The sequence below is a fragment of the Pinus tabuliformis genome, chromosome 2_2 (assembly GCF_031772625.1).
Source record: "Pinus tabuliformis cultivar Carrire ecotype Pingquan chromosome 2_2, CPIR1, whole genome shotgun sequence".
Taxonomy (NCBI): Eukaryota; Viridiplantae; Streptophyta; class Pinopsida; order Pinales; family Pinaceae; genus Pinus; species Pinus tabuliformis.
Genome location: NC_142300.1, coordinates 89946852 through 90018940, shown reverse-complemented (window position 1 = coordinate 90018940; position 72089 = coordinate 89946852). Strand labels below are relative to the sequence as shown.

The 72089-nt window shown below is 38.4% G+C and overlaps 1 protein-coding gene across 1 annotated transcript; it reads left to right on the top strand.

The window, feature by feature from the left end:
• The first annotated feature begins 25188 nt into the window (after positions 1–25188).
• Positions 25189–63719, top strand: LOC149191566 (uncharacterized). The gene is made up of 4 exons (XM_089404337.1): positions 25189–25255; positions 37655–37813; positions 38322–38430; positions 63292–63719. The coding sequence occupies exons 2-4, from the start codon at positions 37685–37687 to the stop codon at positions 63489–63491; spliced, it is 438 nt and encodes a 145-aa protein (XP_089260463.1). The 5' UTR covers positions 25189–25255; positions 37655–37684; the 3' UTR covers positions 63492–63719.
• The last annotated feature ends 8370 nt before the right edge of the window (positions 63720–72089 follow it).

Below are 72089 nucleotides of genomic sequence, written 5' to 3'. Positions count from 1 at the left end.
TTTTTAGAGGTTGCAAAAGCTTCTTTAAAATCTACATCATGATGGTACATTTTCTTTAATGCATCAAATCCCAAAATGCTTACTTGGAATTTATGTAGAACCAAAGTAATTCTACTCAATGCATCAACGACCCTGTTTGATTTATTACTTATATGTTTAGTAACAAATGTGAAATTTTGCAAGAATTCCACCCAATTGCATGGTTGACTACTAATAAATTGTAAAGCATGATTGTCAGTATAAAGAACAAACTCTTTATGCATGAGGTAATGTCTCCATTTCTTCAGCGCTCGAACTATGGCATCAAACTCAGGAATATTTCTGTTTTGCTTCATTTAGGCTTTCACTAAAATATGCAAATTCGTCTTTCTTCTTGGCTTAAAACAACTCCTATTGTAGTCCCACTAACATCAGTCTTAACTTGAAACTTTTTATTAAAATTTGGCAAGACTAAAATAGGATGTTCTGTAATCTTTTGCTTTAGCAGTCAAAAGTTTTTGTCAGCTGCTTCTGTCCACTTAAATGGCTGTTTGTTTTCGTTAATAGTTTCCACAATGGGAGCACAAATACTACTGAAGTTTCTAATAATTTTTTTGTAAAATCTTGCTAAAGTATGGAAATTTCTTATCTAAAAAACTTTCCTTGGAACAGGCCAATTTATGATTGCTTTGACTTTTTCTTGATCCATCTTCAGGCCATTTCCAGATATCATAAAACACAAGTACACCAAATCTTTCTTCATAAATCGGCACTTCTTCAGATTGATTAGTAGCTTTTCTCTCTGTAAGGTATGCAAGACCAACTTGAGATGTCTCATATGCTTTTTTGTTTGATTATACATGAGGATATCATCTAAATAAACTATAACAAATTTACCAATGAACTCTTTCAGAACTTCAATCATCAATCTCATGAAAGTACTAGGAGCATTTGTGAGCCCAAAAGGCATTAATCCATTATTGGTTTTGAAAATTGTCTTCCATTCATCTCCCTCTCTAATTCTAATTTAATGATACCCGCTTTTCAAACCAATCTCTGAGAAATATTTGGCACCACTTAAACAATCTATCAAATCATCAATATGAGGTAATGGAAATTTGTGCCTTATTGTGAATTTATTTATTGCTCTGGAATCTATGTACATTCGCCCCTCCATCTTTCTTTTTATTGAGTGTTGTAGGAACAACACATGGACTGAAGCTCTCCTTGATCAGACCTTTATCCAATAGCTCTTACACTAGTCTTTTTATCTCTTCGTTCTTTTGTAGAGTCACCTTATATGCTGCTTTATTAGGAAGAAGAAACTCTGGAGTTAAATCTATATGATGACTAATACTCCTTATAGGGGGTAATTCATTAGGAAATTTATCAACTGTGATATCAACAACCTCATTCAACAAGGTTTTAACTTCTACATTGAATCATCCAAATTTGTACTAGTAAGTATTACCTTAAGCTTACCATTTAAAGCAAAGTGTACCCCCTCCTTCTTGACTTCTTGCAACAATTATTTTTCACTTATGAACAAAACATTAGGACCAACTTTTTGTTTTGCTCCTTCATCTTTTAAAGGTAACAATACATGTTTTTGACCATCCTTATCAAGGGAATAAGTGATTCTCCTGCCATCATGAATGACTTTCTTGTCATACAGCCATGGTCTTCTCAAGAATATATGGTTGATATCCATAGGCATTATATGACATAACACCTCATCTTTATAACCACCAATCTAAAATTCCACATTGCACACTGCTCATTAACCAGATTCTGATGTCCTTTTTTTAACCAACACACCTTATAGGGTGTAGGATGTGCTAATCTCTTCAACCCTAGCTTTTCTACCATGTCATTGGAAACCAAATTATCTGGGCTATCACTATCAATCACAACTTTACAACTCTTGACTTGCATATAGTTTTGAATGAACTCTTTCTCTGGGATGGTTCCTTTACTGACTTGATCCTAACTCTATTCACCAACAATGACTGTCCTACTTCTGATTTATTTTGTTGCAACTAAATTCACACTTGCTTCATTTCCTTCTGTTACATGTGCACATTTTCACACTTTCTTCCTTTGCTTTTGTTACATGTGCAGCTCTTTGACTTGCAGGGTTATTCTCTAGACATTCCCATGGATATTGTTAGAAAATGTAACTATGTTTGGTCTTCAATAATGTACTTGAGTCGTTATGTACTGTACTTGTCAAAAGAATAAAGAAAATAATAATAATAATTATTATTATTGTGACTTATTAAAGCATGGGTTTTGATGCTTGGGTCACCATGTTTTAGGTCAAAGTCCCCATTGAAGACTTCTAGGATTTATCCGGAGTCTATAGAGTTATTGTACATTTAAAGAGACCCTTCTTGGGCTTTTGAATCATGTAAAAAGGTTAAGTATTGAGTCGAATATGATTTATGTAACCTCCACACCATGTCAGCCTAAGAGAAGATCAAGTTGGCCTAAGGACCTTATTCGACCCCACAAGAAGCCTATAAAAGGAAGCCCATCGAATTCATTTGGAGCATCATTCTCACACAAGTTCGAATTCTCTTGTAGCTGGGAAGAAGTGCGAAAATCTCTTTCTGTTGGGTAGAAGTGCGAAGTTCTCTTGTAGCTGGGAAAGGGTGCGAATTTTGTTGTTGGGAAACCAAAGTGAATGCGAGTTTGGAGAAGTTTAAAGAGACAAGGAAAATCGAAATTTTGGTGTCTCTCTCACTCTCTTTCGTGTCCTAGATTGGAAGATCGAAATCCTCCAAGTTTCTGTTATGAATATAATTATATAAAAAGTAATAAATATAGATAATAAGTAATAATCACAATAATATGTAAATGATAATTAGTTAAGGAAAGAGGCATGTCTCTATAGACATGGCCATTTGTGAAAGTATACTTGCTCGACTATATATACATGACCCTCACTCTCAATTGTATCATCATTCTTATTCATTCGTTTAATATATATTCTTGTATCTCAATGGAGATCTTTATATTCCAAGTCTTTTGGAGTATTTAACTTGAAGAATGAACTTTGTTCGCTTCATTTGGTATCAGAGCATTCCTTTGAGTATGCGAACTTTATTCGTAACATTTGGTATCAGAGCAATTAGATCCTTTGGTCACTCAACCGTTGCACAGAGCCGTGTTCTCCAATCCAGGCCTTTGGCCATCAACATTCTGTCAATTGCCGTATAATTGAAGCTTTTCGCTTAGAATTTGGGAGTTTCTCATCTTCTCTGTTTTGCTAGGCCTTTGGCCATTAAAATTAAAAGAAGGAAAAATAATTATATAAGCAAAACAATAAAAAAAAGAGAAAATAAAACAATAAAAAAACTTAATAAAAAAATAGATTGGGAAAAAATAAATAAAACATTGATATTTGGAAAAAAAAACCACATTACCTACTGATGTAGTAGTCACAGCCCATGCTCAGTCGATAGTCTCTACCATTACACATGCACTAGTCATCGCCGGACTTGCCGCACACACCTCGATTAGCGTCGCCACACTTGCAGGGCACACCTCAACCACACACATTCCGCTCAACTGTCAACTGATTGCCCAACAGATCTCGTAGCGCATAGCCACAACCATTAGCCGTCTATCGTTCAACAAATCATTTTACGTTTTACCATCGCTATCGAGCCATCAACAAACATTGGATGCCACAACCATAGTAACGTTGCTGCATTCACTGTGCCGCCACCGACCTTCACCTCCGCTACTACCACAAAACAAAATTGTCGCTTGTCACTATCCGTTGTTCCCGCATGCAGTCCCCTCTCCTTCCAAACGGTCGTTGTGAAATCATAATATCGCGTCGTCATTCATTAAATCAAATGACCAATCACACCCGTCCAGAAGAGGGAACAACTGTTGAAAGTCATAAGGTACAACATTAATCTAATTAGACGCTGAGCCGACAAACTCACTAATTGAATTCACAATAAAAACCGTTGTGAAAGGCTATTCATAGGGTATATACATACCATAAAATTCGATCAAAACACTTTTTCGCTGAAATATAAAAGAAGAATAAATAAAAAAAATAATTTATACAAAGTTATAGAAGAGAAGTACAAAGGGGTATATTAAAAAAAGAGAGCTTATATTAAAGAAGAAAATTAAAGTCAAAATCAACTGTTGCTGAAGTTATAGAATAGAAAACAAAAAACAAAGTTATCTTAAGATTTTTTAAGGTGCGTTGAAAGTCATACAAAATATTTAAAAGGAAAAAAGGAAAAAGACTATTATTACAAGGCTTGAAGGCTATGTTGCACGAAACTTCTAGGAATCCGACATTTCAGGCCGTACTCGTACCCGAAACTATGAAACTTGACTGAAACTCAACCTTCTAAATTGTCATCTATGGGTCTTTTTCCCTTTTTACTTGCAAGATAATGTGTTATTCACTTATTTCTCACTTTATATATATATATATATATATATATATATATATATATATATATATATATATATATATATATATATATATATGACGTTTCAGTCGGCGTTTCCGCTGATGTTTCCATTTTTGGGAGGTGACGTTTCTAAAGGTAACCGTTTCGGAAACACTCCGAAACGTTTCATGCAACTTAGCTTAAAGGGGTTATTATTAAACCTTAAAGCTCATCAACGAATACAAAAGTAGTTCATTTCTTAAGAAAAAAGGAGTCTAACTCGGAAATAAAGGAAGGAATATTTTTAGAAACCTTACCAAGCTATGCTAAAGTGCTATTTAAAATTAAGGAAACGCTTGCAGGAAAATATGTTCCTATTTCTATCTCTCCTGTTGAAAGTAAAAATTATATAAACCCTAAATTGCAAACCAATTGGTGATTCCTGAGTTAAATATAATTGAAAAATTAGATGTTGATTTTTAATGTACCTTAGACAAGTGGTTTCCCATGGGTTAGTCTCTACCTAGGGAAACGTGTCCAAAATAATTATTTTCCTAAGTGTGACTTCATAAAGTGAAAGTGACTTTATAAGCGGTAAAGTCAATGTAAAATTATAAAGTGAAAAGTGATTTTAGACATAAAATACAATGTGGGGACTTTATTTAATGGGTGAGTTAAAAAATAGAAAGTGAGAACTAAATGCACATTTATTCTCATCTCTTGGTCTAAATGAATTTGAGCCATTAGATCTTAGGGTTGCGCAAAAGTCATTTAGGGAAACAAAAGGGGAAAAAGAAAAGAGAGACTGTATTCATTCTTCATGAGAAGATTGGAGAAAGGAGGCTGAGAGCTGGAGAAAAGTTTTGAAGGAGAAATTTGTTGCAACAAGCTGAAGGAGTGATTTCTGGGCAAAGATGGGCACAAAAATCAAGGCATAGAAGACAACATAAGGTACAGTACGAACAACATTTAATGCTGTGGGTTGCACGTCGTTTGAGAGAAGTTTTTGAGTTTTTTTTTGAAAATTCTGTACAGTCCATACAACGGTACGGAAGTCCATACAGTCAGTATCCGTACAATACATATTTTCAGCTTTAGGTGGGAATGGAAATCGACGCAAAGTGGGCATGGTTTTCAAGGAGTTTTGGGCTGAAGAAATAAGTTGTATTTTGCTGTTTTGTTTTGTCTGCAAATGTATTTTCTTGAACTTGAAAGATAAATAAATTTGAAGAGCTCTCTAACAAGTTTTCCCCAGAGAAGATTGAATGGGTTTTGCTTGGGTCTAAGTTGACCAAAAATCTGTGTGTATTTTTATGTGTGTTGCTGGTCTGTTTATGTCCATATTTATTTTTTGCATGTGTTGACAGTCCCATGTATTTTAATCTGAAAATTTCATTTCCAAAATTCTATATGTTGAATGTATGTTTATGGGAAAGGGCATTTAACTGAATAAGAGTGATAAGGTGAAATTAAAACCGGGTTGGGATTGCAGGAAACTTTTTAGTCATCAAATTTCAACATGGTATTAGAACTACAGGCTGAAAATTGCAGTTTGAACAATAGACAATAGTTTGGGACAACAAACAGTGGTTTGGACAACAAACTGAATCTTTTGACAGCAAACTGATATTTTGGGACAGCAAGGTGAAATTTCATACATACTAAACTTTTGGGACAACAAGGTGTGCTGGAAAGTTCATTTTTCCATTTTTTGGTTTTGTAAATTTTGGACAGTAGCCATGGCCATGTTCTTAAGGATAGAGGACAGACTAGATGGGATATCCAACTATGTCGTTTGGAAGGACAAAATTCAGATAGTGTTTGAGGAGGCAACAATTTGGGACATAGTGAGACAAGTGGTTGTACCTCCTACTGCTGCAGATTAACTTGTTGAATTCACAAAAAATAATGCAAAGGCAAAAAGGATTTTGATGGACAGTCTGAAGGATCATGTGGTTCCTGAGGTGAGAGGAACCACATATGCATATCAGATGTGGACAAATCTAACCACTCTCTATCAGAGTACCAATGGGAGCAAGGAGATGGTACTCAAAGAGCAATTGAAGAACATCAGGATGACAAAGGTTGAAAGTGTAGTTCATTATCTTCGCAGTCAAACATGTACATGATGATTTGACTACTATTGGTGAGGCAGTTGTACCCACAGAGTTAGTTAGGATAGCTGTAGCGGGACTTCCCAAGTCTTGGGAGGTCTTTGGAGATGTTGTTACGTCTAGGGAGAATCTTCCCAATTGGGACAAATTTTGGGATGATTGTGTGTAGCATGAGATACAGAAGACTGGCAGTGGTGGGGTGAAGATAACAGATGAGGAGGATGTAGCCTTGACAACTAGGGGAGAGAATAAAGGGAAGGCCAAGAAAGGGGTCTGATCAGATGGGGCTAAGGGAAAGGAGAAGAAGAAGAAGAAAGATACGGATATGTCCAAAGTCAAATGCTGGGTCACTTATTTGTCACTTTATATATATATATATATATATATATATATATATATATATGACATTTCAGTCGGCGTTTTTGCTGATGTTTCCATTTTTGGGAGGTGACGTTTCTAAAGGTACCCGTTTCGAAAACACTTTGAAATGTTTCGACGTTTCGGGCAACTTAGCTTAAAGGGGTTATTATTAAACCTTAAAGCTCATCAACGAATACAAAAGTAGTTTATTTCTTAAAAAAAAATGGAGTCTAACTCGAAAACGAAGTAAGGAAGATTTTTAGAAACCTTACCAAGCTATGATAAAGTGCTATTTAAAATTAAGGAAACGCTTGCAGGAAAATATGTTCCTATTTCTATCTCTCTTGTTGAAAGAAAAAATTATATAAACCCTAAAATTGCAAACCAATTGGTGATTCCTGAGTTAAATATAATTGAAAAATTAGATGTTGATTTTTAATGTATCTTGGACAAGTGGTTTCCCATGGGTTAGTCTCTACCTAGGGAAAAGTGACTAAAATAATTATTTTCCTAAGTATGACTTTATAAGTGGTAAAGTCAATGTTAAATTATAAAGTGAAAAGTGACTTTAGACATAAAGTACAATGTGGGTACTTTATGTAATGGATGAGTTAAAAAATAGAAAGTGAGAATTAAATGCACATTTATTCTCATCCCTTGAGCTAAATGAATCTGAGCCATTAGATCTTAGGGTTGCTCAAAAGCCATTTAGGGAAACAAAAGGGGGGAAAGAAAAGATAGACTGCATATATTCTTCATGAGCAGATTGGAGAAAGGAGGTTGAGAGCTGGAGAAAAGTTCTGAAGGAGAAATTTGTTGCAACAAGTTGAAGGAGTGATTTCTGGGCAAAGCTGGGCATGAAAATCAAGACATAGAAGATGATAGAAGGTGCAGTACGAACAACATGTTGTTTGAGAGAAGTTTTTGAGTTTTTTTTTGAAAAATCCATACAGTTTGTACAATGGTACGAAAATCCCTACAATCCGTATCCGTACAGTACATATTTTCAGCTTCAAGTGGGCATGGAAATCGAGGCAAAGTGGGCATGGTTTTCAAGGAGTTTTGGGCTGAAGAGATAAGTTGTATTTTGCTGTTTTGTTTTGTCTGCAAATGTATTTTTCTTGAACTTGAAAGATAAATAAATTTGAAGAGCTCTCTAACAAGTTTTCCCCGGAGAAGATTGAAGGGGTTTTGCCTGGGTCTAAGTTGACCAAAAATCTGTGTGTATTTTTATGTGTGTTGCTAGTCTGTTTATGTCCATATTTATTTTCAGCATGTGTTGACAGTCCCATGTGTTTTAATCTGAAAATTTCATTTCCAAAATTCTATATGTTGAATGTATGTTTATGGGAAAGGGCATTTAACTGAATGAGAGTGTTAAGGTGAAATTAAAATCAGATTGGGATTACAGGAAACTTTTTAGTCATCAAATTTCAACATGGTATTAGAGCTACAGGCTGAAAATTGAAGTTTGAACAACAGACAGTAGTTTGGGACAACAAACAGTGGTTTGGACAACAAACTGAATATTTTGACAGCAAACAGTGGTTTGGACAACAAACTGATTTTTTGATAGCAAACTCAGTTTGGACAGCGAACTGATATTTTGGGATAACAAGGTGAAATTTCATACAGACTGAACTTTTGGGACAGGAAGGTGTGCTGGAAAGTTCATTTTTCCATTTTTTTGGTTTTGTAAATTTTGGACAGCAGCCATGGCCATGTTCTTAAGGATAGAGGACAGACTAGATGGGATATCCAACTATGCTGTTTGGAAGGACAAAATTCAGATAGTGTTTAAGGATGCAACAATTTGGGACATAGTGAGGCAAGTGGTTGTTCCTCCTACTGTTGCAGATTAACTTGCTGAATTCACAAAAAATAATGCAAAGGCAAAAAGGATTTTGATGGACAGTTTAAAGGATCATGTGGTTCCTCAGGTGAGAGGAAACACATATGCATATAAGATGTGGACAACTCTAACCACTCTCTATCAGAGTACCAATGAGAGTAGGAAGATGGTAGTAGGTACTCAAAGAACCATTGAAGAACATCAGGATGACAAAGGTTGAAAGTGTAGTTCATTATCTTGGTAGGGTCAAGTAGGTACGTGATGATTTGATTGCTATTGGTGAGGTAGTTGCACCCACAAAGTTAGTTAGGATAGATGTAGCGTGACTTCCTAAATCTTAGGAGGTCTTTGGAGATGTTGTACCTCTAGGGAGAATCTTCCCAATTGGGATAGATTTTGGCATGATTGTGTGCAGCATGAGATACAAAAGACTGGCAGTGGTGGGGTGATGATAGCAGATGAGGAGGATGTAGCCTTGACAACCAGGGGGAAGAACAAAGGGAAGGCCAAGAAATGGGTCTGATTAGATGGGGCTAAGGGAAAGGAGAAGAAGAAGAAGAAAGATAAGGATATGTCCAAAGTCAAATGTTGGGCATGTCAGAAGACGAGACACTATGCTGCTATGTGTCCTGAGAGGAAGAACAAGGGGAAGAAGGGTACTACAACTTCAAAAGAGATGGAACAATTTGCTTCATAGTTTGACAAGGACTTTGCATTTATTACTTCTACATCTAGTAGGATTACATCATCCGATGTCTGGTACATAGATGATAGGGCTTCCCGCCATATGACAGGGGCACAGGAGTTCTTTTCACAACTTGCAGAGAGGGCACTTGCTATTGAGAGTGTACTAGGAAATCACTGCACTATGAAAGCTGTTGGTGTCGGGACTCTGACCTTTGAGAGGGAGCCTTTGAAAGCTGTTGGTGTCGGGACTCTGACCTTTGAGAGGGAGCCTTTGCCTCCTTTGAAGGTCATGGATGTTTTGTATGTTTCGGGGAACTTGATTTCAGTGTCTGACATGGAGAAGGGGTTTGATATCACTTTCTCGGGAGGGAAGGCATTGATGCATCCCAAGGGAGCTTCCATCATTTCAGCGAAAGTGATTGGCGTCCTCTTTGGGAAACTATACAGGTTCAGTTTTCAGTCGGCATGAGCATTGATGGGGAGCACATCTGGTAGCACTCACACTAGTACCAAAAACAATAGAGACTTGTGTGAGTTATGGCACCGGAGGATGGCGCATATGCATCATGGAGCTTTGAGAGTACTGAGGGAGATCACTACTGGAGTTTCTGATTTCAGTGTCGAGCATTATGAGGTTTGCAGAGGGTGTGCTTTGGGCAAGTACACCAAGTTACCATTCCCAGCGAGTGACAACAAATCTACAAGTATACTAGACTTGATTATGTTAATCTAGTTGTCATTGATGTCAATATATTGAAGAAGGCAGGGACATGGTGGCAATCAATGAAGAAACCAAACGATGAAGAAGCCCAACACTAAAAGACACTCTTGCCTGCCTCCATTTCTGCACTAATGAATGATCAGTCACATTAAATAATATTTTTCTCCATCTTAGAGGAAGAATCTCATCATGAGACCTAGACCATCTTGAAGGGCATAATTTTACCTTTCTAATGAGCTATTATGTGTCCTGAAATTCCAAATAACGAGAGAGAAATTGATTTTACAAGTTAAATTATACCTTTGTTCATGGAGCCGACCTACACAAACTTATATATGTCGGCTTGCACTAAAAGACACGTTCGTTCAGGTTTATGGGCAGAATAGCCTATTAATATAGGCTCAGACCTCCTCCTCAAGCACAGAGAAAACAAGTAGATTTGCGGATTTATTCAAGGAAGAAAGTGACAGGAAGTTCACACCTCGTGAACTGAACAGCTAAAGTAAGCACCCCTGTACAGTGCGGAATATTTTTGAGGAAAAATACGGACTCCTGTGGACAGTTAGGGCTCCCATTCCAGATTCGTTTGCTGACTGTTTTTCTTGCTGCAGTGCCTTTTAGGACTAAGGATGGCTTTCTCTCTCGGACTGGGCAGACTGTATTCGAATAGGTCACATGGTGTTGACTGTTTCGAAGTATTAGCCCTCGGATTAGCCCTCAGAACTGTGGAATATTATGTCATGGATTGTGTAGCTCGGACCTTCTGAAGATTACTTTGGATCTCTGTCACCTTTGGAGTTGCCTTAGGATATTTTTGAAGACTGGGTTGTGGATTGTCTCAGGGTGTTGTTTGAAGACTGTTTTGCAGCTTATGGACTAGAACAGGAGCACCTTAGATCTCTCTGTGGTTTAGAACAGAGCCACCTCAGTACCACGGTGTTATAATATCAAGAACAGTGATAAACTTCAAAAAGTGCAGTGTGATATTCTTTGAACAGTTGGTGCAGACTTGGTGCAATGTGGTGCTAACTCTTCTTGGGAAGTGTGAAGACAGACAATTGGTGCAGACTTGGTGCAGTGTGGCGCTGACTCTTCTTGGGAAGTGTGAAGATAGACAGTTGGTGTAATATGGTGTAAATACTAAATATCTTAATATAGTTGGCATGGTTCAAGAATTCTTGATGCTACAGTAAAGTTTTTATACAGAAGTATTGTTATGAAACCAGCTCAAGAAAATATAGAAAAGATAGATCAACGCCTTAGAATTCAGCCTCTTCGAGGGGGCAACCTCCTTTACATTACATAAATGAACAATTCTTGGATGATTCAAATGACAAAACCTCCTTTCTATATATAAGTGTCTAAGGAGTCACTATATAATCTAGCCGACCTAACAATAATAATATAAAGCCACAAAAATAACAATAGAGGGATTCTATGGGGCACAGAAATAACAATATGGGGGTAATAGGGGCACAACAATATAAATAAGGGGTATAACTACAATAGTAATGGGGTAATCACTAATATTATAGGGACCCAACATGCCCCTCTCCTTCAAAAAAGTGTTGTCCTCAACGCTTGCGTAGTTCTGGATACTTCTGCATAAAATTCTCATCCTCCCATGTGGAATCTTCAACGGATAAGTTCTTCAACTTGATAAGATACTCTGAAATTGATCGATTTCGTAGCTGTCGAGTTCTTGTTTCTGTGACTGCTTCCGGTTCCAATATAATTTTTCCTTCCTTGTCAAGTTCTGGCAATATTGTTTGAACTGGGAGCTTGTCGCCTATAACCTTCTTTAAACATGAAACATGGAAAACTAGGTGCAATCGAGAAGCTGCAGGAAGCTCCAATTTGCATGCCGTAGTACCAATCTTTTGCAACACCTTGTACGGACCATAATACTTTGGTGATAATTTATTATCCTTCTTAGCTTGCTTTAGGGACATTTGCTTATATGGTTGTAGCCGAAGGAATACTCAATCACCTACATCAAAACTTCTTTCACTGCGATGTTGATCTGCCTGTTGTTTCATTCTATTTTGTGCCAACACGAGGTTATCCTTTAAGAGTTGGAGGACTTGTTGTTGATGTTCGATGTGATGTTCCACTGCTTGAACCTTAGAATTTTCTCTTAAATATGATGTGATGGATGGTGGTTGATACCCATAAAGTGCCATAAATGGGGTCATTTTTGTTGCTGTATGGAAGGAAGTGTTATACCACCATTCAGCCAGAGGCAACCATTTGACCCATTGTGTCTGTTTATCAGATACAAAGCAACGAAGATATCCTTCCAAACATTTGTTTACTATCTCAGTTTGCCCATCAGATTGAGGATGATAAGATGAGCTATGAGCTAACTGAGTACCAAGACAAGAAAATAATTCTGTCCAAAAATTTCCAGTGAAAATAGGATCTCTGTCACTTACAATAATCTTTGGGTTTCCATGTAGCTTTTGAATTGTTTCCATAAATGCAGTAGAAACTGCACTGGCTTTAAATGGATGTGATAATGCACAAAAGTGTGCATACTTGGTAAGTCTGTCAACTACCACCATGATGACACTCTTTCCCTCAGACTTGGGTAAACCTGTGATAAAATCCATTGAAACCTCCTCCCAACGTTGGCTTGGAATGGATAAAGGTTGTAATAGACCTGGTGTCTTAATTGTTTCAACTTTATTTTGTTGGCAAACCAAACATTCTGCCACAAACTTTTGAATATCTGATTTAAGGCCATCCCAAAAAAATTCCTTCTTAACCCTGTGGTAAGTTTTTAAAAATCCTGAGTACCCTCCTAAGGGAGAAGTGTGCAATTCCATAAGAATCTTTTGTTTTAGTTGGGAATTCTTACAGAGGTATAAGCGATCTTTGTACCATAACGAATCATTTTGCCAGCTAAATATACCAGACGTACTGGAATCTTGTTGTAGCTTTCGAATAAGTGCCCACACTTCTTCGTCATTCTTCCATTCCTCCCTTGCTTCGTTTATCCAATCTGGTTGGATAATAGAAATGGCGCACAACAATGCTTCCACATCCTCGTCCTTTCTTGAGAGTGCATCCGCCACCACATTTTGCTTTCTTTTTTTGTAGATGATTTCAAAGTCATAACCCAACATCTTTGTGACCCACTTTTGTTGCTCTTCAGAGGATAATCTTTGTTCTAAAAAGTATTTAAGGCTATCATGATCCGTTTTTACCTTGAAGTGTCTTCCCATTAGGTAGGGTCGCCATTTCTTAAGTGCATGGAGTATTGCCAACATTTCCTTCTCATAAATAGCTTTGCTTAAAAACTTTCCCTTGATTGGACGACTTTCAAAAGCAATGGGTCTTTCATCTTGCATTAGAACAACACCAATTCCATTTCCTGAAGCATCACATTCCACAATAAAGGTTTTTGTGAAATCCGGTGTAGCTAAGACCGGTGCTTGGCACATTGCCTCTTTTAAGATGTTCAAAGGCCTTTGTTGCTTCAGGAGTCCATGAAAATGCATCTTTCTTCAATAATGTTGTTAGAGGTGCTGCTATTCTCCCATAATTCTTAACAAACTTGCGATAATACCCTGTCAACCCAAGAAATCCTCGCAAATGCTTTATGGATGTGGGGATTTTCCATTCCTTAATGGCTTTAATTTTGCTAGGGTCTACCTAACTCCTTCATGAGATACAATATGACCCAAATATTCCACCTCCTGGACTCCAAAGAAACATTTGGATCTTTTTGCATATAATTGTTTCTCCTCCAATAGTTGTAGCACCCTGTCAACATGTTTAACATGATCTCTCCAAGACTTGTTGTAGATTAGTATATCATCAAAAAATACTAACACAAATTTTCTAAGGAATGGTTTGAAAATTGGATTCATCAAACCTTGAAATGTTGAAGGTGCATTGGTAAGGCCAAAAGGCATGACCAAAAATTCATAATGACCCTCATGAGTTCTAAATGCCGTTTTCGGAATGTCTTCAATCTTCATTCTAATTTGATGATATCCCGAACGAAGATCCAACTTGGTGAAGTAAATTGATCCATGCAATTCATCCAGTAATTCATCAATGACAGGAATGGGGAACTTATCTTTAATAGTGAGCTTGTTGAGCTCCCTATAATCCGGACACATGCGCCATGATCCATCCTTCTTGTGCACCAATACTACTGGAGCAGAGAAAGAACTTTGACTCGGTTGAATTATACCAGCCTCTAGCATTTTTGCAACCATACGTTCAATTTCACTTTTTTGGACATAGGGATATCTGTACGGCCTGATGTTTGGAGGAACACTTCCTGGAATCAGGTGAATAGCATGATCATGATCACGCATAGGTGGGAGACCTTTGGGAGTCTCAAATACCTTGGAATGATTGTCCAGGACCTTTTGGAGATCTGGAGAAATAGATGATTCCGATGTGGAAAATCTAGCGAACATAATTGTGCAATTACACCTCTTTGCTCCTTTTTTAGAAGCTTTGTCATACCATTAGAGCTGATTATCTTTCCTGGTTTCCCTACGATACCCCTTAATTCAACTTTCTTTCCTTCCATAGAAAATTTGATGAAAAGTTCTTGAAAATTAAAAGTTATTGTACCCAAGGATTGTAGCCATTGGACTCCTAGTACAACATCAGCACCTCCCATTGGAATGGAAAGCATTGGGCTAATCAATACATATTCTCCCATGGATAGCTTGATATTATGGCACTTTCCAGAGCAATTTATTGTTCCTCCATTTGCAATCATCACTTGACACTCTGGTGCTGGATATAGGAAGCAATTCAATTCTTTTGCTACCCTACAATGAATAAAATTGTGGGTGCTTCCTGAATCAATCAACACTATTACCTTTTTCTTCTTGATTTGTCATTCTATTTTGATGGTTTGAGGAGTGGTAATTCCCGCCAATGCATTACAAGATATGGTCGGATTTATTTTTTCTTCATCTAGGCTTTGTTCCTGGAGTATATCCTCTTCTTTTGACCTTTCTTGCTCCTTTTCTTCTTCCTCTTCACAATCTATGTAGAATAATTTCTTCTCAGCACACTTATGACCTTTAGTTTATTTGCTATCACAACTGTAACAAAGCCCTTTTTCTCTTTTTTGTTCCAATCGTTGTGGTGTCAACCTTATAGGTTGTGGAAGACTAGGGGCAACAACACTTCCGTCTTTATAGTTGTGAGTGGTATGCTTCCTGGTTGCCATAATTTTGCTTTCCATTTTTTTTGCTAACCTGAATGTCTTCTCTAATGAATCAGGTTCCCAAAGGCGAACATCATGTTGGATATTATCCTTTAAAGACTCTATGAACACATCAATCCTATGCTCCTCTGGAATATTTTTACCCTTATGTTCAATTTTTGGAACTCCTCAATGTGCTCCATTATTGAACCCTTTTGTTTGAGACTTATCAATTGGCTAAAAAAGTGTTGCTTTTTGTATCCTCATAATGTGCTATCAATTCTTCCGTAAAAATTGCCCAAGTGATAAATTGTTTACGAGAACAAAGCCATTGATACCATACAAACTGATTTGGTTCCAAATATACAGTTGCCATACGTACCTTTTGAGTGTTTTGTACATTATTGAGATCGAAGAACTGCTCCATTTGTAATATCCATGTGGCGGGATCCTTGCCATCAAACTTCCTCATATCGAGTTTTGGAATATGGTGGGTCTTCGATCCAACATTAGAGTCTATGGAATCATGATTAACATTTCTTTGGTTCACATCATGAGTTTCCTTCACAATCTTTCCACCATTAGTATGTATTTCATGTAGAAAATTTGTCAAATCTGTCTTCAAATCTGCCATGTCTGTCTTCAAATATGTCTGCAAATCATCCATCTTAGCTTCCATGCCCTTTATCTTAGATTCCACGCCATTTATCTTAGATTCCACACCATTTATCTTAGCTTCTGTCAGCTTTTGTGAGCGTGACATTTGTTGCACTTGTTCTTGTAATTTTGATATATCATGTAGCATTTCTTCCTCTTCTTCATGAGTCATGCTAGAGCTTTCAGGTTCCTTACTAGGTGTTTGCATTTTCTTTCCTCGGGGCATCAGTTACCGATAATAATGCTTTACTATGCCTTTTGAATTTCTTCAAACCAAGCTTACGCAAAAATAAAAAATAAAAAACTAGACACCTTTTTTCACTTTGTAGAAGCTTGATATTGAATCTGATGTATCTCTGTAATTTTGGATAATCAAGTTCTGAAATTGCAACTTGTGGTAGGCTTCTGCGTCCTCTTTCCAATGCCACAAGTCTGACCCAAATTGGTTTCTCCAAGGAAGAGTTATGCAAAATCTCCCACAGTGACTTGATTATTGTTAAGTTATGGTATGTTCTATGCTTATAACAGTTTACTTCTTTTTCTTATTATATTCCACCGATTAGCAATCACATGTACATAAAGTAAAGTGCAGATAGAACATTAAACGATCGACAGAAAACAAGCCAAGACAAGAGACACAAGATGTGGCGGCTAGCCAGGGACAAACCCCACAATGTGTGGGGAAACCCTTTGATCAAATCTTCTTTTATCTTCAATAATTCAGCAGAGAAATAGTACAATAAATCTGATTCATATCAGCAGTAGCAAACCCTAGATCAGTAGCATCAGCATTAGCAGCTTCGTTATCAAACTATGGCAGACCATATCTCACAAATCGACAGTCGGATTGACTTCATTCCACCACCAAAAGATTCGGCTTCCAGAGGAGGTTCAGATGAACCTACAGCGCAGTTCAGATGAGGAGATCTTCTAGGCCACGCAAGTCAATCTTTACTTCTGCAGTTGCAGCTTCAGTTTCAGCAGTTTCCAGCTTCAAACTAGGGCAGTCGATATCTTGCAAACCGTTCGTCGGATTGACTTCATTCCACCACCAAAAGTTGCGACTTTCAAAGGAAGTTCAGATGAACCTACAGCGCAGTTCCAAAGAGGAGATCTTCTAGGCCACGCAAGTCAATCTTTACTTCTGCAGTTGCAACTTCAAATTCAATAGCTTCCGGCTTCACATGTGAGAGAGAGAGAGACCCATTTCAGCGCAGTAGAGAAGAGACTCATATCTGCGCAGTAGAGAGAGAGAGATGTGATGAGATGAGTGAGTCCAAATGAGGAAAAGTCCTCTTATATTTATACACAACGTTGGTGGGTGAATAGATGCGACTGTTGGGCTTCTGAGCCTACATGAGTTGTAGGTCGGCTTGATAATAATTACATAATCAAAATAAATTCATATCTCCATGAATACTTATCGGAATTGGATGATCTTTATATCAATCCTACACCTCTCGACAAGAGGAATCTAATAAGATGATCCACATGAAGTTTTGCCATGGTTGCCAATTTTAACAATTATAGACTAGTTCAGTAGAGCAAACTTGTACGACGTGCCACGAGTCACTGTTTCAACCTATGGATCTGAAAAATGCCTGTAAGAAACTACAGTCCGTCCTCTTTTTGTCCCTTCTTACGAAATTTCAATCCGATCCCAGAGAGAAAGTTATGACGATTTTCCCCAAGTCACCTGTTTTGAATGTAATTCAGGAGTCTGCAAAAAGACCAACTTTCTCAGATCATATCTCCGCAAATATCGCGCGAAAAGCTCTGAAATTCGGACCCAAGGTTCAGTGCGATTTATTCTCAAATGGGTTTTTTTTGCGACTTCTGAAACGTCACAGAAAAAAATTATAGCGAAAATGCCACGATGACCTGTTTGGAGCAGCGAAACCCTAGAATCGAAAGCTCTGATACCAAATGTTATGAAACCAGCTCAAGAAAAGATAGAAAAGATAGATCAACGCCTTAGAATTCAACCTCTTCGAGGGACAACCTCCTTTACATTACATAAATGAACAATTCTTGGATGATTCAAATGACAAAACCTCCTTTCTATATATAGGAGTCTAAGGAGTCACAATATAATCCAACCGACCTAACAATAATAATATAAAGCCACAAAAATAACAATAGAGGGATTTTATGGGGCACAAAAATAACAATATGGGGGTAATAGGGGCACAACAATATAAATAAGGGGTATAACTACAATAGTAGTGGGGTAATCACTAGTATTATAGGGACCCAACAAGTATTGGTGCATAATTAATGAAGAAGTGTGATGGTGCAAAATAGTGCAGATTGGTGAAATGCAGTATTTGATCAAATAAGTCCAGTGAAGTAGCAGAGAAGGATTGATGTCCTTGGGGTAGGTGCCCCTACATTCAAGGTTGGAGCCTTGATGAAGATAGGGTCGAAGCCCTAGAGGTCGAAGCCTCATTAAGTCCAAGTTGGTGCTTGGCAATCATTGTACACCTTGATTTGTAAAAGGATCATTTGTCCTTCTTATTTCAATAATAGAAATATTCATTTCTTTGATTTTTAAATTTTGTAGAATCTAACTAGTTAACAATTGAAAAGAAACATTGATTCATCCCCCTCTCAGTATTTCCAACAGATTCATACTGATGTTAGTGGTCGTATGTCTCATGTGCCTTTGGGTGGTTATGAGTATTATGTTATATTCATTGATGACTACTCTAGGAGGACTTGGATATGTTTCCTGAAGACCAAAGTTGAGGTCTTCAGTCGCTTTAAAGAGTTCAAGTCTCTTGTGGAAAAGCAGACAGGGAGGAAGATTCCGGTCTTGACATCAGACAATGGTGGTGAGTACACTGATGGTGGGTTTTCTGACTTCTGTGCACAAGAGGGCATTAGGAGAGAGTTCATGGTTCCTTACAACCCCCAGCAGAATGGGGTGTCTGAAAGGAAGAACAAAGCTATTGTTGGGGCTGTTAGAGAGATGATTCATGATCAGGGGTTGCCTTTGTTTTTGTGGGCTGAGGCCTGCAATACTGCTGTTTATCTTCAGAACAAGAGTCCTTACAAAGTATCGGGGAATATGACTCTTGAGGAGGCTTTCACTAGAGAGAAGCCTCATGTGGGACATCTTCGTATCTTTGGATGTCTCACATATTGTTATATCCCCAAGGAGCAGAGGACGAAGCTTGAACCCATGGCAAAGAAGGGTATTTTTATGGGTTACCATGAGACTTTGAAAGCCTATCGAATCTTCATTCCTTCTAAATGGAGAGTGGTGATTAGGAGGGATGTGAAGTTCGAGGAGGAGAGGGCCTATCAGAGATCACGGGAGTATGATGAGAGAGAGTCACAGACTTCTCCTCAGCAGGGAGGTCAGGTACTGGGAGCAGGACCTCAGGGTTCTCGATCGACTGGTACGTGATTTACTTCAGTGTCAGTGACATCTGGGGCACCAGTGGCGAGTTCATCGAGCACTTCTTTAGGGAGTCCACTGGTACAAAGTTCACATGGTACTTCAGCTGACACAGGCACAGGTGCTGGTAAAGGTTCTTGGAGGACGGGTGCTGGTACATGCACACCAGGGTCAGTTGGCAGACCTTCAGGGTCACAAGACTAGGGGGCAAAGGATGACGTTCCCTATGGGGAAGCTTCTTCATGGAAGAGGAGGCCCAAGTGGCTTCAAGACACCTTGAAGGAAGCGGAGTCCGTTGGTCCTCCGAAGAGGGTGAACAGGGAGAGTGTGCCACTTGAGCAGTTTTGCAGTTATGTAGCCAAGGCTAGTAGCATTGTTGACTTTGAGCCTACTAGCTATGAGGAGGTTGCCAACAAGGAGGTATGGAGAGAGGCTATGGTGGAGGAGTATGCCTCTGTCATTAAGAATAATGTTTGGGAAGTGGTGCCTAGGCCTGAGGGAAAGTTAGTTGTGACTTCTAGGTGGCTCTACAAGATCAAACATGCTGCGGATGTCAGCATTGAGAAGTTCAAGTCGAGGTTTGTGGCTAGAAGGTTCTTACAGATAGAGGGAGTTGACTATGATGAGACCTTCGCTCTCGTAGTTCCATACACTTCTATCTGGTCCCTTATTTCTATTATTGCAGAAATGGGTTGGCAGATCCTTCAGATGGATGTGAAGACCACATTTCTGAACGAAGCTATAGAGGAGGAGGTGTATGTTGAGTATCCACAGGGCTTTGAGGTACTTGGACGGGAGACCCATGCATGCCGGTTAAGGCGAGCAATCTATGGACTTAAGCAAGCTCCGAGAGCTTGGTATTCGAGGATTGATTCTTGTAGCAGATGGGTTTCACGAAGAGTGATGCAAATCTGAACCTATACTACATTGCTGTATGTTGATGACTTGTTCATTATTGGGGCAAAGGGACTGATTAGTGTTTGCAAGGAGGATCTTGCTATGGAGTTTGAGATGAAAGACATTAGGTTGATGCATTACTTTTTGGGGCTTGAGGTGTGGTAGGAGGAGGGGCATATCTTTTTGGGGCCGGGGCAGTATGTTGTGGATGTGTTGAGCAGATTTCACATGGTAGATTGTAGACCCATGTCTACACCTATGATCACCAACTGGAAGAAGCTTCATGCTTTAGATTCTAGATTGGTGGATCCCACATTGTATAGGCAACTTAGTGGGTCCTTGATGTGTTTGGTCAACGCTAGGCCAGATATATGCTTTGTAGTGAACACACTTAGCCAGTTCATGGTTGAGCCCAGGAGGGTGCACTGGGTAGCTGCAAAGCACATTCTTCGCTACGTGCTGGGGATTGTTGATTATGGCCTAGACTATAGGTAGGGAGATGGAGTGAGGTTGGCAGGTTACACAGATTTAGATTGGGCAGGATGTGCTTCTGACAGGAAAAACACTTTAGGGTGTTGCTTCGGATTGGGTTCGGAAGTCGTGTCGTGGTTCAGTCGAAAGCAAAAGTCAGTTGCTTTGAGCTCTTCTAAGGCTGAGTATATGGTTGCTAGCCAGCCTAGTTGTGTGGCCATTTGGCTTCGCAAGTTGTTGTATGGCCTATTTGATCAGGAGTTGAGACCGACGGTTATTCACTGTGATAATCAGAGTTGCATTAAACTTACGGAGAATCCAGTGTTTCATGACATGTCAAAACACATTGACATTAGATATCATTTCATCAGGGACTATGTTCAGAAAGGGGTAGTGAAGCTGGAGTATATATCGACAGATGAGCAGGTGGCCGATGTTCTCACGAAGTCCTTGCCAAGAGGCAAACATGTCCATTTTAGGGACAAGCTGGGTGTGGTGAAAAACACTTTCCTCGGTAAGAGGGAGTGTTGATTCTTAATGTACCTTGGACAAGTGGTTTTCCATGGGTTAGTCTCTACCTAGGGAAAAGTGTCCAGACTCCAAAATAATTCTTTTCCTAAATGTGACTTTATAAAGTGAAAGTGACTTTTTAAGTGGTAAATTCAATTAAATTATAAAGTGAAAAGTGACTTTAGACATAAAGTACAATGTGGGTACTTTATTTAATGGGTGAGTTAAAAAATAGAAAGTGAGAATTAAATGCACATTTATTCTCATCCCTTAATCTAAATGAATCTGAGCCATTAGATCTTAGGGTTGCCCAAAATTCATTTAGGAAAACAAAAAGGGGTAAAGAAAAGAAAGACTGCATTCATTCTTCATGAGCAGATTGGAGAAAGGAGGTTGAGAGTTGGAGAAAAGTTATGAAGGAGAAATTTGTTGCAGCACGTTGAAGGAGTAATTTCTGGGCAAAGCTGGGCATAGAAATCAAGGCATAGAAGAAAACAGAAGGTAAGTACGAACAACATTTAATGCTGTGAGCTGCATGCCATTTGAGAGAAGTTTTTGAGTTTTTTTTGAAAAATACGTACGATCCGTACAACGGTACGAAAATCTATACAAAATCCATACAGTACAGTCCGTATTTGTACAATACATATATTCAACTTCAAGTGGGCATGGAAATTGAGGCAAAGTGGGCACAATTTCAAGGAGTTTTGGCCTGAAGAGATAAGTTGTATTTTGCTGTTTTGTTTTGTCTGCAAATGTATTTTTCTTGAACTTGAAAGATAAATAAATTTGAGAGCTCTCTAACAGGTTTTCCTCGGAGAAGATTGAAGGGGTTTTTCCTGGGTCTAAGTTGACCAAAAATCGATGTGTATTTTTATGTGTGCTGCTAGTCTGTTTATGTCCATATTTATTTTCAGCATGTGTTGACAATCCCATGTGTTTTAATCTGAAAATTTCATTTCCATAATTCTATATGTTGAATGTATGTTTATGGGAAAGGGCATTTAACTGAATGGGAGTGATAAGGTGAAATTAAAATCAGGTTGGGATTGTAGGAAACTTTTTAGTCATCAAATTTCAACATTAGACTTCTTGGACAAAAAACAATACGAATAACTGATTGCAGTTAAACATTGGAGATTATACATTTATATCACAATTCTTTGTTCAATCCCTATGGAATGATCAATGAGACATCATTCTAGGATCGCCATGGATGGAAACCCTAGGTTCTTTAATCCTGAATACGAAAAAGAAGTTTTTGACATTTTCACACAAAAAGAAAAAATAACACTACAAGACGTTACATTGAAGCCAAATTCAGTAGCGCTAGAAGACATACAAGATATTTCAAAAGTAATTTTTCAAGAAGGTAAAAAAGTACTACAAAATATGCAAAGAGAAGTTGACAAGATCACTATTGACAAAAATGAAGAAGTTTCTCGGTTTAAAGACCATAGTGAAAAATTATTAACACAAATTAAGAAGCTTAAGAAGGACAAAAGGTCCTTGGAAAATTAGGTACAACAACTTATTGAGAAGGAAGCGTTGAACTCTTCAAATAAAGAAATTCAAGTTGAAGAAAATGGAATGAATATCGATCCAGTGAATATCACAACTCATGAAGAAGACACGTAGTTAAAGAAAAAAACACACTCAGATGTTGAGATGAAGGGAATTCCAAGTGAATATTTTGTAAACAACTTGACGACATTGGAACCTGAAGTAAATCAGAATCTTGCCATGCACATGACAAGGGAAACCAAAAGAACTCTTTATTTACATCCGAATCACAAGAACAAACATTTCAATCAATCTATGAATTCGTATCACTCAGAACATAAACAACAAACTTATGTTACGAAGAACACTGAAGTGCGCACAACTCAGTCCAGTGATAGCAGTTCATCACAAGTTTCCAGTGATGAAAAGATTTCACAAAAGATTAATTTAGGATGGTCAAATGCTTCTTTTGTGTGACAATTTTATATATCACTCCAAGGACCATATCAACTTGTATCGACAAAGATGGCTGCCCCGAGACGAGAAAAAAAGATCAAGTAGAAGACATTCGTAGCAGAAAAAGAGATCAAGCACTTTCATCAACAAGCTTTGAGGACAAAGCTTTTTGAAGAGGAAGGCAATGTTAGGAATATAATTATGTAAAAAGTAATAAATATAGATAATAAGTAATAATCACAATAATATGTAAATGATAATTAGTTAAACAAACAGGCATGTCTCTATAGACATCGCTGTTTATGAAAGGGTACTTACCTAGCTATATATACATGATCCTCACTCTCAATTGTATCATCATTCTTATTCATTCATTTAATATATATTCTTGTATCTCAATGGAGATCTTTATATTCCAACTCTTCTGGAGTATTTAACTTGAAGAATGAACTTTGTTCGCTTCATTTGGTATCAGAGCATTCCTCTAAGTATGCGAACTTTGTTCATAACAATTTCATTGTTGCCGAAAGCTAATAGTTGTCGTAAGTTGATGCATAGTCGAAGTTGCTGGAAAGAGGTCGAAATTCTGGAAGGCTGATTTTGGTGTGGAGGGAAGGTCTGGTCTTGGTCTAGGGTGAAGAGTCTCAAGGAATACTATTGAAAGGAAGAATTATCTTGACTGGGTTTTCCCCTCGAGGGGTGTTTTTCCCTAGCATGTGCCTACATCTGGTGTGTATTGTCTTATGTGCTATTGCTTTTGGTAATTGCTTGATGAACTAAAGAAAGAAGATATAAAGAATCGTAATAATAAGAAACATCACAAGTAACTATCAAGATCAAGAAAATGTTTATTGCCTTTTTGATTTTCTATCATGGTATCAGAGCTTTGGTGAAGAGGGAAGAAAAAGGTAGTCTCAAATACTTGATCCATTCATAGGTACTATCTCAGGGAAGGAGTCGATTATATTCAAGGAAGATGTCTAACTCAATCAAGGGTGAGAACAAACTTGAAGGAGCCTCTAACTTCAGGTCCTGGAAGAAGAGGATTGACCTAATCCTCGAGAAGAACAAGGTGCTGGACTTGGTGAAAGGAAATGTGAAGAAGCCTACAGAAGAAGCTAGTGATGTCGACAAAGCGAAATACAGAGAATTAGAATTGCTAGCCATGAGTTTGATGGTAGAAGGGATAAACGATAATCTTGTCATGGTAGAAGGGATAAAGGATAATCTTGTCCCGTTCATAGCCAACATCGATCATGTTCAGGAAATGTATGAAGCCTTGTCGAAGCTGTTTACTATTAAGAAAATTGGTCAAGTAGCAAGTTTGAAGAATGAGTTGAGGATTACGAAGATGACTAAAGAAGATACTGTGGCAACCTTCTTTGTAAAGATAATTAGACTTAGGGATGATCCCTTAGCCATTGATGAGATTGTTCCGGACAATGAACTTGTGATCACTGCTCTATTAGGATTGCCACCCTCTTGGGGTGCATTTGCTGTAGGTCTCAATAGTTGGAAGGTATCTCCCACTTTTGAAGAACTAAGGACCGAGGAAGAAAGTTGACATGTCCAAGATAGAGTGATATCAATGTCATAAGGGTCACTACAAAAGTGACTGTCCCAAGATTCCAAAGAATAAGAAGAGAGGAAGGGATCAAGCCAACCTTGTTGTAGAAGGAGACTCAAAGAAAGTCAAGCCCAAAGAATCTGACATTAGGGACTTACAATATTAAAGTCCTCTGCTTGTAGCTTTATATATCTTGTTTTATATGTTTTAGAATTTTTAGTTTTTTGACATATTTTGGAAAAGACATTTTTGTTGTTTTTATAAGTTTGTAGGTATCCCTCAAGCTTTGGAGGGAGCCCCCAACAACTCCCAAAGATAAGTATCTCATGTCTTTTCAGTTTTGGGTTCATGTACTCATTTAGTTTTGATTATATTAAATACTAATCACCTTTCTCCCTCTATTGTCTTGATTAGGAAAACATCTGCAAGAAGGAGAATCTCTCAAGACAAGGTTAGTCAAGAAACAAAGGTATGCTTTAAATACATCATTTGAAAGGATTATTCATTTGATGATCTATTACTAGTTTATTATGACTAGCTGTATTGAATCTTATTGATTCTTGTTTGGGTGATTCATCTCTTGATAAATCTACCCACCCCACTCATATTTTTGATTGACTATGTAGAACCCTAGACAGGTTATGGAAAACCCTAACTGAAGAGTATGCTAATGTGAATGTCTGAAACCTTAAAACTGATTAGGGATATTGTGAAATGATGTTTGAAGTTTTTATTGATGATGCCATGTTTGGGACTTTGGTATGATCGGGAAAGCCTAACTTGTTAGGATTGAATGATAAGGTCTAAAGTTCCGAACCTTTGAAGATTTAGTGATTGTTGGGTTTGCTATGTTTCGAGTCTCGACATTGGAACCCTAGCTCATTAGGGTTTGTTGGAATATGTGAGCAAGACCCTTATATTGTCTTAGAAATGATTTCCTTGGTATGTGTGTGTTTGTCTGATCAAACCCTAGTGTGATCAAGATGGTTGTGTGTCTAACTCTTATTCGATATTGTCTGTGAAGTTGGGTTTGTCTAACACATGATATGAAATGTCTTTGCATGATGATGAATTCTAGGCATGTATGGATATGTCCTTTTGGTTGAAACCCTGGCTTGGTCTAGGTCAGATGTATTAATATTGTTGGACATATGATATACTTATGAATGATTATGAATTCCTAGATATGTGTGTGTTGACCTAGTCATTAATGGTCTCAAGTCTTAGGATTCAATGGAAATCCTTGTCTGAAATTCTAGGATGATGATATTTGGAAATCTAGGGTTTTGTAGCTAATCCCTAGTGAAGTTAAAATTGTTTAGTATGTGTGATATACCAATCTGAAGTCTATTAAATAATTGTTGAAAATGAAATCTATGGTTTTGTAGTTAAATCCTAGTAGTAACATTGTCTAGTGTGAAATGTAACAATCTGAGATCTATGTATTTAATGATTGTTGAAATTGTGGAAATGGAATTCTAGGGTTTTGGAGTTAAACCTTAGTCAAAGTAAAATCTCTGAAATATGATGATTTGAGATTTGTGTAAGATTGTTGAAATTGTGAAAATGGAATTCTAGGGTTTTGGAGTTAAACCTTAGTTGAAGTAGAAATCTCTGATGAATGTTGACTATATGATAATTTGAGATGTGTGAAATATGACTCTTGGATGGTTTCGATGATTGATGATTGATCAGAAATCTAGGGTTTGCAACTGACCCTAGTGGTAGCTGGTCATGTTGGTCATGTTAGTGACTGATTGATGGTTTATTCAAAATATGGGGGTTGGAACTAACCCTAGTGGAAGCTAGTCAGGTTAATGACTAAGCTGTGATTGACTTTGATTGATTCTTTTGTATGGAATCGAGGATATGTCTGAATCCCTAGTGAGAAGTCTAATATTTATTTTGAAAGGTTGTTAGACGCTTTGTAGATCTATATTTGTGTGAGTTGTTTCTAAGGTTTACTATATGTTGAAGGAAGGTATGTCATACCTTTGGAAGAAACATTGAAACCCTAGATGGAATGAGAAGTGTTCTGAAGTAGTCTAGGGTGTGTGATAAAAGTCCCTAGCAAGATGTTGAAGAGTATATGTCTCTTGTTAGTTGTTTGTAACTGAGTTTGTATATATGATATGTATAAAGTTGAAATGCTTCCGTGATTCTGATATGGCTATAACATCATGCTTCTATAGATTTGGTTGTACTAGCTATTTAAATTGTGCAGGTACACAATCCTCAACTTGGTGAAGATGCATGTTGATGTGATAAGCATGATGAGGTTGATGATAACTCTGATGAAATGGTTGGAAGCCGTGAAAGATTCTTCGATGTCGAAAAAGAAGAAGCTAAACTCCCGGAAGAAGCATGAATAGAAGAGATCTCTCTAAGATTAAGAGGGAGTCCGGATAAAGAGGTGCTTCTTGGTTGAGAGGGAGGGCATAGCTTGGTGTTAATTGAACAATGAATTTCGGAGGATATCTTGCTGCATGGGATGTAGGAAGGAAAACATATGACTGAGGAGTCTTCTGTCAAAGATTCGGTTGATAGTCCTACTATGGAAAGTTGAGAAGCAACATCAAGTTGTTTGAAAGACGCCGGAGGTTTGTATTTGATTATGTACATGTGAAAGTATATTATTAATTGAGGTTGTGTTTGTACAAGTGAATCTCTCGAAGGTTTTGATAGCATGCTGGTTACCAATCAAGTTGACTGGGAGAGATTGGTCATTCTTGATATGCTGGATCAAGGGGTATTGAGGCTTTGTGAGTGAAGCATTGTCTAGGAAGACATCTGGCTGACAATTTTTGTTGATGTCTGAGTCCCGAAGATGGAAAGATGGTGTTGGTTATTGAGCTCTGTTTTGGATACACCCCTGGAATTTTTGGGGTGATGATTAGCAAGTAAGCTTGAGGGATACCTAAAGGGGTTGAAAGCTTGAGTTCATCTCAGTCCCACTTGGATAGATTGCCTTGGTCAGGAATCTAGTCCATGGCATTGCGATGCCTAAACGATTGAGTGATTGTTTGGATAGATTGCCCTGGTCAGGAATCTATTCCATGGCATTGCGGTGCCTAAAGTTCTTCATGGTTCATATAGCTTGAGATCTTTCATGTATATGTACATTATGAATACCTTCTTAGCTAAGAGGGAGTGTTAGAAAATGTAACTATGTTCGGTGTTCAATAATGTATTTGAGTCATTATGTAATGTACTTGTCAAAAGAATAAAGAAAAGAATTATTATTATTATTATTATTGTAACTTATTAAAGCATGGGTTTCATGATCTTTCATTGTATATGTACATTATGAATACCTCCCTAACTAAGAGAGAGTGTTAGAAAATGTAACTATGTTCGATGTTCAATAATGTATTTGAGTCATTATGTAATGTACTTGTCAAAAGAATAAAGAAAAGAATTATTATTATTATTATTGTGACATATTAAAGCATGGGTTTCATGCTTGGGTCAACATGTTTAAGGTCAAAGTCCCCATTGAGGACTTCTAGGATTTATTCCGAGTCTATAGAGTTATTGTACATTTAAAGAGACCATTCTTGGGCTTTTGAATCTCGTAAAAAGGGTAAGTATTGAGTCAAATATGATTCATGTAAACTCCACACCATGTCGGCCTAAGAGAAGATCAAGTCGGCCTTAGGACCCTATTCGACCCCACAAGAAGCCTATAAAAGGAAGCTCATCAAATTCATTTGGAGCACCATTCTCACACAAGTTCAAATTCTCTTGTAGCTGGGAAGAAGTGCGAAAATCTCTTGTTGCTGGGCATAAGTGCAAAGTTCTCTTGTAGCTGGGAAAAGGTGCGAAGTTTGTTGCCGGGAAGTTGAAGTGAATGCGAGTTTGGGGAAGTCTAAGGAGACAAGGAAAATTGAAATTTTGGTGCCTCTCTCTCTTTGTTTCGTGTCCTGGATTGGGAGATCGAAGTCCCCCAAGTTTCACTTTTGCCGGAAGCTGCCAGTTATCATAAGTTGTTGCATATTCGAAGTTGCTGGAAAGATGTCAAAATTCTAGAAGGCTAACTTGGTGTGGAGGGAAGGTTTGGTCTTGGTCTCGGGTGAAGAGTCTCAAAGAATACTATTGAAAGGAAGAATTATCTTGACTGGGTTTTCCCCTTGAGGGGGTTTTTGCCTTGGCATGTGCCTACATTTGGTGTCTATTGTCTTATGTGCTGTTGCTTTTGGTAATTGCTTGATGAACTAAAGAAAGAAGATATAAAGAATCGTAATAATAAGAAAATCACAGTTAATTATCAAGATCAAGAAAATCTTAACTTTCTTTCTGATTTTCTAACATATATGTCCAGACATACCACATTTATAACATTTAAATTGATAGTCTCACTTTGCCTCTGCCTTTGCCTCTTGAAGGTTACTTTATCCCTCCAAATTCACCTCCTCTTGGTGATTGACTTGATTGAATTGAGCTTCCCCCTTCCTCTCTTGGGAATTGAAATATTTCTTTGCTACTATGTTGTCCTTTTTCTCTTGCAAGACTCCTTCCTCTGCTCTTTTGAATTTGTTTTCTAACTATCATCTCTTTGGCCTTTAAAGCAACTTGATAGGCATATTTTGCTATTCTTGGGGACAAGATACCGATCTCATTTTGAATTTCATACTCAATCCGTTGATATACCTAACAACCTTTTTAACGTCTTCTTCTCTATGACCAACTCTAATGTTTAATTTATAAAATTCCCTAGTATACTCGTTTACTAACATAATTTTTTGTCTAAGATTTTGAAATTGCTTAAAAGATTCAAATGGTAGTCCTTAGGCGTGAGCTTACCTTTAAATTTAATAACCATTTTGTCCCAACTCTTGGTCTTGTACTTGCCTCTCTTCTTTCTGTTTGCTTGCAGTTCATCCCACCATAGGGATGCATGACCTCTCAACTTTGTCATTGCATACTTCACTCTTTTTTTTTCATCCACATCTTCATAATCAAAGTAATTGTCCATAGCATTAATTCACTTGATCAACTTGTCATCATTTAAATTACCCTTACACATGGGTACCTCCATCTTAGGTTTGGCATTTACTCTGGAAATCATTCTCAACATTCTTTCATTCATTGTTTCCTCACCTCCTCTTTCTTCATAAAAAGTTTCTTCTTCTTTTTCAGAGACATCTCCTGTGTTAGTTCCTCTCCTCTAAGAAATCTCAATGGTATCCAAACTCATTTGGATGTGCCTCATCTCATCTAGCAACACTACATTTGGTACAAGCCTCCCTCGACCTATTCCTGCTCCTCTCTGCCTATGTGCCTTTTCGTCATCTTTAAAGAGCACGCCTTCATTGATACCAAACTGATGGCAGATCTAGGCTAATGTCCACACTTATTGACAATTTCCAACTTCAAAATGTTAGATCTCTCTTTGTTCTACAACGAGTTGGCAATTGAGGCTTAAGTCCCGCTTCGTGCTAACGAGCGCTTAACTTCCCACTATCGACACTTACACTAAATCCATGTGAAAACACCAAGTTTTTCTTAAAATCTTAGCACTAGGTGTTGTACCCAACATTGTGTAGGACCACACACTATGCCCAAACGCCAACACATATTGGCATATTGATGAACCAAGGGTCTTTATAAAACAACTTTTTATTTTATTTTATTTATATCGACTGACATAAGCTATTGGAGGGTCAACATGTCGGGCTATTAGTGGTCAACCGATATGGAAATATCAGGGTCACGCTATATTGGCGAACAAAAAAAATGGAACTCTAGTATGGTAGATGAAATGTTACTTAATGTTGATTTGGGGTAGCATCGGATGTGCTCTAGCTGCGAAATTTGGTGGAGAGGTTGGGGCACATGAGATCTCCAATACCCAGAAAGGGTTTGGGCAGTTTCTAAACAGTTTGGGAGATATTAAAATAATTAATATTTTTAACGAAGTTCCTAAGTCTAAACTTAGGGAAATTAAAATATTAATGTGGATTAATATAAAGCTGTGTTAGAATGGTCCAAAAGACATGGATCAAGCCAGATCTAATCTTAGCGGTTAATTAGGGACTTAATCTCGGTCGTTTATATGTCAAGGAGAAAAGTATAAGAGGAGGCTTGAGGGTCACTTGGAGAGTACACCAGATGATCAGTCATTCTATTATTTAGAGCGGGGTTTGCTAAGAGAGATAGAATCAATGATCAGAGTTGCAGCTGAGGGGTAGTGAGTACAGAGAGATAGAGAGGCAGAGATAGTGTTGGGAGATCAGCGCAGGAGCCAGAGAGAGTGACGGAGTAGCAACTAGGGCTCACGCAAGCACAGTCAGGAGTTGCACAGTGCTTCAGAGAGGCTAGCGTAGCTGACGCAGAGGCCCAAAACGCTGAGGCAGGGCCAGCGCTGGGCAGGGAGAGGCTGACGCAGTCCAGAAAGGTAGTCGCTGGGGTTTCTGGGGCAGATTGGAGCTAAGGAGCTGCCGGAAGGTTTATCCGGGGTTTCAGTCAGGACATTTCTCTCAGAATGAGAGGTACTACTGCCAAGGAAATTCTTTGTTGGGTAAGCCGGATTTGGCACCCAGATTGTACTCTGAAATTGCTTAATAAGAAAACCCTCAGATCGCTGCACCGGTTTTCCCGCATTTGGTTTTTCCGGGGACATTGGTAAAAAATAATGGTGTCATTTGTGTGCTTGTTTCTATTTCCTTCAGTTGATGATTTGTAATATGTTGAGCATGCACTAGTGTTTATTTTCAGTTTTTACATTGTAAATAACTTGTTAAGTAACCAAACAAGTAGGTAGGAATAAATCAATAAAGTGCATGGAGGGTTTCTAACTAGTAGACTTAGAAACTTCAACATGGTATCAGAGGGTGGTTGCAGATCACAGAAGAACTGAGGACATTAGCCGAGCGGAGTAATAGCAGCAAAAAACAACTGTCCTGAGTGACAAAAGCTGTTTCTAGCAGAACAACAAGGGAAGGATGACGTAGTGCTTGTGTCATCAAGGATGAAGCTAGGAAGAGGCAGCGCAGAGGCCAAGGGAGGCAAAGGGAGACTCATGCAGAGCCACGTAGAGGTTAGTAGGGTTGACGCAGTTGGATGAGGAGGTCGGGTTGCTGGTGCTGGGATTGCGCAGAGCCTAGGAGCTCTCACCTTGAGGTTGTTGGGGTTTAGGAGGCTGTGGGAAAGTTGCAGAGTGGAGTTGGTGAGGTATTGTAGTCAGAACAATACCTGACAGGGCGAGGCTAAGAGGAGGGAGTTGCTACCGAGGGTTTCTAGCCGAGAAATCCGGATCAGTGGTGCAGTTGCACATATGATCAGAGTAGGGGGCATCTCGACATCGGCAGAAGGATTTCTAGGAGGGAAATCGAGACTCAGAGGGAGTCACATCGAGAACTTCCAGGAGGGAAGTAGAAGAGCATCACGACACTACACAAAGTAAGAGACCACGATAGACTGGACGGAGCGTCAAACTTCGCAGTCTGGAAGGCTAGAATCTTATCCGTACTTGACAGAAATCGTGTCACGCACTTCGCCTTGAAGACGATAGCTATCCCAGTCGACCCAGCTGAGAACGACAAGTACGAGGAGGCAGTGGCGAGGGCTAAGAGCATCATCCTTGACGGGGTCAAGGACCATGTAGTACCACACATTGCCGAGAAGGAAATGACAAGTGAGATGTGGGAGGCCCTAAAGAAATTGTACCAACATACTTCTATGCAGAGAAGAATGTTAGTAGAAAATCAGGTGAGGTCATATCAGATGAAGAAGGAAGAACCAATTGACACATTCCTCGGAGGACGGAATGAGATCTGAGTTCAGTTGACTTCCATAGAAGCTACGCCGGATCAAGAATTGATGGTGAGGACATCCCTGAATGCAGTCTCAGAAGACTGGGAGGTATTTGTCCAGAGTAAACTGGGCAGAGGGACACTTCCACCTTGGGATGAGATATGGGCGGCTCTTCGCCAAGAAGAGATTAGACGAAAAACAAAGGCGGGAAGCAACAGTAAGGGGATCTGAGTCGAAAAGGAGGAGGAAGATGTTTCCCTAGCATCTTGAGGGAAAGCAAGAAAAGCGGAACAAGAAGGATCTCTCCAAGATCAAGTGCTTCCACTGTGGGGAGCTGGGTCATTATGCGACCCAATGTCCAAGGAAGAAGAGTAAGGGAGAGTCTTTCGAGACTAAGGTAGCGCCAACAAGGGCAGAGAAGGAAGTGGAGACAGACAATGACTGTGCCATGAGTGCACACGCACCACTTGAGCGGAAGTAGGGAGACATCGAGCTGTAGTCAGATGGACTACAGGCGATGAGGGGCAGGATCCTCGAGGTACCTAACCTCTTGGATTAGACCATGCTACGGGAGCCCCGAAGAGGAGTAACAGGACTGGACAATGTGGGTAGAGATGGATGCGGATGGAGCAGCAGAGAGAGCTACAGTGCAGGAATCTCGATACAGCGCGAGGCTAGCAGGTTGCAGCAATGCGAGAGGCACAGGAGTGTTGCACCAATCCAGGATGGCACGGAGAGGTGTACAATGGTGCGAGATGCAGGGAGTTGTTGCAGCAGCACAGAAGTCAGAGAGGGAGCACTTGTCAGCGGTAGAGGGAGCTTCAGCATTAGAAGGGTCTCTAGCCCAACAGAGAGGTCAGAATTGGGAGATCAATTACTTACTTCTCAGTAATTGAGTTGCAGTGCAGCAGTGGGCAACACGATGCAACATGATGAGAGGAGATGCAGTGCAGATGCAGCAGTGGCAGTGGTAGAGCCATGGGCAACATCACGGATGCAGAGGGAGTTGCAATATGGATGCAGTAGTGGTAGTGGCAAAGCGATGGGTAGCAGTGTAGAGGATGATGGGCAACAGGCCTAGCATTAGCACAGGGACCGATGCCAGATGATCAAGGTGATACTCAAGGATGCAACAGTGCAGAGGATGATGGGCAACAGGCCTAGCATCAGCACAGGGATCGATGCCAGATGATCAGGGTGATACTGATTTGGGGTAACATCGGATGTGCTCTAGCCACGAAATTTGGTGGAGAGTTTGGGGCACATGAGATCTCCAATACGCAGATAGGGTTTGGGCAGATTCTAAACAATTTGGGAGATATTAAAATAATTAATATTTTTAATGGAGTTCCTAAGTCTAAACTTAGGAAAATTAAAATATTATTGTGGATTAATATAAAACTATGTTAGAATGGTCCAAAAGACATGGATCAAGCTAGATCTAACCTTAGCTGTTGATTAGGGACTTAATCTTGACCGTTGATTAGGGACTTAATCTTAGCTGTTGATATGTCAACGAGAAAAATATAAGAGGAGGTTTGAGGGTCACTTGGAGAGTACACCAGATGATCAATCATTCTATTCTCTAGAGCAGGGTTTGCTAAGAGAGATAGAATCAGTGATCGGAGTTGCAGCTGAGGGGCAGTGAGTACAGAGAGATAGAGAGGCAGAGATAGTGCCAGGAGATTAGTGCAGGAGCCAGAGAGAGTGACGCAGTAGTAGCCAGGGTTGACGCAGGGGCAGCTAGGAGCTGCGCAATGCTTTAGAGAGGCCAGCGTAGCTGACGCAGAGGGCCAGAAGGCTAACGCAGGGCCTCCTGAGGCTGACGCAGGCCCATTCAGGGTGACACAGGGCCAGCGTTGGGTAGAGAGAGGCTGATGTAGTCCAGAAAGGCAGTGGCTGGGGTTTCTAGGGCAGATTGGAGCTGAGGAGCTGCCGGAAGGTTTATCCGGGGTTTCAGTTGGGACATTTCTCTCAGATTGAGAGGTACTACTGCCAAGGAAATTCTCTGTTGGGTAAGCCGGATTTGGCACACAGATTGTACTATGAAATTGCTTAATAAGAAAGCCCTTAGATAGCTGCACTGGTTTTCCCGCATTGGGTTTTTTCGGGGACATTAGTCGAAAAATAACAGTGTCATTTTGTGTGCTTGTTTCTATTTCCTTCAGTTGATGATCTGTAATATGTTGAGCATGCACTAGTGTTTATTTTTATTATTTACATTGTAAATAACTTCTTAAGTAACAAAACAAGTAAGTAGGAATAAATCAGTGAAGTGCATGGAGGGTTTCTAACTGGTAGACTTAGAAACTTCAACACTTAACAGTAAGGTTTTTGTCTTGGGCTTTTGTTAGTTAACAATAGTCGTTATCAATATATTGGATATCACCAAAATTGAAATACAAAGGAAATATCAACGAAACCGTGATGGCCCGATATGGAACCATGAGTTGGAACCTTGACAATAAATAATCATATGTCTATGAAATGTATGTTTGTTGATGAAAATATTACCGACACGAGAGCTCTGTTAGTCGACGGGAACTTGAAGTGTTCTTTGCGTTGGCACCCTCTTGATCTCCATGGATCTCTTTAAAACATTGTGATCTCTCCTATCTCACACACTCTCCTTTGATTACATTGAAAAATCATACATAAAACACTCTAAATACCAACAAAAGCAATCGCTTCTTAATTTATCTAACAATTCCCCTAATTTAGCTAGTTGTTCTATTTAGTGAAGCATGAACCTTATAAGTCCCTTCAAGAATTGTGGGTCTGGACGAGTCATATGCCAAAACGGGTCTGAGCATAGAACCCGCACATAAGACCCTTACTTGCGCTAACTCGCATATGACCTGCGCTGACTCGTGGACTTGCATAGGACTCATATCAGACTCACACAAACCTAGATAAGACCTGTTCCTGGACCCAATGTGGACTTCCTTCAACAAATTTCATTTATTTATTATTTTAAGATCCAGTGGAGGGAAAGGGAAAATGGAGGGAAATGCTTTATTACACCTCCCTCCCTCTCCTTTCTCATTCACTTGTCATTTGACTTATTTCTAATTCTCATTCACTGAGTGTTGAGTCTTGACTGAAGGAGTTGAGTGACTCCATTGCACAGTGAAGCAGCTCGCTCTTGCAGGAGGCTAAAGGAGGCTTCATCACAACTAGGTAGGCTTCATAAAGTTTGATTGTTTGTTCCAATTTTTTTTTTTGTTTTCATTTGAATTTTTTTTTTGTTTCAATTTTTTTTGAGTCTGAGCCTTGAGGTCCTATGGTTGAGTTTCTCTGCCACACACAAGCCCTATTCTGAGTCAACTCTGCATTGCTTCTGCTTGTGAGTGCAATTGGTCGGTATTTGAGCACATCCACAACAAGAAGAGAAATAGGTTGGAGCATGAGAGGTTGGAGAAGTTGGTTTTCATCTATTACAACTTTCAAATGCTCACAAAACAACTGCAGCCAAAGGATCTAGATCCAATTTTGTTGGATAGTATTGATTTAGAATCTGATTGGGTTGTGGAGGAGGTGTCCCCTGATTTGAGTTGGCTTGATGAAGAAACTGGGGATCTCTCTAGTTTGCCATCTCTAACAGAAACTCCAAATACACTTGCCTTAGTTGCTTCAACCTTCCGATGTTGGCACTAGCTCCTCATGAGCTTATTGTAGGCGTAGTCATGCATGAGACTCAAAATTTATATGAGACTATGACTTATCATTTATGACAGATGTATTTGAATTTTGAACTTGCCGCCATTTTTTATTTTGATTATGGAATCATGATTTCTTTTCTTGTTCACTATCTAAATTTTTTGCTTACAAAAAATCGAATATGTTATGTTGTACTATCGTAGCTATGAGATGATGTTATGAATTATTGCATATATTGTGGTTTTTAGCTTATAAGGATTGGAAATGTCATTAGTTTCTTTTTTGTGCTTAAAATTTACCATATCTTTTTTTTTTATTTGCCAAGTCTTATACGGGTTGTTCCCGATTCTTACACAAGTCGCTGAGTCAATAGCCAGACAAGTCTTATATAAGTACGAGTCATGCAACATTGGTTCTATTACATGGCAAACTAATTGATAATCATCAAAACCTCCTAACCATAGAGATACCTTCTAGAGATATTACAGCTTATAAAATACTAAATATTACAATTTAAATAAAAATTGAGGAAACCAACTTCCTTTGGTAGAATCGTTTGACCTATGAAGCTCAATCATGTATTTGACTAGTAAGATGCTCCTGCATCAGCTACCAGATTGAAATGATATCCCATAAAGCTATTTGTTGTGATTCTGTCAATAGAGTGAAATGATACTCATTGGTGTGGTAGCAAGGGCTCTGAAATACAATGGTGTCTTGTATACCTCATCAGTGTGTAGGAGTAACATATAGCGAAGAAGAGAGGGGCTAGGTGCTTAACATAGTATTCGGCTTTATTATAGGAGGTTTGTGACCTAGCAATGTTAGTGGGTCCTTACTGTCTTCATTTGCCAATATAGTGATAGGTTTTTACTTTTATCACATTTTCTTTCACGGATGAGCCAGACATCCATATTTGATGTGCCCCCAGGGGTGCTCTCCAAGGTGAATAACATCAAGTTCCTGTTTTTTCATATTTCCTTTTCCTGATGAGATGATGATACATTATTTATGATGTATGTATATATACGTGGATCTTCACATCTTGCAAATTTGTATCTGCTTGTGGACAAAAGAGTACCAAGTTTGCAATAACTGATGCATTACATCCAGATTTTCTTGTTAATAGTATTCCTAGTCAGTGTCTCCAAGTGCTTGATTAATAACTGAAGGCATTGTTAATCACCCAGGGCTGAAGCTGCATGTGAACAATTGGTGTGGAATGAATTTAACCTTTTACACATGTTGGACTTAAATGGGTATATTGATAGTTTTTGCTTACGTATTTACTTTTGACCATTTTAAAATTTATACCTTTGAGCAGTGTTATTTGGAGTTAACAAGGGTCTGGTCACTTCAACACGTTAAAGGAAAAGGAAAACAATTCTTTTAAACTGTAAACCCTTTGAATACTACTAACTGTTCTTGTTACTTATATGTCCATTCTATACAGGTGTCAATAGAATATGGTTTGTGTGAGGTAATGAATTACATTGCGATAAGAACCCCGCCTTCTTCACCAGACATTAGCTGGACAATTGACCGTTCTGAACTGGAAGCTATTTTACCAGCTGGAATGGTGGACCATTCTGTAGAGCCTGTATGGTCAGAGGTTTGTTTTGCATTCCATTTTTACTCTGATAAAGCATTTTATTGAAATTATATGCCTTATTTGTTTTCAATGTTTGCATTATTAATCTCCTTGTGTTTTTTAATTTTATAGTTCTTAGTGGACATCTGAAGGTCTGTAGTGAAGTTACACCTTGCTTTCATGCTGTTTTTTGTTCATCTTGGGGGATTTACTGTGTATCTGCTTGTATTAAGGAATTTACTTGTATTAAGGAGTTTACTGTGTAGTTTATATTAAAGTGTTTACTATGTAGTTAAAATGATAATTGAAGAACAAGAATTCTGGAGAAACTTATGTGAACAGTTGACTTGGCAGCCAATTTTCTGATATGTGATTTTATTGTGTGGCATCTTGGCAGTTGTCTTTTACGTTTCCTTCTCTGGGCAATTTGGAGAAACTTTTTTCTATCTAAATTCTTTCAAATGGCATTAATGGGTATCATACAGAACTTCTGAGGTTTGCTTTTTGTCATTTATATGGTTGCATGCAGCTGCCCCATTGGCCAGAGAAAACTGAAAAAGCACACGAGAGATACTCAAAAGCGATTCAAGCACTGGCAGATAAATTTCCACGAGAGAATGTTCTATGTGTTACTCATGGTTTGTACTTAACTCTTGGCTAGAAGGGGTATTATTAATTACAAATTACAATATCGCTTTACTCAACTTTGTTTCTAGGAAAGTTATCCAGTGCGATTTTTATTAGGGCTTTCTGTGTCATCATTGAGTTCATAGTTGTTTGGGGTTGTTTAAATGTGGGTATCAGACATTGCTTTATGTTACGCCATTATATAATTGTATTTATTTTGCAAAGTATATTATGGAGGAACAAAGATTGAGAATGGCTTGGAGGTCCCCTGGAATTTTCAGGGATAGAGATTATATATTTAGCTTAAGTATTTTAAAGGGGAACAAGGATTTAGGATAACTTGGAGATCCACTAGAATTCCATGGGATAGAGGGATCCGCAGACATGTTGATTTTTGTAGCTTGGGAGGTACTCCAAGCCTTGAGGATCGAGGGTTTGGAGGAAGTAGCTCCACAAGTGGCCTTGTGGGCTTGAAACCCAAGCTTGGGGTTTTTGTTAATGCTAGGTATGTTCTATGCTTAGAGCAATGTATTTCAATTTTCACAGTTAGCTCCATATCTTTTCCAGATTAGCAATCACATCAGCATTAATGTAAACTGCCGATAGAACATAAACATAAATCGCAGAAGACAAGCCAAGACAAGAGGACACAAGATGTGGCGCTAACCAGGGACAAACCCCAATGTGGGGAAACCCTTGATCAAAAGATGACCCACATGGAGTTTGGCCCTAGTTGCCAATTTTAACACTCCCTCTCAACTAGGGAGAACTCCATCCATTGATCCATATGTCCGACTGTAGTATCTCTGCCAACAGTGCCCTGCATTCCTCTGCTCTGCTCTGCTTTGATCTACTGAGCTTTGCTCTGCTCTGCTGAACCATGAAGAAGAAGAATTGATCGAGACTGTCTCATAGCATTCTCTACTGACCCAAAGTCAGTTTCATCTGAAGAGAGTGTTTCACATCACTCTTATTGACTCGAAGTCAGTTTTATTGATCCCGGATCAATATCACAAGAGAGTGTCTCAAACCACTGATACTGATCCCAGATCATTGTCACAAGAGAGTGTCTCAAACCACTCATACTGATCCCAGATCAGTTTCATTGATCCCAGATCAATGGAGGTCATCCTAGCATAGGGAGTGCAGTAGATACAACGATGCATCCATCGATAGTACTACTATGATCCCTATCCTCATTTCCCTGCTCATTGATCAGATAAGAGGTACTTCCCATGAGTCCCAGACTGCATGGGTAGGATGCCTTGACAGGAGAACTAAGCATCCTGTCCACAGGAGAACGAATCATCCTGTCAGTGGATGCCACGGATAACTAATCATCCTGGTCCACAGGAGAACTAGTCATCTTGTTCCACAGTTGCCATGGAGAACAAATCATCCTGGCCCACAGGAGAACTAATCATCCTGTTCCATAGTCGCCACGAAGAACAAATCATCCTGACCCATAGGAGAACTAATCATCCTGTTCCACAGTTGCCACGGGAGAACTAATCATCCCGACCCACAAAAGAACTAATCATCCTGTTCATAGCGCACCACTAGGGGACGGTAGGTCGCCCTGTGGTCGTATGTTGCTCCAGTAAGTACTACTATGATCCCTATCCTCATTTTCCTGCTCATTGATCAGATGAGAGGTACTTCGCATGAGTCCCAGACTGCATGGGTAGGATGCCTTGACAGGAGAACTAAGCATCATGTCCACAGGAGAACGAATCATCCTGTCAGTGGATGCCACGGATAACTAATCATCCTGGTCCACAGGAGAACTAGTCATCCTGTTCCACAGTCGCCACGGAGAACAAATCATCCTGGCCCACAGGAGAACTAATCATCCTGTTCCATAGTCGCCACGAAGAACAAATCATCCTGGCCCACAGGAGAACTAATCATCCTGTTCCACAGTTGCCACGGGAGAACTAATCATCCCGACCCACAAAAGAACTAATCATCCTGTTCATAGCGCACCACTAGGGGACGGTAAGTCGCCCTGTGGTCGTATGTTGGTCCAGTAAGTAGCCCAAGCCCCCAAGAGCTCCCAGAGCTCAATGCATGCAACATGTAGGACCCTTATAAGAAGGCCTCTCAACAACTCCAAGTCGTTCGGGAAAGTCACAGGTTTGACCTTTCCCCGGGGTTTTGACAAAATGTCTGCCACCTGTACATCAGTCTCAATGCAATGGAGCCTCCTCGCTCATCGACTTACCATATCGCAGATAAGGCCGTATCTGATGTCTATCTGCTGGAGCAATCATCGAATACGGGATTCCTTAATAATCGAATCCCCCCTCTAGTTGTCACAGAGAATCACAGTGGTATTCATCATGTGTACAAACAACTCACTTAAGAGCTTTTGCAACCATGCAGCTTCACACGAGATCATACTCGTAGCTATGTATTCGGTCTTGGCGGTGCTTATAGTAACTGACTTCTGCTTCCTGCTCATCCATGATATCAAAGTAGAATCCAAAGAGAACCAACACTGAGAAGTGCTCTAGTGATCATCCACATTGCCTGCTTAGTCAGCATTCGAATAATCATGCAGTTTCAGGTTTCCGACAGTGTATCTCAATCCATGAGAGATTGTGCCCCGAAGATATCTCAAAAGATTCTTGGCACCAATCCAGTGAGGCTCAACCAAATATGAGCTCACCATGCTAACTAGAAAACATATGTCCGGACGGAAGTTCACCAAGAACATCAACGTGAATTAGTTTATGAAACATTTCCCAAATCTGGTCCGACATCGCTACCATATAACTTCTGAAAGTTAAGATCCTCGAGGTAGTCACAAGCTTGTAATTTATCATTCCACATCCGAAATCTAACTCCCTCTTACTTTTGCAAATGAGAGGGTCTGCACCTGTCAGAAATAGGTCGTCCTCACAAGGTGCTGGTATGAGAGGTCTATCATCCACAACCTTCAAACAATGGTTTGGATCGGCTTCACTCTTAGTGAATCTCAGCTTCATCTGACAACTATCAATCCTCTCATACCATGCCCAAGGAGTTTTGCTTCAAGCCATCGAATCCAAGGCATTGAGAATCATCGAAATCTGAGTTGCCTAAAGGGAGATTAATTTTTGAAGTTGCTGGTGGGTTTTGTGGGTGACAAGTCTGCTCAATTTTGAATGGGATATGAAATTCTATTTTGTCCATATAAGTTTAATGAGGTTGGAACCACTCTTAAACATCCTGAGTCATTTCATGGTAATGTTAAAAATTTAAGTAAAAGGATGACAATAGGGAGCATCAAGGGGGCACCTTGGCCATGTTCGGGAAGCATAGTTCCTCATATAATAGTTCAAAAATTCCGAAATAGGAAAAGCTCTGCGGAACCATGTGATTGGTTTTTGGAACCGTGGTGGAACCACGGTTTAGACCTGTGGAGCTGTGTCGGAACCATGGTTTAGGCTTGCAGAACCGCGGTTTGGAACTGTCACGGTTCCAAAAGCCCAGGAACCAAAAAGAGGGTAGAACCGTGATTCTAATTTTTGGAACCGCGGTTTTGCTTGAGGTTCGCCGATCGATCTGTCTAGGATGCAAATCCGCCTTCTGAAACAAGGGGGGAGGGGTAATTCCGATAACATTGGATGATCTACCCATAAAGCATGCTTAATCTTACTATTATCTCTAGCAACCTTTTTCAGTGTTGTCATAAGATTCTTGTTGTTGCATTTTTCCAAGTCATCTCATTGGGGGTGATAGTTTGATGAGTGAGATAAGATAATGCCATATTCATCATAGAAGTTTGACAAATCCATTGAATTGACAATTTGGGTATTATTTGTGGTGATTTTTGCTAGTACCCCAAATCTGGTGATTATCTTATCTTCTAAAATCTCAATTACCTTCTTTGTGGGAATGGCTTCAACCTCCTTGTTAAAACAATTTGTAGCTGTAATAATCCGCTAAAACTATTGTTTGAATTTTCTTTGAACTTATATTTTTTAGGCCCCATTGTTGGAAAGTGCCTCTACAAACATTGGTTGCAAAGGTGTAGGGATATCAAATGTGCTTCCTACAAAATGCTAACATGGTTGACACGATCTAATAAAATGATGGACATTTGCAAATAATGTTGGCCAATAATATCTTGCTCTTGGAATTTTATGCATTGTCATCCTAGCAATGTACCGCCCCCCACAAAATCCTAGATGTGATTATGTCATGAGCATTTTGGACTTGTCCTCATTAACACATCTAAGAATCAAACCATTAAGATTCTCCCATCCCAGGATTCCTTAAATTAGACAATACTTATAACACTTTAGTCTAAGAGATCTCCTTTTATGGTCATTTTAATTATTTGAACGTGTAATATTCCACAAATAATATATAATATCTTAATACCAATTTTGGTGCTTTAGCTTATTTGGAATGGATGCAATGATGAATCGCAAGTTACAACCACTGTTTAATGCCTTATGAAGCCATCATGATGATTGAATGGGATGCCATGTGATATCAATTTCAAGTCTTATGGCAACATTTTCGAAGGTGGCCAAACCTATCATAACTCAATGGTCAACCCACAATGAGGTCAACAATTAGTGGCTCCTATCTGCGAATGTGTGCTGACTCATCATTGTTATTCAAAGAAAGCCATGCCACCTAAAGTAACCCACTAGTGGTTTGTAAGGGCACAAACTTTAAGTTCTACTGAACACCTTTGGGCCTTGGGTCGTTAGCCTATTTCCTTGAGTCCAAGGAAGATACATTCTCAACGAATCAAAATCAATTTTAGATCTTACTCCAAGACCAATAGGTGGCTTCAATGTAAATACTATCTGCAAGAAAGTCATTATCCTTTGTGGTCATTGTTGAGGCTACCTTTTGGGTTTTACTCTAGGACCAAATGGTCGTTTCAATGTAAAGAATATTTGCAAGAAAGCCAATATCCCTTGTGATCATTGTTGAGGCTACCTCCAATAAGGTGATCTTCTTAAAAGTATATCTACACCTTAGTCCCATACATACACCAAATACTTCTCCTAGTTGCAATGTTACCTCTTGCCGAGGAGGGAAGTTTTATGGCAATTCATTCATTGAGAATTTCTCAGAAAAAAATGACAAATGTCATCCGTGGAATTGAGGTAAAAAATGGGTCTCAAACAAAAAATGTACAATCAAAATCAACTTCAGGAGAAACGATAGCATTCATGATGATGATGTCAACCATAAGGGTAAATATTTTTGCAGGGAAAGGAAGAAAACAACTCTTTTTATGTTGAAATTGTAACTAGGTTCAGTCTTCATAATTGTTGATGTACTTGTATCAATATGAATTTTATGTAAAACAAAAGAAGAAAAATTATTATTATTTTCTAGCATGTTCTTCATGCTTTGTTTTGGTCAAAAGAAAATGTAAAAGGGCATGTTCTTCGTGACCCTTGTAAAAGAAGTAAAATTTGAATTTTTAAAAGTGTCATTTGTCCCTCCAATTTGTCAAGTCAGCCCTCCTACCCATCAAGTCGGTTCTGCTCTTAGAGGCACCTTTTTGGATGAAGAAACAACTATATATCAGCACCATTTGTCCACCATTTGACAACAAATTCGGTGATCATCTATTGAAGAGTAACTCAAGTGGCGTAGGAATCTAAGGTACATTCTTTTGAAATAATTCAAGCTCCCTGTGGCACTATCTCTGTGACAGTTCGGGCTTCCTGTGGCACTTTTCTGTGATGATGCAAGTTAATTAAGGATCAGAATTCTATGATATGTGAGCTATTTGAGGCACCAACCTTCTGTGGCTTATAGACTATCTTGTGGCAGACTTTATGTTGAGATTTGGTGGAGGGCTGACTTGGAAATTCTTCTAGTCAGATGTGACTTGGATTTCTCTTGTTGACGAAGAATCTGTGAGGAAAGGAGGTTTTCCCCTTGTGGGTTTTTCCCTGGCCTCTGGCCTAATTTCTAGTGTCTCTTGTCTTTTGTGCATAGTGATCTTTATTTTTATTGTACTTATATTGATAATTGCTTGATGAACGATAAAGAAATTCTAACAATGGAAAAATAATATCTTCACAAGTAATTATCGTGATTAGAAATTCAATCTTTCGATCAAATTTCAACATTTTAATCATATTTTCGACTGATGTCCTTATAAATTTACTCAAATTTCAAAGTGTGGCTACACTTGTTGAAATTTGAGTAAACCAATAAGGACATGAGTTGAAAAAGTGATTAAAAAATTCATTATCTTATTTTATTTTTTCCCCAAAATAATAAATGTATTTTATATTCGAGTTGGAAAAAAAAGTACAATCCGAAGGTGCAAACTGCGCAATCATAAGAGCTAGGCCTCCAAAAAAGGCTATTAAAAGGGCTTGCCGAAAGAGCATCTGCACTATTCGCATAAAACAAATTCCATACAGTTCAGAGAACTATCAAACTACAAACATTCCAAAAGGAAATGCATTATTAGCTCACAATAAAATCATCTAATTGATCATATGTCATAGATTTAGGGGATCCCTCATGGGAGGTTAGTTGATATGATCCTATTGGCAGTGCCAGCCCTTCCTTGGATAAAGAATCTTCTATAACGTTGTGCTTTCTCACTATATGCTGATAACTCACTTACAGGAACATCGAAGAGATCTCCTTAACCTGTTGAGCAAGAGCCACAAGATTGATTATTTGGACCTGAATATAATCCCTCATCCAATTAATCACCAAAGATGAATCCCTCATCACCTGAACTGAAGGCAGGGACTTTGCTAGTGAAATTTAACAGATAAAGCAAGGATAAGAATTCAGCCTTATTAATCATTCCAGGCACGAAGTTTGCTTTAAAGGTAAATTTGGATCATCAATTTAAAACACAAATCCCAGACAACATATGTGCTCATTTCCTTGACAAGCCTCGTTAAAAGACACCAACAGATAATTATGATCAAACACTAAAGGACCTAGCTACTGAATGCAGACAACTTTTGGCCTCAGAGAGAAGGAGCTGTAAAGGAACCTTGCTCTCAGTGCCACCACCTCAAGTGGAGTAAATCTATCCTTAAAAGTTGCCGTGTTTTGAGTACTCCAAATGGTCCAGTTGTCAAAGGAAGAGCTCTGTAAGTCTTTAAATAGCCTCTTTCATACCAATCTTGAAAACAACTATTTACACGTTTTTCCTCAAATCCCTTGAATCCTATAAACTTTTACCACAGTAGCCTGCACTGCCACAGTAAATCTACAATGAACGAAAAGGTGTTGAATATCTTCATTGTTGTCTTTGCACAAGTAACATAAACCCGACCCATGCATGTGGATCCTCTGAAGTACATCCCAGGTCAATATCTTGCCATTGAGAATTAACCACATCAATATAATGCTTTTAGGTGCAGCCTTTAACTTCCATAAAGGCTTCCACCACCATACGAGGTTCAACATTCGATCTTCAACAAGGGCTTTATGTGCATTTTGTGCGTTGTAATAACGCTCTGATTAGTTATACACTGAAAATCAATACATGCCTAGGTGTATTAAGTCTAACATGAGCATTGACTTAGGAATGGACCAGCCTCTCTCATCTTGGTTTCCAACCTTCAAGTAGTCCTAGCTGCTCAGCGTTTAACCAACCTTGTCTCCACGTGGTAGTTGATCCTAGATTTGCTATTTTGGAAAGAGTAGATCACCCTTGCTGTTGAATAAACAAATTCATCACTTCTAGAAGAACCTCATTGCCGCAACCCATTATGGCATCAACTCTGAGCCTTATGTACGAGCCCATGCCAACCTTCCAAGCCAAGAAATGCCCTATAATGGGAAAGGAGAGTGAAAGAGCTTTCCACTTGTTTGTCACCCCTTGTACATTCTTATTGGCCCTCCTTATCTAGTCTGTAATAGAATGTAGAGCATTATATTTATCAAGGAGAATTTCTTTCCGAAGACCAGGCTTAGTTAAAATGTTCCAAAGAGATTTTGCTGCAAGAGATTTTCTGAAAAGATGTACATCTTTCAAGCCCCACTCTCCCCTCTGTTTTGGGAGGGCAATCCTTCTCTGATTAGCCAAATGCAATCCTTTATATTACTCACTTCCTTTCTAGAGGAAGTTGAAACATAATTTCCTAATCTTCTCTAAGATACCGTTTGGGACATGCACTAAAAGATGCTAGTACAATAGTATATCTTCTGACACCATTTTAATCAAATCTAATTGCTTGATGTGGATAGCCATTGAGTGCAGTAAAAGTGTCTCTTCTCAATTTGGCCAACTAACCAGTACCAGTGTACTTTCCTGTAGTTATTTGGCTTTACAACAAATCCAAGGTACTTAATACTTTCATCTAAATTTCGCCTAAAAAAAGGAAGAAACTCCCCCAAATGTTCTAGCAGCTGATCTTCTAAGGAGTTATAATGATGCATCATCACAGTCGATAGTTTGTAGGTGAACTCGTAAGGATACATCATCATAGTTGATAGTTTGTGGACCAACTAGATTGATGTGATGTTGTAGGGCATTTTGTGAAGATCGCTGACATTAATAGATGCGGGAAAAATAGGTCTTATGCTCGTCCGTGTGTTTATATGAACATTTCTCAACCCTTTGCTAGTATTTGTAGAGCTAGATTATCAGGGAGAAATTTGGAACCAACCAATTGATTATGAACATGTATCCTTCCGTGTTGTTATTGTCATGAATATGGTCACCTCTTTAGAGATTGTTCGATGCGAAGAAGGGAGCAAATGACTGGTAGTGAACAGAGCCTTGATGGATTTCCCAAGGTTGCAATAAGAAGAAGGTCACAAAAGGGTCAGTCTATTCATATCCAACAACAAATGGAAGATAAAAATTCATTCTTTGCCTTGGAGGCAATGGAGTTGGTGGAGGAGGAACCCCCACTTCCTGTAGATATGCCAATGCAGGACAAGTCATTGTCACTTGAGCTAGACAAACAATCTCAAAAAAGAAAGTTGGAGGAAGGAGAAACACGAGGAGCTTTTAATTATTTTGATTTACTGAGGATTAAGGAAGTTATACAACACACGACGCAGGATCCAAAGGACCTTACAAATGAGGAGCAATATTTGGTGTCTATAGTGAAGGAGTGGGCTCGTCAGGACTTGGGGGAACTCACAAAAGAGATCAGGGAACAATATGTTATAGCCTACATTAACTGGAAAACAAAACATCGCCAAACCTTGGGAGAGGGTCACGGGCTACACTCCATTCAGGCCTTTAAAGACAAAGGGAAGGAGATTCTCATTAAAGACCCTACGAAAGAGCTCAAGAAGAAAGGGCGAAGACCTAGGAAGGAAGATCTCCAGAATATTGGCGACAACCTTGAAGTAGCAACTTTGCTAGAGGTATTTCCCTCTCTCTCGAATCCTTCACTATGAAGATTTTATCATGGAACATAAGGGGACTGAATAGTAAAGGGAAGCAACAATATCTTAAAGAAAGAATCAAAACGGAAAAACCTGTGATTGTCATTTTGCAGGAAACAAAAATTTTGGGGGACAAGTTGTCCCAAATTGTAGATAAATGCTGGAAAGGATGTAAACAAATGGCTCTTGATGCGAAAGGAATTGCTGGGGGATTGGCAGTTCAATGGAATTCGCATGAAGTCGTCTTTCAGGATTGGATGGCTTGTCCTAGAATCTTGACAGGGAGGTTCCAATATATGGGGACAAGAGAACTTGGCTGTCTCATGGCCGTATATATCCCTTCCATGGTAGCAGACAGGGGTTCCTTTCTAGACCAACTCTTGGCTATTAAGCAACTGATTGGAGTTTCCTTACGGGTGGTTGGCAGAGATTTTAATCATATCACATCATTGAAGGAGAAAAGAGGAGGAGTGCATCGCCTAGATCCTGTATCAGCCTTATTTGACAATTACATAGAGCAACTACGTCTAGTGGATATTCAGACCATCCATGGCTTACACATTTGATACAATCGAAGAGGGGGAAAGCACAAAATAGCAAGACGGTTGGACAACTTTCTTCTATTTGAGGGAATTATGCATAAAATATTTTTGTTGAAGCGACGATTTTTCCATGCATGGGATCTGATCACTGGCCCCATAGACTGGAGTTGGATTTGAAGGAGGCTCCTCTTAATCGCCCCTTTTGCTTTGAGAGTTTTTGGTTAAAAGACCCTGGATTTGTGGAGAAGCTTAAGTTTTAGTGGCAAGAGATTAACGTTTAAGGTAAGTCTAATATGCTTACATTTCAACTAAAGCTCAAAGCGTTAAAAACCAAAATTAAAATCTGGAATAAGAAAGAGTTTTGTAATATTTTTGAGGATAAGCTTAGGTTGGAAGGCCAAATGCAATCTATTCAACAAAGCATAATCCTAGAAGGCAAATCTCTTGAACTTATTGCGGAGGAAGTGCCCTTAATAAGTTCGAGCAATGCAAACAACAAGAGGAAATCTTGTGGAAGTAGAGGTCACATATCCAATTTCTTAAGGAAGGGGAGAGGAACTCTCAATTCTCCCATAACTTCATGTTTCAGAGACGCAATAACAATTGCATATTTTCTACATTGGGGGAAGATGGAGATAGGAAAATTGCGCATCGTGATATTGAGGAAGAATTGATAGGTTATTTTCAAGGTATTCTTACACATCATTCTACTCCAACACAATCAGTCGTTAACTCCATTCTCTCATATATTCCAAGATTGGTCAATAAAGACCAGAATGTGGCCCTTATGAGGCCTATCACATTTTAGGAAGTACAAATGGTGGTTTTAAAATTGCCGACAAACAAGGCCCCAGGTCCAGACAATTCAACCTCCAATTTTTTCAAAGCTGGTTGGGATTTCTTGGGCACTAAGATTTGTGAGATGGTGGAAGAATCTCGATAAACTCAGTCAATTCTCCTTGCTCAAATGCCACCTTTCTCACCCTCATCCCAAAACAAGGACACTCTCAAGAAGCCAGTGGTTTTCGCCCCATAGCACTGTGTAATGTTATTTATAAAATAATTTCAAAAATCATTGCAAGTTGATTGAAACCGTTACTTCCATGCTTGATGTCACAAGAACAAACATGTTTTGTTGAACGACATCTCATTACTGATGGCATCATCACTATGTATGAAACCATTCACTCCCTACGACTCACCAAACACTCAGATATGCTACTCAAACTCAACTTGTCCAAGGCTTATGATCGAATTAGTTGGACATATTTGTTACAGGTACTAGAAGCTTTTGGCTTTTCGGAGCAATGGCTAACCTGGATAGCGTCGTTAATATCATCTCCTTTCTTTTCTATTCTTATTAATGGGTCACCCATGACTACATTTTTCCTGTCACGGGGTTTGCGGCAAGGGTATCCTCTATCTCCCTTCCTTTTCATTCTGGCTATGGAAGGTTTGGGTAGGATGTACGAATATTTATGCTTTCAAGGTTTTATCTCTGGCTTACGGCTATTTGGCGATGATATCCCTCTCATCTACCAGCAGTTTGTGGATGATGTCATTTTGTTTGGGCCTCCCACCCTCAAGGAAGTTAAAGGAATTAAACATATCCTAATTTTTTTATGGATGCTTCAGGAACAAAGGTAAATAAAGAGAAAACCAATATCTTTTTCTTCAATTGCCTAGAAATAGTTCAAGTCAGGGTTATTGTAAAGGATCTGGGATTTGGGTATGGGCTAAACAATGCAAGGATTTGGTAAGGTAGTTTTCCTTTTGGGATATAAAAGGTGGAATGATTGTGTCCTTTTGGGAAGATGCTTGGCAAGAACACCCTTCTTTAAAGAACAATGTCCATTGACTCCCTATTAAAATCTTGACTCGAGCATTGGGAGCACACAAGGTCTTAGACTTCTGGAAGCCTTTAGTTGGTGATCAACTATGGAGACAATGGAAAGAAAAGGAGGATTGGGGGAGTCTGATGGATAATTTCCCATGGGAAAAATTCCATACATACTAGCATATAGACACATTAGATTTTCTGTAAAGAATGATATTTTGTGACGGGGACAACAATCAACAGGAGTATTCTCACTTAAAGAAGCTTATTCGCTTCTTTCCTGTTGGGCAACACAGGATATCGAGGGGGTGTGGAGATAGATTTGGGAGAGCTCGTGGTGGCCGAAACTATCTACATTTTTGTGGTTGTTAGCTTGGGGACACACTCTTAAATGGGATCGCCTTCGAAAGAGAGGTTTCAAGGGCCTGTCACTATGCCAACTGTGTAGCCAAGCAGAGGAAACAACGAATTACATTTTTCTCTCATGTCCCTTTGCAGTGGATATTTGGTCAATCATTCCCCAGGTCTTCAGATGTAATTGTCCGTCCACCGCCAATCTGACGACTCTAATGAATTATTGGATTGGACATAAGTTTCATAATCCTATAGTCTCCAGGGCTTGGCAATTAGCATTGGGGTTCACGTTATGGAACATATGGAAGGAAAGGAATCACCGCCTATTCTAATTGAAACGCCGCCGATCAGAGAGGATTAACGAAAACATTCTCTTAAATATTAGAGAAACTATCCTTTCATCCATATGGAACAAGGAGAGCTAGCAAGTCGATGAATCAGAAGCTTCCATCCTAAAGGCACTTGATGTGAACCCTACAATGGTGACGCCCATCCTTTCTAAAGTGCACAGACCAGTGCCTCCTATTGCTAGCGCATACACTCCGCCTTCATCATCCTTTCTTCAACTAAGTTTTGATGGTGCTTCAAAAGGAAACCCAGGAAAGGCTGGGTATGGAGGGATTTTTCGCGATGAACAGTCTAATCCACTGCATCTCTTTGCATGGTCCTGTGGTGTCACCACAAATAATTTAGCGGAATTTCTAGTAGTCGAGAAGGGTTTACAAATAGCAGATAGACAAGGTTTGCGATTGTTTAAGATTCATGGAGACTTACATGTAGTAATCCAATGTATTCAAAAACTACTTAATGGACTACCCCCACATAAAACAATGTGTAGTTAGCATCTCCAAGATGTAGTATCCACTATTAATGATATCCTAGCACGCTTCCATTACATTATTCTTCATCATACATGCAGGTAAGGGAATAAAGTGGCAGATGCATTGGCGAATTGGGGGTGTAGGTATCGACAACTTACAATGGATGGCCCTTGTTTGTTAATGTTAGCAAGGAGCGACGTAGAAGAAATTAAATTATGGGTACAAATAGTTGCGTCCACGTATCCTCCCACAATCCTCGATGGGGGTGAACCCATAGAGTCGAACCTTGACAGAGCGCATGATTTCCATGCCTAAGAGAAGAATGGTGCGAGGGTTAGTGGTATTAAATACGTATCCAACCCTTGCCACCTGTTTGTTGGAATTTACTGCGTGGCACACAATGGAAACTAGGTCTCCGAGCCACCCCGCCGAGTCCCATCATTATAAATGCACTTGCTTGGTATGTGTTACGGGGAAGTTGTGAAAATTCCTAGATCTAACAATCTCAGGAATCCTACTGCAACCAGCTGAATCTACTTCACCTAGATCGTAAATTACATTACAAACTTATTTCAGATTTCTCCTTGAAACATTGAAGTAAATTACTGAAGCAACCTACACCAAATTAAATATGATTTTGAAACATAGAAACTAAGTTAGGAAAATAGAAACACATAGGACACCGTTATTTTTGGACAATAGTCCCTGGAAAAACCCAATGCGGGAAAACCAGTGCAACAACTCTGAGCGTTTTATTATTATGCACGAGAAAATCTGAGTACAATTATAGGATGCTCAACAAGCAATCCAATACAAAGAGAATATCGAACAAAAGACTGGTGAAATGATCTTACCCTGTCACTAGGAGAATCAATGACTGATCCTGCTGAACTGGAGGCTCTGCGTCACCCTCTGTGTGGCCTATGTGCAAAACTGTGTCACTCTCGGCAGTTTCTGCGTCACCCTTGCTGGGTATTACGCTGCCCCTCTTCTGGATCCTTTGATGGCTGAGAAAATCGATCTTTTGCCTCCTGGGCTCAGACCCCAACTTCCGGCAACTGAAACTTGACTTCCCTTCGCAGGAAACTTGACTTCCCTTCAAGGACTGTGTAATGACCCATCTTTAATATAGAGAGTGCAAGAATATTAGCATGCATATGATAGCTACATATGCATGTATCGCATGCACTGCACTAGTATTTATATTCTAAAATTAACTATAAATGTTGAATATCGTGACACACCTTCAAATAGAAGTTACCTTCACCCATCAACACGCATATTGCTTAATGCATCGTAATTAATGAGCAAATACCAATGATATAAATTTAAAAAAAAGTATGAAGTTAAAAGGGTTATAAAGAAATAGATGTAAAAATTAAGTTAATTTTTACATATGGTTATATAATTATATATCCTAGAATATTAAATATTAATAAATTATTAAAATGATAAATTAATCAAAATAAAGTATTTAATATAAACCTAAGGCATTTAAATTAAACAAACAAAAAAAATCCTAAATATAAGATAAATACACCTTTAAAGGAATATGACTCACGTACATAGAGGGAAAAGGTGTCAATATGATTGGAAGCGGTGGGATCGCTGGTGGAGAGAGCGGTCACCGCCAAGGAAGGCTACATATAGAGGTAGAAAGAATTTTTAGAGGGGGGGAGAACTGGGAAAAACCAAAAAAGGAGAAAGAGGAGGAAAATTGCTACACAGAGTTCATGAGGAACGATTGAGCCTTGCTTGTTCTAAGGTTTCTAGGCATGGGGGAACAGTCTGCTTCAGCTGAGAAGCTTATTGGACTGAGTAAGCGAGGTTCTGCTCAGTTTGGCTAGGTGGTTTCGGTCTTTTGGTAATGGGAGCGAAAGCTGAAGCAAATCTGAAGTCTCTTCATTCATAGGAAATCAGGTAGGTACTTCTCATCAAATCATTCAATTTGATATATGAAATTTATTATTAAATTTCAGAGCAGGTTCATGAAAATTTCATATGCTGTTCAGAGTAAATTTTGTGTAATTTTAGAACAGGTTCATATTGATTTCAAAAAAAATCATTTACAGTCTTTACAATAACTCTTTAAAATTATTCTCAGTCTTTACAATAGCCGCAATTGCTTAATTTATTTACGGTCATTACAGACTGCGTTGCCTTTGCATTAGCACTGCATGAGCCAGCGTCAACCTTCGTTTGGACGTCTTTCTGTCCTCCCTCTGCCTCGTACTCTTCGGAAATTCCTTCTTTCGGATTCTCACTGCCCCTTTGCTACAAGAAATCTCCTCAATCAATTTTTCCTCCTGAGAACTTCTCACTTCAAAAAATCGATTTTCTTGATCTCTCTGTGTTTCTTCCAAATGACCCTCAAGCCCCTTCTTATATCTTCCTGTTGGGAAACCAACGACCTAGATTAAATCTTAGTCAAAGGTTCAAATTGTTTTGGCTTGATCCGTGTCTTTTTCTAGAAGTTTCACCCATGATTAGATTAATACCCATTCATATTTTAATTTTCCTAAGTTTAGACTTAGGAACCCCATTAAAAATATTAATTATTTTAATAAAGTCACTTCTGGGTTCTTTGGAATACATGTGACCAAGCCTCCCTGAAAAATTTGAGGCTTAGAGCACATCCGATGCTATCCCAAATCAACACTCCCTCTTAGCGAGGAATTTTCTCTAGCAACATATTGCTACTACATACTGCTTTGACTCTGAAGCATCGTCCTCTGCGCTGCTAATGTCTGACATGATGTCCACCAACTACTGCACTGCTGCTGCTACTGTACTGCTGCCTTTGACACTGTCACTACCAATAATACATCTGTACTACAACCTCTCAAATGCTGCATCTGCTATGCTGCTAGCACTGCCACTGCTAACACTGCATCTGCTATGCTGCTAGCACTGCCACTGCTAACATTGCATCTGCTATGCTGCTAGCACTGCCACTGCTAACACTGCATCTGTACTGCAACTCAATTGTTGAGAGAGGCAACTGAAAACACCCAAGATTGGACAAGTATCTAGTGGATACACCTCGGTGCTGAAACCCTGATTGCTGCTAGTCCCACGCTGTCTTTTGAAGACACTACGTTGCTGAAGCTCTGTATTGTGCCTCTATGGCTCTGCTCTGCGCTACTCAAGTTCTGGCATTGCTAACTACTGCATCTGTCACTCCAACACTCCATGGTACCAACTGAAAACTCCTCCATCCCGCTACTACTGATCATGGGCTCCTGTAGCAAGGTGATGATCTAAGAGGTGGGCTCCTCAAGGATCCTGCCCATTTGTAGCTCTATCGAACTACAGTTCTATATCAGCCCACCTCCCTCTTGGAGGTATCTTGGTTGTCATGGCGAACTCCTCCTCCTATTCAATCTTTGCGGTTGCAACCTTAGGATCGTGCTTCTCATCCTTGTCCTTTTTCTTCAAAGGACACTGGGATGCATAGTGGCCCATCTTGCCACATCTGAAACATTTCACCTTGGAGACATCCTTCTTTTGTCTCTGTTGCCCCTGCTACCCCTTCGATGCAAGGGCTGCGTTATCCTCCTCCTCTACTTTGGGCTTCGACCCACCGCTGCTGCTGCGTTGGTCAAGTTTGACCTTGACTAGGTCTCTCCTCAGCTCTTCTTGTTTCATAGGTGCCCACATCTCTTCCCAATTTGGAAATGTTGCTCTGCCCAGGATACTCTAGACAAAGACTTGCCATTCATCCGAGACGAAATTTAGAGTCAGTCTCACTAAATCCGAATCCTGAGGTGTGTGCGTCGCAGTCGACAACTCATCACGGGTCTCCTTCAGTTTCGTGAGGAATGGATCCACATGTTCTCCCTTCTACATTTGCGCAGATCTCAACTTTTGTTCTAAGTACATCTTTCGCTGCTCGAAAGATCCCTGATATAATGTGGCCAAGGCATCCCACATCTTCGTAGTAGTTCCTCTGCTAGCAACGTGGCACACCACGTGATCCTTGACTCCATCCAGGATCATCCTCTTGGCCTTCGCCATCTCAGCTCTTTACTTCAACTCTTTACTTCTTCAGCGGATCTGCATCCGTAGGGACGACTACCACACTATCAACATACATCTTGAGGGCATGCTCATCTAGAAGGAAAGACATTCTAGCCTTCCATATGGCGTAGTTGGAAGCTCTGTCCAACCTATCCTGATCCCTCAAGCCACTGGTTGCCATATCCTCCAAAAATTGTCGAACAACTTCCTCTTTCTCCCTACTGCGTAGCTTCTAGGTTGGCTTACGCACTCCCTGATGGGGCTGGTAAGTCTGCTGCTCCTCTGCTGCTTAGCAAATGAGAAATACTGATTTCCTCGGTGAGAAATTAGGGAGGAAGTATTCCCTCACTATGCGATCTGCTTCCTCCTTACGGCTTTTCTGCCCAGCACTTAGCTTGCAGAAAACTGCGTCCCTCTAGCTTTGCGTGGTTCCCTTTGCCTTGGCAAATTCTCGATCTGACAGTCTTACCTCTCTGTCGGCTCACTCAGAGAGACACCCATGGAAATATAGCCCTCTTGGCTAGAACTACGAAATCCCTTAGGGGATTTGCACTGATGCTTGCTGCAACAAGTTGGCCCTTGCTTCAGAGCTAGATCTACTCTTCCTGTTTCACATCAACAACTCTAACACCATGTGAAAATTCCTAGATCTAACAATTTGAGGAATCCTAGTGGAACCAGCTGAATCTACTTCAACTAGATCGTAAATTACATTACAAACTTATTTCAGATTTCTTCTTGAAACATTGAAGTAAATTACTGAAGCAGCCTACACCAAATTAAATTTGATTATGAAACATAGAAACTGAGCAAGGAAAATAGAAAGACATAGGACACCGTTATTTTTGGACAATAGTCACCGGAAAAGCCCAATGCGGGAAAACCAGTGCAACAACTCTGAGGGTTTTATTATTATGCAGGGGAAAATCTAAGTACAATTCTAGGATGCTCAACTAGCAATAAAATACAGAGATAATACTGAACAAAACACTGGTGAAATGATCTCACCCTGTCACTAGGAGAATTAGTGACTGATCCTGCTGAACTGGAGGCTCTGCGTCACCCTCTATGTGGTCTTTGCACAAAACTGCGTCACTCCCAGCAGTTTCTGCATCACCCTTGCTGGGTATTACGCTGCCCCTCTTCCAGATCCTCTGCTGGCTGAGAAAATCGATCTTCTGCCTCCCGGACTCACACCCCGACTTCCAGCAACTGAAACTCGACTTCCCTTAGTAGGAAACTCGACTTCCCCTCAAGGACTGCGCTGCCTCTGTTTCAGCGTTGTGTGGCCAGTGTCAACCTTCCTCTGGACGTCTTTTTGTCCTCTCTCTGCCTCGTACTCTCCGGAAATTCCTTCTTCCGAATTCTCATTGCCCCTCTGCTGCAAGAAATCTTCGATTTTTCCTCTTAAGAACTTCTCACTTCAGAAAATCAATTTTCTTGATCTCTCTGTGTTTTTTCCAAATGACCCTCAAGCCCCTTCTTATATCTTCCTGTTGGGCAACCAACGACCTAGATTAAATCTTAATCAAAGGCTCAAGTCGTTTTGGCTTGATCCATGTCTTTTTCTAGAAGTTTCACCCATGATTAGATTAATACCCATTAATATTTTAATTTTCCTAAGTTTAGACTTAGGAACCCCATAAAAATATCAAATATTTTAATAAAATCACTTCTAGGTGGAATTTCCCAAAACGCTTTCTGGGTTCTTTGGAATACATGTGCCCAAGCCTTCCTGCAAAATTTGAGGCTTAGAGCACATCTGATGCTACCCCAAATCAACATAAGTACGAGAGGATATTTGTTTCCAAGTTTTCTCACGCAGTAGTAATGGCTTCTATACTCTTGGACCGATGGGAACACTCTCCTGGAATTATTGACATCACGATCTCTCAACTCATTGATGAGTGCATGATGTCTGAATAGATTGGAGGTGTTGGAGGGAGTTTCGGGCATGCCAATTGTCAATTCGGTGATCCAACAATCACCACAAACAATTCTCAAGTGCTGGTAATTGTATTCACATCCGACCTTTATCGTTGCATGTTTACGACTGTTGTGGTGGTGAAGATGGTCTCGCTAGCTTCTGTGACCTTTGGTATATGTTGCACACTTATCCTATTTCATTGATTAATTGTCTCTTTTATGGTTTGTCTTTGGTTATGGCGTTAGATGTTTCGGTCAAGTTAACTTGCGCTTGGAACCCTATTGTTAGCTCCATAACACCTTGGGTGGGTCAATGTTCTTCGTACTGTTTTTCCATAACACCGGAATGAGACTGTCTTTCGAATTGGTGGCAGTAATGTCACCATCGTCGCTCCAAAGCTACGAACCCACTAGTGTATCCTTCAACTGCCCTATCTTGGTCTGCAGGGTATGGTATCCTGGCTCTTTCTCCATCTGCTTCTAAGTGGGTGAGTTGTGTGTTGGCCCTTGTTGTTTCTCCTCTCCTGGTTGTTTTCCACCAGTTCAAGTACCAAATTTTGGCTATTCTCTCTGCCTAGGTGTGGTTGTTCGGGTCTCTCCCTATTTCTCAGTCAATTTTCATCTCTTTGCTGCTAGTTACACTGTTTGTTTCATTTTCCTTCTAGGGTGATACTTTCTTTCTTCGGGCCTTGGTCATCCCACCCTTTATTGGTGGTCTCCCCCGTCTCTTCTTGTATTTGGTTTTGGGTCTCTCCACTTTCCTTTTTTTCGGTTGTTCCTCGATGTTCATGGCTCCTCGACAACGCATGCAAAGTCGAAGAGGAGGAAGGCCAAGTTCTTCCTCCACACGCAAGCTCTTCGGATGGGAATCCGTGGTGAATTTCTTCGACTCTATTCCTCTGGATGTCAAAAGAGAGATTCTTCTACTGGAATCGAAAGAATTTGGTAGGAGATCTTATTTTTTTGACTCACAAGTCTTAGGACATAAGGGCAATTGGGTTCCGGACCCCGGCCGTTTCAGGAATCGATGCCGACATTTTCTTCATTCTATATCTCTGCACCAACAACTCGGAATCCTATTCCGCATGGTTATACGGGACAAACAAGTTGACAATTATAAATTGTTTGCAGGTCAGGTAGATATTAAAAGGATGCTATGCAATCTCCACTTCAACCTCGATGATATTGAAACGAGACTGGCTAGAGTAGAAAAATATGTAGTCTTTGGATCGGATACTGAATCAGTGGAGGAACATGATGTTGAAGAATCTAGGGCAGTTAGCATTGGTAAGATTCTTCTAGACTTGACAACAATTTGTGAAGTGCTTTTACAATTTATCTTAGCTTGATCTTCTTCTTATTATTAGTGTATGTGTTTAATTCATCAAATTGCTACCAAAAACAAAGAGACAAGAACTCAAGAAGTTGGTATTCTGCCAGGGCCAAAACCTCTCCCTCTTGGAGAGGAAAACCCGCACGTAATTCTTCTTATAGAGATTCCAATTGATGAACACCAAGACCATGACCCTTGACCTACTAGGCCACTCCAAGACCAAGACACCAATCCTCTTCTTTGTCACTGCTGAGATCATCATCACTGCTGCTTCACTGAGGTCATCATTACTGTACCTTCACTGAGATATTCATCATAACAACGAGATCATTGCTGCTGCACCATTGCCACACCTTGACTGAGATCTTCACCTTGTAATTCTGTCTCCATCAGGATCATGACTATACCGAGATCATAATTGTGTTCAGGATGAATGCTGAGATAGAGTGTGATACTGTGGGATCACCGAGATCCTTGTCATCACTGCTACCCATCCGAATTTACAGTCCTGTACCCATCCGAAATTCAGTGCTGCACCCATCCGAAATAAAGTCCTGCACCATACGAAATAGCAGTCCTGCACCATATGAAATAACAGAGATGTCCGAAATTCTATTCTTCTGTGGTGACTTCAGCTGCGTATATATAGTAGTTCTGCCTCCATAAATAAGCCGACCTGTCACCATGAACTGTTGTGTCTCCACATATGAGCTGACTTGTCATTTAAATATATTTTGAGGCTGACATTGCTGCCTTCTTCATTGTTTAGCAGGCAGACTTCTTCAAGAGGATTGTGCTTGTCTTGGAGGGTTGTTCTAGACACTAGGTTGACTCATATATATTACATATATCCTCAAGAAGAGCTCTTTACACATGATTTTGACTCTTTGACTTTCCTAGACCTATGGAATGAGCAAGAAACTCATTCATATAATTTATAAAAATAATATTTCTTTTTCTTGACAAGTACAAAGACCAAAGTTACATGACGAATACCGAACCTAGTTACACTTTTCTTCAACACATGAGGCTCTAGCGGTTATTAATGATGTGTCTCTGACTGTAGCACCTCCGGTCGCTACCTCACCTTAGCCAAACTCAACGCCACTCTCACTGGTTCTCATTTCCAACCAGTCTCCTTGGAATGGGCTCCTCTTGCAAATGATGCAATGGCGCTGGTATGGTTGGCTTAGTTTCTGTTGCACTCCTAGCCTCTCATTTTCCTAGTTCTCGTTTCTGTTGCAGCCCTGGCTTAGTTTTGTTGCACTCCTGGCATCTTCAGTTTTGCAGTCCCTTGCTTCTTGTTTTTTGAATTCAATCACTGGTCATGTAATTCAATATTGAGTAAGAGGTGATTACAGTTTGGATAGCTTGGTTTTTGGCTCACAGACATGGATACTGTAATTCCTTTTTGATCATAGTGATTACAACTAAATAGCATTGATACGTGTCTCTAAAGGGATACATGCATATCCTATAGTCTAGTTCTTTTTTTGAGCCATGGACTGATCTAGTTTTGGCAAGACAGGCCTTGTATGGAACAACTATCAATGTAAAGCTTTTTTTGATAATAGAAATCATTTGCAGGAATTCACAAAAAAAAGGTGTTGTAAGCAGGAAAATATGCAAATGTTTACGTCAGATCTGAAATGGCCTCAAACAATTTGTGAACGTAAATTGAAAATGGGAGCCATTGAGAAAAATTAAAATGAAAAGATGAGTAAAGAAAGCATTCAATAGACAATTAAAACAAGGTCCTTCATACGCTTTTATGAAAGAAAACAACTATTAAACCTGCAAAATAATGAGTATATTTGTATTTTATGATGAGTAAAAACCACACAGGTAGACCATTAAAACAACGTGCAGTCTAATTGTGAAATGCTGTTGACCTTTTTGGCTCGATTTTGTCTTAAATCTGGTGGGAATTTTTTGGAATGGTAAGTTTGAGTTCTGTTATCTGCACATTTCAAATGTCCCAAGGGTTTTTGAGGAAAGTAAATGCATTTACGGATTGAAAAAGACATTTTAAACAATAAAATTATACAATTTTGTGAAAATTTTCATCGCCAGATTCAGGAAAAAGAGAAAAGAAAAAACATCTGATGATTAGACTGCTCCTTAAAACAAGGTCCTTAATACATTTTTATAAAATAAAATAACCATCAAACCTGCAGATTATGAATAGACTTGGATGTTAATGATGAGTAAAAACCACACAAATATGCAAACTCACACAAGTACGTCAATCATAGTTGATAGTTTTGACGCCCTGTAGTCCAAACTAGGATGATTTGGTGTAGTAACCTAACAGAAAGATATGCCCGAGTACAGGTAATCTGGGGGCCCTACAAAGTTGGAAACACATGGAATGTCAGGGGATCAGCGTTGTAAGTGGGGTGCCCCACCCATAAACTCATGCTAATCTTCTAATCTCCCAATCTCCCAAAGATTATTGGAGTTAAAAGTAGAATCAATCTAATTGTGTTTTGGCCATTTTATCTTTTATATAATCTGGAGAATAAAATTTCAAAAGTGTGGAGAAGATTTCATCTGTGTTTGATATTGATATGGGGTAATCGTCGATGAAGAATAGCAGAAATGTTAGTTTGCAATGCTGCCATTGAAATTTTAAATATTCTGATAAATTCAGAAGTTCGAAGTTACTCAACTATCACACTTTACAATTCCTGAAATTGCAGTATTACACAGAACTAAAAATTTCAATGCGACTAGATTTTGATCGAATTCTTGAAGGGGATCGCGTAGGTAAGGGAGTCACAAATCAAATATTCAGAAAAGACAGGATAAATCCCAAGTTGCCAAGCCACATTCACGACCAGAAACCCTAAAACAAACCAGAACCGTCGGATCACAGTATCAAGGGCTGATGGTAGGGTCACGTCGAATTGCTATGCACGTGCATATCTCTGGCCATCATCAACATTGTAATGATTTAAACAAAATTAAAAATCGGAGAGAATAGAAAAGAGAGAAATTAGAAGGCTCCGCCAAAAAAAAAAATTATAACTGAAGTTTGGCAAAAGTAGTAAAATTGTTATTAAGAACATATATTACAAAGTTACAAGGGTTTATATCCTAGAGGGCAATTTAAAGGTATATATTCCTAGGTCTCAACTTTAGGGAAATCTTTCAAGTGGAATTAAATCTTAAAAAAGCATACATTGTAAAATCAAAATGGAAATATGCATAGAACACACATAATAAAAGGGTTTAAAGTTATAACTTGAAGGACAAATTTAAAATGTAGATCCCTAGGTGGCAACTCAATAGAAGACGTTTAAGTAGAATTAAGTCCAAGGAAATCATATAGTATAAAATTAAAATGGTTATAGTGTAAAAGGCAATTTAAATATTTTATGAATTTTTATAACATTATAAGTTTATAGAACTAATCGTGATGATAAACAAAAAAAAATGTAAAGTCCAATGTATTTCTAAGACATTGATTATATAATAAAATTATAGGCTGAGTCAATGAACTAATTTAAGATATTTGTGAATTTCATAATTTTATATATTTATGAAAATAATAATGAAAATGAGAAATTTTGTATATGGAAATTTGGTATATTTTGTAAATGAGAAATTTTGTATATGGAAATTTGTAGAAGACGTTTAAGTAGAATTAAGTCCAAGGAAATCATATAATATAAAATTAAAATGGTTATAGTGTAAAAGGCAATTTAAATATTTTATGAATTTTTATAACATTATAAGTTTATAGAACTAATCGTGATGATAAACCAAAAAAAAATGTAAAGTCCAATGTATTTCTAAGACATTGATTATATAATAAAATTATAGGCTGAGTCAATGAACTAATTTAAGATATTTGTGAATTTCATAATTTTATATATTTATGGAAATAATAATGAAAATGAGAAAATTTGTATATGGAAATTTGGTATATTTTGTAAATGAGAAATTTTGTATATGGAAATTTGGTATATTGTGTAAATGAGAAATTTTGTGTATGGAAATTTGGTATATTTGTATATCTATGGAAATAATAAATTTATGGATTATAAAGAGTATTATTAAAATAATATATTTTATTAAATGTATTTGCATCAATATAAAATATTGATTTTTTTTAGAAATTAAAAAATGACTTTTATAACTTGAAATGATATCAATCTCATTTTAAAATGGGGAATTTAATGAAGTCGTTAATGATATTAAGGTTTGAACTATTTTTTTAGAAGATGAATGGATAAGTGTGAGTTCTTTCTCAAAAGATTAAAGAGACGTTCTATGAGGAAAGTAGCAATGATAAAATGATAGTTAAAATAATTACATCAAAAGATAAATTGACGAGTGAAGAGGAAGTACTAATGACTACATTACATACCTATGATATTTTTCTAGAAATTGAGATAGTTTTTACTTGAGTTTCTATAGCGAGTTGAATACCAATATCAAGTCCTATATTATTTTACTTTATGAGAATATGTTTTGTCACTGGTTGCCAATATTATCTAGGAAAATCAATGATTATAGAGATTATGTTACTGTCACTTTTTCATTATTGTGAGATGAAAATATTTTTGGCATCTCTTTATGGGTTCTTTTTTGCACCCCTTTCAAGGTTATTTCTGCTACCTCTTTTAAGGTTATTTCTGCATCCGCAACCATTTATGATTTGATTATCATCATTGCCATAAATGCAGGTGAAGGTGTTGGAGTTTCAGTTTCTACATTTAAAAAGGATGCAATTGTTCACGCAGTAGAATATTGTGCATATTCTCACTCTCAAAGATCCATATTTGGCTCTTCAACAAATGGGTTAAACACTGAAAAGTTTCACGTTTTGACAGAATCAGGTCAATCAGGGATTCGATTTGTAACAAGTAAAAAAATCATGGAGTAATTATACAAGTGCTATTGTTGTGCTTTATAATTGTTTAAAATATGTATTAGAGAGAGATGGATGTGCATTATGAAACAATGAAACATGATTCAATATATTTCTTCATGTGCGCTTTTTCTTTTTAAAAAAGCAAAATTCATTTTAAGATGTAATAGACAACTATAACTCAAAAAGGGTTTGCTTTTTTTAAAAGTGGCAACCTAGAAAATATTTAATATTGTTTGCATATGCATTTTTTCTTGTAATCGAGAATAATGAGCTACTTTTGGTTTTGATTATAAAATGCAGGTCGTAGTAATATCCATATAAAATATACATATTCATCCACATGGTTTGGTTTTAGAAGTTGATTACATCTAGACATCTACCTTAACCTTAACATTCCTGATGGGGCAATATGGAAAATATGAACATTTACAAGGAAGGTGAATTTGCTTTAGATTCTTGTTTTGCATTGTGTTAATGGTTTAGATCTGCATGATCCATTGTTGCATTTGGTGGGTTATGAGAAGGATAGAAGCAATGTGAGAGGGGAAGATAGTGTCATAGATGCTATTTGGAAGAAATGATTGTTCTTGAGGAACAAACTATGCCAATAAAGAGCTATAAGCCAAAATTTCTCAATAAATCTAGGTATGATATGGCAATATAATCATGAGTTATTCAATGCAATCCTACATAAGTTTATATCTGCAATATCGTACACAGTACATGAAGATTGAAGTTTTATTATGTAGCAAAATGGCCTGCAAATTTAACATGGTTTCCTTAATGAATTCTTTCCTATTTACGATAATGATTAGAGTATTAATTGTCTTGATCCCATTCTCTAGAAAAACCCTAGTCCGTTAACTAACTAGTTATGGTATCAATAACATAGGAGTTGTGCCAAGATTGGAAATTGATGAATCACTTGATATGTCAAAATGTTGGAATTCATGTTTGAAATGGTCTAAAATTTAGAGTGGGATTGTGGTCCGACTTTGCATTTTTTTCCTTTTGTTGATACTTGACAATGTATGAATTTGTACTTTCATTCCATTTCAGGCTAGAGGGCTCATCGGTGGCCCTAATCATTTTGATTATATGCTGACAATGTATCTATTAAGAGATTTCTTGAGTAGAGTTTGCCTTCCTAACAAAAAAGCTAGGTGAAGCATTGGGTAGCTTGTTTTTGGCTCAATAATCTCATAATAATAAATGATATTATGATCGAGTTTGATGAGTCAAATGAATAATAACATATTCTTTCTATGAGAGAACGAAGGAGCTAAAATGTAGGACAAGGGAGTTTATTTAATGAATACTAGTAAAATATCCTTAGGGAGAGGTGCACTTTAGGGAATGGTGCAAGGTGGTTGCAAACATTCTCCAAAAATAATATATAGCAACTTCAAAGGAGTGCAACCTCAAATAATAATAAAATGATCTTCAAGTAACTCAAGTGATCCATCAAGAGAAGGCTTGCCACTCCAAAAATAACACGAGATAATATTATTGGAATAAACATAGATTCCCAAAATGACAACTCATTCATGTAAATTTAAAAGTAGATGAAGAATCTCTCAAAATAGTAAGAGCTAACTAATTCCAAGTCAAACACTCTTCATCAAGATGAAGCCCTAGTGTGAACATCGTTTTTTCAAAAGGTGAAGGTCGACATTCTTGTGGAGCGAACCACTTATGATGAAGTGCCAAGATGAAGTCAATATGTGAATAGAAAAGTGGCTTGAATGAATTTGAAACTAGACAAATGGATGGGGCACATGCATGACTAGCCCTAAAAAATTGTGCAAACTCAACCATCTTCTAACTATATGTGCCAAGGATAAAAAGTCGCCGATAATTTGGCGTGTATGAGTGTGAATAAGGTTAAATAGATCCAAGGAATATCTCATGAGGGGAACCACTAACAAATAATATTTTAAATGTTGAATTGCCTCAACATGTTTGGTATGGTGGAGTGTTCCCCTCAAGTTGTGTACTTAAAGAATTTCAAGTTGCATTCCATAGTTCTTTTATCTTTATTTTTTTAATTATAACTTAGGGAATGAGGCCTTAATTAAGGGTTAGAGCCTGGTAATAAAATAGGTTAATAATGTAGCACTTTGGGCTCTGTGGAAGAAATTGCTATTGTTTGTTTAGTCTCCCCCTTTGTTGTTGATGATTGATCACACAAGCTAAAGAAATTGCTACTATTTGCTCAATCTCCCTCTTTTGTTGTTGATGACTAATCACTCTCCATCTTCAATATCACTAATGCTTGCTTACTCTCCCCTTTTGAAATCAATGGAAAAGGGCCCAGGTACCCTCTCTCTGACCATTCTCCCCCCTAAAAGGATATAACAGGCTGCAGAGTATTCTCCCCCTTCGATATCAAATGATATTAATGCAAGATTACTGTCACTGTGCTTGAATTTACTCTTTTCTCCCCCCTAAACTTGTACTACTCTTGTTGATTTGAAAGCTCTCCCTAACTCTGGTCTATTTTATTATCTCAAAGCATTACAACAATCCTTGTACATATTAGGACATATGCTCTCTTTGCTTGTGAAGAAGGCTAGTGAAGAGAAGAGTGAGACATCATTCCCAACTTATGCCTTAAGTACTCAAAAAGTTCTTGGGCAAGAGGCTTGGTGAAGATATCAACAACTTCTTCCTTTGTTGAAATATACTCCAACTTCACAATCTGATCAACCACCTATTCTCTAAGAAAATGGTACTTTATGGGGATATGCTTAGTTTTTGGTTGAAGAACAATATTATTGGATATATTGATAGCACTTGTGTTATCATAGATAATGGGAATGGGTTTGTCATAATTTACCTTCATGACCTGTAATGTTTATTTCATCCAAAAGATTGGAGTGCAACTTGTTGCTATTTCTATGTATTTGACTTGAGCATTAGAAAGGGAGATGGATGATTGCTTTTCACTCAATTAGGATGCTAAGCAATTTCTAAGAAAGAAAGCACCACCACTTTTTCTTTTCCTATTATCTACACTTCAACCCTATCATCATTTGTGTATGCAGTTAATGAGAATTTTTGACCCTTTGGATACCATAGTCCATAGTCCATTGTGGCTCTTAAATATCTGAAAATCCTTTTGGTAGTTATGAGATAACTTTGTTTGGGGGTTGATTGATACCTTGCAACTCCACCAACATCTTGCATGATATCTAGCTGCGAGGCTATTACGTACAAAAGACTTCCAATTATTGATCTATACATCGTTTGAAGTATTGATCTATACATTGTTTGATCTCCCTTCTAGTGACTCTATCATCTTTCTCGAGCTTACATCCAATGACCATAGTACTAACAAGAGAACACTCTTCCATCCCAAACTTCCTCAACATTTCTTTGAGGTACTTGCTTTGGGAATGAATATACCTTTTTTTGATTGAGTAATCTACGATCCAAGAAAAAATGAGAGTTCCCCAAGCATGGACATCTCAAATTTAGTTTGCATGTTCACTACAAATTTTTGGCCAAGTAACTTTGTGTCACTACCAAAAATGATGTCATAAAAATAAACGACAATAAATAAATGACTATCATTCTCAGTTTTGATATATAGGTTACTGTCAGTTGTTCCTCTTTTGAATCCTTGCTACTCTAGGTGTTTGACTAACCTAGAATATCATGTCTTGGGTGCTTGTTTAATTTCATACAATGGCTTTTTTAGTCTACACATTTCCTTGGGATTTTCTTACGGATGAACACTTTTTGGTTATTCTATGTAAACTTTTTCTTCAAGCTCACCATTTAAAAATGTTGATTTTACATCCATTTGATATATTTTAAAACTTGTGATAGGAAAAAGCTAGAAACATTCTAATTGCCTCTAATCTTGCTACAGGAGAAAAAGTTTCATCAAAATCAATTCCTTCAATATGAGCATAGCTTTTACATACTATTCTAGCCTTAATTCTCACAACTTTTAAATTCTCATTTAATTTGTTCTTAAAGACACATTTTATGCCAATGCCATTTTTATATACTGGTTTTGGAACTAATTCCCAAGTTTGATTTTTCTCAATTGGTTCCAATTTGTCATTTGTAGCTTTTATCCAATGCTCATCTTTACTTAACTGAGAGAAATATTTTAGTTCAATCATGGACAACATAACAATATGTTCTTGATTGGAGGTATTCATTAATCATCTCCGAGTTTGAACTCCTGCTTCTTATTGCCAACAATTTGATTTGTAGGATGATTCTTTTGTACATACCTTGAGGGAGTTTCTGAGGAGTTTTTTTCCTGTGCTTCTTCCTCTTCTCTTGGTTCTTCACGCTGTTCAACTTCATATTTACTATTGGTCTGATCAAGTGGATTGTTAAATATTGGTTGCTTGCTTTTGAGAGGTAATCCTTCATCCACCTTTATATCAATGCAATCACTTATTTTTCGTAGCCTTTTATTGTAACATTTCTAGCCCTTTCTCTTATTAGAATATCCTAAGAATATTTCTTCATCACCCCTTGCATCGAACTTCCCAAGATTGTCACCATTATTCTTGATGTAGCACTTGTTGCCATAGACTTTGAAGTGCTTTATTGTGGCCAGTTTTCCATACCATAATTCATAGGGAGTCTTGTCATTGTTTGGCCTAAAGTGAGATTTATTTAAAATTTGAATTGTTGTATGAACAACTTCAGCCCAAAAAGTACTTGGCAAATTTCTTTCATCCATAATTTCCCTTGTCAGTTGTTACACTGATCTATTATGCCTTTCGGCTACACCATTTTGTTGTCGGGTGTTAGCAATAGTGAACCGTCTTCTTATGCCATGTTCTTCACAAAAGTTATCAAAATCATTGGAATTGATCTCCCCATCCTTGTTTGACCTCACACACTTTAGTTTGCAATCAATTTGGTTATTAGCCATGGCTTTGAAGATCTTGAGCTTTTCAAATGCTTCAGACTTCTCCTTTAGGAATGCGACACACATGATTATGGTATAATCATCAATAATCAATGTGAAGTATTGTTGACCATTTGCATTTTTATTTCTTGTGCACCCACGTAAGTCTGGATGAACTAGTTGTAGTGGCCTTGTGGATGAATTTTCTTTGGTCTTGAATGGCACTCAAATTTTCTTTTCAATTTGGGATGACTTATATATTGTGTCACTTGGCTTAGAAATTTTTGGCAAGTCCCTTACAACTCCCTTTTCGATGAGTTTCACAATATGGTCAAAATTCAAGTGTCCCGTCCTCTATTCCACAACCAACTCTCATCAAGCTTCCCCAAATAACAATTCTTGTTTTCTTCCTTGAGCATGTACACATTATTCAAGGTTCTCACAACCTTTGCTATTACCTTCCTTATGTTTTCTAACTTTATTCAAGCTTCTCACAACCTTTGGAGCAAAAGGTGACATTGTACCCTTGGTCACACATTTGACTTACACTTACTAAGATTGTGCTTGAGCCCATATACATATAAAATTTTCTAAGCTTTACCTCTTCCATTGTCCAAACTCACAGTTCCTTTTCCCATGATGTTGCCTAGGGCATCATTGCAAAAAATGACACTTGTCTCGTTTTCATTCTGTGACAAGACTTTTCTTCTATTGCCAATCATATGTTTGGAGCATCCATTATCCACATACCAATGGCTGCGTTGGTTTTTGACATACAAGACAACACCATGTTCTTCTTTCTTTTCTTCCTTTTTCTTCCTCCAAGTCTTGGGTTCTTCTTGAGTTTGTTTAATATGAGGAGATGATCTAAATTTTCTAGTTCAACACTCAACTGCTTTATGTAATTAAAACAATTATAGCATTCAATATCATCCAATAAGGGAGTAGAAGATTGTTGTCCATGGGATGATTTCTTTGTGAATTCACAAATATGTTATCTATGTTTGACTAATAAGGTTCATTTCTTTTATTTCTTATCTGATTGTTTCGAAATTATGCTCTACAATTTATAGCTTTATGTCCAAAATTTGTACATGAAAAAAAATAACCATTGAAAAATATTTGATATTTGGGAGTACTTTTCCTTTGAGAAGGGAAGCTTTTGAATCTTTGATAACTTTGTCTTTGAGAGAGATAATATCTCTTTTGATTTTTCACTCGTTCTTTGTGGCTATTTGAGTTGTTATGAATTTTCCAATATTGTTGTTGAGTGGTATTGTTATCCTTTTCCTTTCTTTGTTGTTATTGTTTTTTCACTTGATCTATTTGATTGTTTGAATGGTTGTTATAAATTTTACCTTACTATCGTTGATTTCCTTTGGTTGTATTGTTGTTAGGTCCTTTGACTGCTTCAACATAGTTGATTGATTCTTTGTCTTCAACTTTTTTAGTGCTTGATTCTCCGTCATAGCCCAACGCAATTTTAATGAGAGGGGATCTATGAATACTCAGAATCTCATCTAACTTTTTAGATGCTTCAATAAACTTTAAGTCCTAGTTCAGTTGAATCTTGGTTTTTTCTATTTCCTTTTTGAGGGAGATTATTTATTCTTCTGTTTTTTCACACTCCTTGCCCTTTTCTTTCAACTGTTATATTAATGTGTTTTCAAATTTCTTAACTTTTAGAAGAAGAAGTGATGGATCTTGAAATTTTTCCTTTTCAAAATTTTCTACGATCTCCTTCTGCTTCTTATTCTTTTCCTTGAGCCTTTGAATTTTTGCTAAGGCACTTATCAATTCACCTTCTAGGTCTACTTCAACGTCTACTTCAACGTCTTCTTCATCGAACTCATATTGACCTTTATCTAGAGTTTCTAAGGCCATTGGGCATAAAGTCCTTCATTGTTTCTTTCATTCTTTTCTCATAAGAAGATTTCTCATCTTCACCTTCTAAGGAATTAATATCTTCATGGGTATAGAAAATCCTCTTCTTGAACCTCTTTTCCTTCTTTACTTTCCTATATTATTCTTCTCTTTATGGTCATATTCTTTCATTTCTTCCTTGTATGGACATTTAGATGCATAATGGCCTACTTTTCCACAATTAGAGAATTTGAAGGGTAACTTACCTTTGTACTTTCTCTTAGAAAGTGTAACAAGAAGGAATCAATTTGACTTTAGCCTTAGTAAAATTGAATAATTCAATTTTCCACATCAGCAGGATGACTTGGATTCAAGTTAGCTAGAGTGACATGGTATTGTCTTCTAGTTAGATGAGTAAATTCAAGTTTGTAGGCTAAGAGTAGAGTTGTGCATGCATTGATTGCTAAGATTTAGCAATCTAGTTGAGTTATAGTTAGTTGAACTCAGTTAACTAAGATCTAGTCATTAGTTGAGTCGGTTGAAGACCAGTTGAGTAGTTAAGAATGTTGTTAACTCATTGATCTCTTAGTTAATTAATCAATCAACTAAAAATAGACCCATTCATGCAAGGAATTCAAATTTCCTAGATGGAGTGGCGAAAAAATCATCTTTGTATTTATATTTGTATATTGGTGAGTGTAAAGTGATTTTGTGCTAAGCAAATGAATCATTCCTTGGGAATTGCACACGAAAATAGGAGGAAATTCCTATCTTTTAGGAGCTAATTTCCTCAAGGATTGCACGAGAAAATAGGAGGAAGTTGGGGCCTTGAATTGCCTAAGTGTTGGCCAATGCAGGTCAGGAAGCAAGAGATCTGGATTGCAGTGTAGGTTGCGTTTCAAAGTTGAAGCAAGACATTACAATTGTTTCTATTTCTCATTTGAATTATGCAAAGTAGAGGAGGGGTTTCTTTCCAGTTAGGTTTCCCTAGAAATCACTGTGTACTTGTGGTTTTCTTGTTGTATGTCTTTGCATGTATCTTTAAATTTTGATTTCCATTCCGCAAAATTGTAGAGTAGAATTGTGTCTCTTGTTTTTCAGTTTGAAATCTTGAGCAGTTGCAATTTCTATCAAATTTCTACATGGTATAAGAGCCCTGAAATCACATTAGAGATCATTGTTCAAATTTTCTCTTCAAGAATTTCGAATTGCGACTTCAGTGCAACCGTTTTTCTTCAAATTTGGGAGAATGGCTTTCAACGGATTGAGATTGGAGTATGCCTTGGAGGGTAGCTCGAATTTCATAGCCTGGAAGGACTAGATGGAAGCAATGCTTGATGATAATGGTGTGTTAGAATATGTTAAAAATGACATTGTAAAACCCCAATAATCTGATGCACAAAAATTATCCTAGTGGAAGAAGGATGTTGCTAGAGCCAGGAGGATCATCCTAGAGGGTGTGAGAGACCACATAGTCTTGAAATTAGTCTCCCTTTTCTATGTGGAAGACCCTCACCGAGCTATTTGAAAATATCAATGATGCCAGGAAACTTGGTTTGAAGAAAAAATTGAGGATTGAAGACAAATGGTATGAGGTAGTCTTCAACAATGGGAAGGCCTCAAGCAGATTGGTGTCAGGATCGAGAGCCTCTACACATTAGAGGAAGATGCATGTGAAACCTTGAGGAGCAAGGAAAAGATTAGAGATGTGGTGGTTGAGAGGGATCATGATAGATATCTCAAGATGGATCCTCAACCAGTTGGCAGTTGGTTTGACCAACAAGATGATGATAATGAGGACCAGTCAGAGACCTCCAATAGAAGGAGAGTTTGATTAAAGTGGCCAAAGGGAGAAAATGCAACTA

Bases quoted from the DNA above. Each gene is read 5' to 3' on its own strand.
- LOC149191566 (XM_089404337.1), top strand. From the start codon at position 37,685: ATGAATTACATTGCGATAAGAACCCCGCCTTCTTCACCAGACATTAGC. The intron at 37,814-38,321 runs GTTTGTTTTGCA...GGTTGCATGCAG, and splicing joins TAGAGCCTGTATGGTCAGAG to CTGCCCCATTGGCCAGAGAA. The intron at 38,431-63,291 runs GTTTGTACTTAA...CCATAAATGCAG, and splicing joins TGTTCTATGTGTTACTCATG to GTGAAGGTGTTGGAGTTTCA.